Genomic DNA, 72,089 nt, shown 5'->3' on the forward strand with positions numbered 1-72,089 from the left:
GATTACGGCTTGTCGGATAGATGTGCTGATGCTGAGGTCCCTCCCTGTTTGGCAACTGAGTTCTCATTGAGAAACCATATGAGCACTTGGAATCTTTAGTTTGAGCCATTTCTAGATGAAGACCAATGGACATTGCATGATGGCCCAAAGTATGTGGTTGATCTAGGCTTGCTTTGGAAGAGTAGAGGACCTAGCAGGCAAAAGCGGTTCAAGATGGACATGGATCAATCCACCAAAGGAAGATCCACCATGAGTAAGGTCAGCACACATTTTGTAGAGGACACTCAACGTAGCCGTTGCTCAAAGTGCCATAAGTTGGGCCACAATAGAAGGAAATGTCCTGAAGTACTTAGAGAACATGTATCTAATGCATTTGTTTGCTTAGTAGTTATTAGAGTGTTATTACTTGTTTTCTTATTAATGTTTTGTTATCTTTTGCTGTACTTATTTTTCTCACAGTCATCAAAAGTGTTTTTATTTAAATTTTGTTACTTGTTCTCTTACTAATGTTTCATAATTTTTGTCATTAGCACTAATGCTTTGTCGCTTGTCAACATGTAGGATGGACCAGTTCCCCCTACTTGATCCAAGGTTTGATGAGAAGCACCAGGTTTGGAGGATAGAGTAGGGAGAGATAAACTTCAATTGCCTCCATTTCTGTGAATTCAACAAATGTAATACTTACTTTCTATTCTATCTATTTTGTAGGTGCTTAATGTCTTGAGGCCAATGACACATGAGTCCGCTACGACCATGATCTATGACAAGCACTACACGCCCCTCCTAAAGCGTGCGAAGCTTGCTACCATTGCTCATGTCTATCATCGTGGGTGCCACCTTTCAACTCGGCAGCCTTGATAGCGATGATTGATAGGTGGCGACCAAAGACACACATCTTCCATCTGCCGTGTGGAGAGATCACAGTCACTTTAGAGGATGCAACCATGATCCTTGGACTAAAAATCTGAGGATTCACAGTCATAGGAGACATGAAGTCTGCTGGCTAGGAGGACCATGTGGCTTAGTTCTTGGAACATCCGCTACCAGAGCTTCAGCTTGGCAAGAAGTGGCACAACAGTGGTGTGCCAGTTAAGTGGCTTTGGGAGCAGTTTCATCAGTGCCCACCTAGAGCAAATGAGGTGACCAAGAACTACCACTGCAGGGCCTAGGCCCTGCACATGTTTGGTACTGTTCTATTCCCTGATGGCACCAGAGACATGACATCGTGGATGTATATCCCTTGCCTTCTTAACTAGGATGAGGCCAGGAACAGGAGCTGGGGCTCGGTGGTACTTTTGTTCCTATACTGTCAGCTGTGCGAGGTTTGCTAGTGGCCTTTAGGCATGCATGCTACAATGTCAGGGTGCACCACACTTTTGCAGGTAAATGAAACTTGTGTAAGTATGAATTCTTCGATTGTTGTTTGTTTAACACATTTCTATAACTTTGCAGATTTGGATGTGGGAGAGACTTCCAGTTGGGAGGCTGCATAAGATTGAACACCCTCAGGCTTGGTTCCTAGAAGGAGACGCAATCATCGCCCCTACCATGGCACACCTCTACGAGTGAGCCTGTGGTACTTACCTAGTCTCCCTCCACGCGTACATCAGCTACATAAATGAGCTCGACATCCTATTGCCACAATATGTAAGTTGCGAACACGCTAACTCCTATTTGGATTTGTGTACATATTGATCACCACATTGTGTGCGGGTTGAATGGTAGCCATATACTTGGGAAAGAATTACGGGGATGAATTTGAGCACCCTATGCAAGGAAGACAAGGAGTTGTGGACCATGAGGTGCTCGCTTATTTGTTTCTACGTAGTGGAGTACCATCTCCCTCACCATGTCGCACGACAGTTCAGTAGGCTATAGCCTTGTCCTTTGGAGGACTTCTCCACCAACTGGTAGCTCCACAAGTATGTAACATTGGAATGTACCATTTTAGACTATGTCATGTGTCATTGGAATGTACCATTGTCTTTGAATTTCTATCAGTATTATAGGATGAATCGACGACGCTAAAAGAAGATCACAAACTAGCAGAGCAAACACCAGTGCTTCATCGATGAGTGGCATTTGTTTGAGCAAAACAACATGCAAATCCATGCCGTCCATCGAGACAAGGCATTCCGTGAGTACCTTGTTTGGCTAGGGGAAAGGACAAGGTTACATTTAAAGCTGGCCTGGACGGAGCAAGATATTGTTGAGATCGCGAGCTCAGATGAAGGTGACCCCTATGACCAAGCTACTCGAGGAGGACGATAGGTTGAGGTCACCCCTCTCTTAACCTGAGCAGTGAGTGAGAACCAAAGCTTGTTTTTTAGTTTTGGTGGGCAATGTACTAACAAATTGCTTGATTAGGGCAAGGAAATCATGAGGACAGTAGCAGAGCAAGGAGTGGTGTTGATGATCCTCAAGGGTGGTCCTAATGAGGCTAGCCTACTACGATAGGCCCTTCAGGTGGTCCTCAAACTTTTGTTGTCTTCATACAAGGATTTTGAACAATTGGTTAACTTGCATCATGTTGACAACCACAGCGTGCCATTTATCGCCTACGCAAAATAGCACGCATCGGATGTCGACATGGCCAAGACGTTGCAGTCCCACCATAGCTTGTTGCACTCCATCTGGTTCACATGGTGCATGACCATTGGCTTCACATGGTTGTATAGGTACATCCAGTGGTGCCCATGAAGATGAGGAAGGAGGACACCAAGGAGGCGACCAAGCAGAGGACGATCACGATGACGATGATGATGTCAACTATGATGAGCTAGGCGTGTCATAGCTTGATGATGCACCTCCAGGAACTCAAGGATCCTTCGCTACTAGATGTCCGCATAGGACGAGTCGACTAGTGGACAGGTGTAGGGTCGAGATGGCGGACTAGAGGGGGGGTGAATAGTCCTTTCTAAATTTAATCACGTCGGCTAACCGAAACAAATGCGGAATTAAAACAATTGGTCTAGCCAAGACTACACCCCTCTATCGAAGTTCACAAGCACCTTATAAATATCCTAATTAGGCAATAAAGGTGCTGGGCTAGCTAGAGCTCACCTATCCAATTCTAGGAGCAAGGTCACACAAACCTATGCCACTAGTATTTTTCGCACCGGGGAGCTCCTACACAATTCTAGTAAGCAAAAGCACAAAGCTCCTAAGCTCACTAGAATGCTCAATAACAAGGCAACCAATGCCAAATTAGAGAGCGCAAATACTTAGCTACACAAACTAAGCAATGTGACTAACAAGGTTACATAAACCAAATTAGCCACACAAGGGAGCTACTTCTATGCTACACAAGCAAGAAGGTAACTAGTGAGCTACATAAGCTAACTAATTACAAGAGCAACTACACAAGCACAATGTATATGAAAGTAATTACAAGCTTGTGTAAGGGGATTGCAAACCAACAGGAAGAACAATGTTGACACGGTGATTTTTCTCCTGAGGTTCACGTGCTTGCCAACACGCTACGTCCCCGTTGAGACAAGCTCCAAGGTTGCCACCGGTCCTCTTGCTAGTGGTGACTCGCAAGTCACACTCTCCCACATGGAGTGCTTACCACAAGCTCTAGCACTTGACCCAGCTGGACCACTTGTCACCCTTCGCGTCTCGCTCTACTAGAGTTGCTCTTCGCAGCTCCTGTGGGGCGAGCACAATGCCCCTCACAAAGCTCTTCTTCGAAGCACCGCACAAGCTTCTTGCGGGCTTCGACGGAGACCACCACCAAGCCATCTAGGAGGTGGCAACCTCCAAGAGTAATAAGCACCACTAGCTTGCAACTCGATCACCTAGTGCCACTCGATGCAACCTCACGATGCAATCACACTAGAATCACTCTCTCACATAATCGGATGATTACTATCAAGCATATGTGAGATGGAGGGCTCCTAAGCACTCTCAAGCATGGACACAAAGTCCCTCAAGGTGCTCTCACTCTCAACCATGGCCGAGACCCCCTTCTATTTATAGCCCCTTGGGCTAAAATAGCCGTTACCCCTTCACTGGGCATTTTTTGGGACGACCGGACGCTCCAGTCAGATCGATCGGACGCACCCTGCTAGTGTTCGGTCACGCTATGCCATCCACGTGTCACTCTACATTCAACCAGAGCCACCTAATCTCAATGGTAACTTCACGCGCCACGGTTAAGATGCAACCGAACACAGCATAGTGCCAAGACCGGATGTGCCACTGCCTGAGTCCGGTTGTTTCCAGAGAGCTCCCCGAGCCTCTATTTTGTGACTGGATGCGTCCTCTCCTACATGACCGGACATAGATCAGCTAGAGTTCAATCATTTCTAGAGAGCTCCCTGAGCCTTTGTTTTGCGATCGGACGCGTTTGGTGTTGCACAACCGGACACAGACCAATGTCCGATCAGCTCTGCGCCTACGCGCCAACTCTAGCATCACCTATGTCACCATACGTCACACATGACCAAATGCAAGCCCTGTGCATCCGATCAACTTTACTATGCAGCATCCGGTCACTTGACCGAGCCCACACCCAACTGCTGTCACTGACCGGATGCGCCGGTCTTGCCAAGTCCAGCGTCCGGTCACTCACAGTGACCTCCTTTCGTCTCCGTTTCTTCACCGAGTTGATCCACATCAACCCCAACTTCTTCTCCTTTGTAAATGTGCCAACATCACCAAGTGTACACCACCATGTGTATGTGTGTTAGCTTTTCACAAACATTTTCCAAAGGATTAGCCACTCAACTTGCCACGCCACTCGATCCTAGCGACGATGCAAAATAGATCACTCGAGTGGCACTAGATGACCAATATGCAAACAAGTTTGCCCCTCTTGATAGTACAGCCATCTATCCTAAACATGGTCATCAACTTCTCTACACACCTATGACTGGTGAAATGAAATGCCCTAGGTTATACCTTTGCCTTGTGCATTCCATTCCATCTCCTCCATTGTCGATGCAACACATGCACCAACATGATCAACAATGATATGATCCACTTCATATCATCATGTGATCATATTGGTTCATCGATCTTGACTTCACTTGCTTTTCACCGTTGCCTTCGTCCATCGGTGCCAAGTCTTGCTCAAGCTTCACCACCACGTGGTCCATCGCTCCAAAGCCTCCAACTTGCCCTTCACGCTTGCAACCGGTCCATCAAGCCAAGTCATGTCTTGATCTTCTCCACCTTGATCACATGACTCAATGTCATGTCTCATGTGCAATGAGCTCTTTCATCATCACATGTGTGAGCTTTGCAACATCTCCGAGCCATTTTCACCTTCATGGCATATGTTGCTCACACACATGTACCTATGGACTAATCACCTATGTATCTCACATAAACACAATTAGTCCACCTAGGTTGTCACTCAATTACCAAAACCACACAAGAACCTTTCAACAGGTACACTCCAGGGATGCATGCACCTGGTAGAGGCAAGCGTAGGACTCGAGCTCCATGTTAAGGTACAATCCTTGGCTTTCAATGCTACATTGGTTAACCCCTTTGTGCTATTACTCCAAACCTTACTCCTTGCCCCTTTGTGCCTTTTAGTGGTCTACTCTTGTAGAACTCATCGCATGAAGTGAAGTGGGCAAAGTTGAGCTAATGCCATCTTATGACGCACACGAGTGGTTCCTTTTGATGTGCCAACTTTTGCGTCAACTATTGGCAACATGTCTTGGCTATGTTGCAAACTAAATGGATGGATTATGTTGGAAACTTGTATGGACCATGCGTTCTCTTTGAATAATTATTGGGAACTATGCATGCAACTTGTATGAACTATGTTGAAAATGTCTGGAAATGGTGTGTATTCAGTTATGTGGTATTACTTTATTGCAAATAGGTCAAACTGGTTGCCATCATGTGTATGAAATGAACAAATCCCATGGTCGGCGTTCAATCAACAAGCACCGAGATAAGTAACCTCGGTGTCATACAATTTCATGCCAAGGTGGGCGTCCGGAGCTAGTTCCTTGCTGAGTATTTATTGGTCATGGCACCGACATGTCCCACCTTAGTGTTAAGTCAAAAGACTCCAAGCCGTAGGCCTCAGCGCTGACTAGCTCTACATTGAGCTCCGCCGACCCCAAAACTCGCGATGGTGGGCCCAATCCTCATCGTGGCCCGACTCAATGCTAATGAGCCCTATCGAAGGCCCAAATCTTGGCGCGGCATGACTCAACGTAGAGGTCTTAGCGGCGTCATAGGTCTTAGCTGCATTGTGATGGTGGGCCCTATCGAAGGCCCAAATCTTGGCGTGGCATGACTTAGCACCGAGGTCTTAGCCATGTCACGATGGTGGGCCTAATCCTTGCCGCGACCTAGCTCAATGCCTAGGCGCGCAAAGCTCGCTATGCTGGGCCCAAACCTCGGTGTGCATTGACTCAATGCTGAGGTCTAGCAACTATTGCCACTCTACTAGACCCAAACCTCGGCGTGGCTTGACTCAACGCCAAGGCCCAACCTAAAAGAGGTGTTCGGTCGCTTCTGAGCCCCCCTCCTTCATTCCTATCTCCATCGCACCACGCCTAGGGTTTGAGGTCACCGCCAGCCATCGTCAGCCATGCCTGCCCCCCTCCACCATCATCAGGCACCCCCGCCCCCCTCCGCCACCAGTAGCCCGCCGTCAGCCACGACCGTCCCCTCCCCTGTGTGTCTTCGACTTCCTTCTCGCCCAATCCGGTGTGGTCTTTTAGATTCAGAGTGTTCTCAAAGATTGAACTCTAACATTTTCCCTTTTTCTGTTCTTCTGTCCAAACAACTCTAGGGACCGCCAGAAGCTGCTATACTAGCACCGTCATCAACAGCTTCCTGCTCACCACCGAAAGCTGCTAGGCACAAGTTGTGTGGCAAACGTGCGAAGCGAACAAGCAAGGCAAGTTTACTGTGATGCATATTCCATCGTGTCGTAGGTGTAGTCCTGGCCTTTGCTATGTTCGCTGTGATATGTTTTTGAACACAACAAAATTAGCCACTAAATGTGCACACAGATGCCACGTCAACGCGCAAGCCAATGCGCAAAGTGGATGGACGATGAAACCAAGCTTTTGCTGGACATGTGCCTTCAAGAAAAGGAAAAGTTCAACTTCAGTAGCATGGATGGTGTAAGTAGGCACGATTGGAACAACATTTACACCCACTTCCCCCAATATGATCGGAGACAGGTCAACAACAAACTATGGACCCTCAGATCGAAATACCTAAAGTGGAAGAAGGAGCTATCAGCCACTGGGCTCGATCGTTAAGGATGAAAACGGTACGGAAATATCCCGTACCGAACCGCATTGTTTTCTACATTTAATCCTATCGAATTCGTATTTTCGGACAAATTCGAATTTGATTCAAAATTCGGAACATCAAATTCAAAATCAGAACGAAAACGGTTATGACACTTTTCCGACCATTTTGTACTTTTCTACTTAAAATTCAGAATATCCCAAATTTGAAATTTGGTTTAAACCAAATTTGGTCCGCTAAAAGTCCAGTCTTAGAAAAATTGTATCTTTTTCATACGAACTCGGATAAAAATGTTTTTATATGAAAATTGTAGCTCTCGACGAGATCTACAACTTTATTGCTTTTAGTTTTTTTTCATTTGAGGTCTTTAAGATGTTCAAAAAAATTAAACAAAGTTTTAGCGGTATATTAATCATGTACCAGCGCTTGTTGCGTTAGAGAAATCATATTTTCTTACATGGTATCGAATGGAGATACTTTCTAAGAAAGTTATAGGACTTGTTAATTATTATTCACTTGTTAATTGTTATGCACTTGGTTCTATGGGTCAATATTTTGTATTGATTTTTCGTATATCAATCGTGTTCGACATAATTCTGCTTGAATTAGTTCATTTTCGTCATTCCCGATATTTTGTAAGTTCGTGTTCGTTTTCGTGTCTGGCTTTACCGCTTTTCCTTTTATTTTCGTATTTAAATGTAAAAGTATAAAACAGTTGAGAGGTTTTTCGACCGTTTCCGACTGTTTTCATCCCTATCAGTCGTGACACACAAACAGGGGGCATTACCGCTGAGCCTAGGTACTAGGAGACCCAGTATGGTACCCAGCCCGATAGCGACGACACTATCGAGTGCGCGGTAAGTTGACTATCTATTGCCATATGTTGTCAACTATTTGCCCTAGTAGTGGCTGCTACCATCCTTCTGACAAAAAGTTTGCAATGTGTTCATTGCAGGAAACAAGTGCTGCTAGTGGAAAATGTGGCATACCAAACCCCTTCTTGAATGAACTTGAAGAACTGTATGGCGACCTGAACTGGAACACGGGCTGTTTCATGTCCGTTGGTGGTATAGGTGCTGCAATGCCTCCTCACTTCGGACCCTCTAGTGACCACTCTGGTTCCAAAAGGGATAGCAGGGACAATGTTATTAACAGCCTAGAGAAGAAGAAGTCTTGTAACGTGGGCGAGTACATGGCACGTTTATCGGAAAGCATTGGTGTGAGGAGTACATCTCGTGATCGAGAGCGTACCCATGAACATGTGGAGGTGGATGAAGCAATGCAAATCCTATGAGAAGACGGTGTGCCCGGTACTTCAGACATGTTCTTTGAAGCGATGGAGCTGTTCAAGAACTCTGTGTCACGTAGGGAGTTCAAGAATTTGTTAAACACAAAAGAGCGTCTTGCTTGGCTTTCGTGGCACTTGAATAGGAACAACAAGTAGCCATCGTGGATGTCCTTAACAAGCTGCGCGTGAGGCATTTAGATGTTGAGCTTGCTTGAGACCACCGATGACATTTGATGTTGTCTTGTATCGTTTCAGTTCATTTCTTGTCTGCTAGTTTTTTCAACTCGTGTGTGTTTGTATAATTTGCATTGATGTAATGTGGCTCATAGCCAGAACCATGTGTTGTGTTTATTTTCCTAAACTCCAAATAACCTGTGTGCTGACATGTTTCTTAATTTGTCATATGTGTGTTTTTGGTAAAACATGTTACTTAATATTCATGTGCAAAGTTAAGTACCGTCTTTTGCTGGGTAGGCTAACTACTCATTTTTAGGTGTCCGTGAGGTGTGCACAATAGGAGCCCATGCACCAGCATGCTACTGTACTCATCAAGTAGGAAAGAGGTTAGTAAGTACCAAAAAGTGGGTACAAGTTTCTTAATTGGTGTCCACGGTTGAGGTACATGCCTACATGATGTGTTAAAACATGTTTCTTCAAATTTCTAAAGTGTGTTTTTGTAAAAACATGCTTCTTAATTTGTGTATTAATTTTCTTAGTGTACAACTCACTACTGTGTGTGATGTGTGTTATACAATGCAGATTGTTAGGACCATGGAGACAAGTGATGAAGAAAGTGAAAATTCTAGTGAGAACAGCTTCAACAAAGTGGCTACTGCAGCTATGGCTAGAGGATATGCAATAATGTCCACTATGATGGTGCTGCCACAAGTCAACCCTGCCTACCGTCACCCCGAAGCCACCGGACAATAGTGGGTAGATAACCTTTTGCATGATCATAGTAGATGCTTTGAGAACTTTCGTATGGAGCCTAAAAATTTTAGACGCTTGCCTTACATATTATGTAACGGCTATGGTCTAGCATCCACTAGGGAACTTGATTCTTGGGAAGCTTTAGGCATGTTTGTTTGGGCATGTGGGACAGGGCAATCACAACGACAAATGAAAGAGAGATTCTGGAGGGGATTGGGCACATGTAGCTAGATATTTGCCCTAGTTCTTAATGCCATGGTGCCCTTTGCAAATGCAGTGCTTAGGCCTAAGGACTACACTTATGCTATAGTGCCACATAAGTTGACAAAGTACATAGCTTTTTTGATCGCTGCATAGGAGCCCTTGATGGAACTCACATAGAAGTGATTGTTAAAGCTGCAGAACGTGAGGCCTACACTAATAGACATGGTTACACCAGCCAAAATGTGGTTGCTACTTGTGACTTCGACATGAGGTTCACGTATGTTGGTAGTGGGACAGAGGGTTCTGCGCATGACATGCGGGTGCTAAAGATGGCTTGGGAGGATCCCAATTTCCCGCACCCACCATCAGGTTTGTTTAACTAAATTGGTTGTTTGTGACAAGTGTTTGTTACCTTGTCTGTTTGTGACCTTGTCTACTTGTAAGTTTGTGTGTAGGAAGATATTGTTTGGTGGACTCTGATTACGCACTAAGCCCAGGATATCTGCTGCCACATCCAAGAAACCAATGTGGTGATGCGGAGGAGGTGTTCAACCAGCACCATTCCAAGCTACGCACTGTTATGGAACAGACATTTGGGGCCACGAAAGCTAAGTGGCAAATGTTGAAATGCGTACCTCGCTATAAGGGCACAAAGCAATCATAGATAATTCTTGCTTTGTGTGCGTTCCACAACTACGTGCATGAACTGGAGGGAAAGAAGAAAGCAGTAACGTACGAGTTATCACAAGGACTTGGCCCTTTGACTCAAATGCCACTTATGGCGTTATCTGACCCTAGGGATATGGACCAAGTTCAGGACTGGATTACTTTTAGACTGGGACTACTTGGGAAGATTACGTATGTGAATCTGTTAAAGTAGTGTTAGAAAAGTTATTCATTCATCAATCTTTTGTTGACCGCCTAGTTGGGACTAGACAGGCTGTTATAAACATGTAGGTGAGTGTGTACTAAAGGATACATGGACAAGGGGAGCAGCCGATGGCATGAAGAAGAGGGCACCAGTTGCATTCTGGATTTTGAACAATTGGGCTTCTTCTTCTTGGATGTACCTATACGTGGGTACAAGTTTTGTATTACTGTTCCACAGATGCACCCAATTAGACTTAGAGGACTGATTTCATTTGAACAAATTTGGTAATGACCACTAATTAACTATTGTAATGGGCAACTGTAAACAAGAAGAGTGCATATGTAACACTTCTTGTAGCAGCTGATCATGTGGCTCCTAGGGGGCTACAAGTTCTGTAGTTGTGCCCACTACTTCCATTGGTAAGTTGTAAGCCGAGTACTTTAGTAGTATGTTGGACGGCATGGAATGTTGTATGCAACTCTATGTGTCATTTGTTGTAAAGGACCTATAATGAAACATCCGTTACGTACTATGTTGTAAATTGTAGTAACTTATGTGTTCAAATGATGCTAATAGTGAGCAGGAACCTACCTAAACTCACTACCAGGCTCGGCATGAGATACATCAACGCTTGGCATCAGGTATATTAATGCTGAGTTAAGAGTACATTGCTGGTCCTTATTGAGAAAATGGTGCCCCCGACGCCACCATGCATGGCCTCGGCGTCGTATCACAACACGCAGAGCCAAAGAACTCGACGTCACACGTAACCACACCGAGGTGTACACCAGAGCCAATTCCTTACTGAGTAAGGTGTGCTCGTGGTGCAGACATAGCTGACCTCGGCGCTAAGTCAAATGATGCCGAGGCCCATACCTAAGCGCCACCTGACTCAACGCCGAGGCTGGGCCCACAAACGGCCTTAGCATGTAGTTATCCCACGCCGAACTGTAGAACCACAACGACTAGGCTCAGCGCGCAATGACAAAGCGTGGACCACCACTCGGCGTACATCGAGTCAACGTCGAGCCCCAAACTAAACCCCTCGGCGCGTGATGAGTCAACATTATCCTTCTTGTGTACTCGACGTACGTGGACTCAACACTGAGCCTCAAACTGAACCTGCCCTGCCCTTGACGTGCGACGAGTCAGTGTGGCCCTTCTTGTGCTCGGTGTGCGTCCACTCGATGCCAAGCCCCAAACTAGCCTCGGTGCCGAGTCCATACCCTTTATAGTGCTCTTTGTCATCCAATTTTATAGTGCTATTCATAATGCTCGATTTGCTACCTGGTCTTCCACTGGGATAGGGTTTGATTGGGATTGTTTAAGCAATTCTTATAAGCGCAGACCCCTTGCCAATTGATTCTGATTTGTTTCATGCAGAGCAGACACCAATTGTTACTTCAAGCTCAACCAACAATGTTGATGGGGAAAAGGCGCTCCATGTTTGGTAAATGGATACAATTTTCCTTACATGGGTTCAAATGAAACATAAGAAAACACAATGAATGGTCTAGTACATAACAACATTTTTCGCTAATAAAGCATGGAACTACCACATGGCGCAATCATAAATCCTTAGTCAAAAACATACCGAGTAAGCAACTCATCGTCCAGTAAAAATCCTCTACCACAACCTCGTTGTTGTGGTTGCATCTATGGCCTAAGACAAGAACACGTTCTCCTCCACCTCGTTAATGTGGGTACGCTCACCTGCATTGCCCTGATCTGCATGACGCCCATAGTAAGCTACAGCATGAGATAAGAACACGTCCTCATTCTTCTCCACCTGGAAGCCCGCCTCTACTAGAGTGATGAGCTCACCTAGTCTACCAGTGTCGTCCTCATCCTCCTTCGCCTGCAAGCCCACCTCCGCTAGAGTGATGAGATCGCCCAACCTAGCAGTGTCATCGTCATCCTCGTCCCCCTCATCATCCAACACAATCGGAGATAGAACGGTGCGACCAGCTCGTGTTCTATGCTCATCTAACTTTTTTCCTAAAACCTTGCATAGGCCACCTCTACAGCATGGTCCTCGTTGCATCCAATCCCTTCATGTATAAAATGCAACTAGTTAGCAACGCGATTATATTACATTTCAAATCAGGCAACGAAAATAATCAGGCTTTCAATCACTCACTGGCACATAATGCAACAACATGGTTATTCAAGACCTGCATCTGTACTCTTTTCTCCTCCCTTGCCTCCTTCCTTGGCCTCTCCTCAAATGCCCTCCATCTCTCCAACCCCCATTTGTCAAGCCTAACACCGATCGGGTTACAAATACCGCGTTGTCTAGCAAACTCACACATTTTCTTCTTCCGCTATTTAACAAAGTTGTCGACATACTGAGGTCCATATCCCCTCTTCCATACAAGTACTTGCCTCCCCTTTAAGTTATCCAAGAACTTAGCTTGACCATCATAAGATTCCCACTTGCATTTCCTAGTGCTCTGTTCAAACGAAAAATTAGATCATAACTCTTTGCAAAAGAAAAAAACAATTTTAGGTTTTCCACAACAATAACCAACCTCATCATAGTTAACCATATGGCCGCAATAATGGCCTACTCCAAGCTCCAAAGGGACTAGGCCGTAGTTGGCTTTAACACCACATTCGCATATGACAGGAGGTGCTTTCTAAATTACCCTTTCTTCTTTTCTTTTGGCTTTGGCGGCTCCAGCCATTGATTCTTAGGACAATAGAGCCACTCCTTGAAATGACACTTCTCCATTGCAAACACCTAAAAAGGTGACATTAGTACATGAACAAATATAGCTCAACATTTCAAAAGATATATTTTTTACTTACTTCATGCTTGTTTGGACACAAACTCCAATATATTCTTAGGGTTTATCATAACTCGATCTCCGCAATCGTATAGAGGAGGTTCCTCGAGTTGTCTAACTACTACTAAGTGCTTCTCCTTAGCCATCATTGCCGGGGGGTTAGGGGGAGGTGGAACCCACCGCTCGAAGTGTTCACGTGGATGTCTCCCTCTCCATCAATCGTCGAAAAGGAGGTACCTTGGTCAAACTTGTCTGGACTGTCGATCCACTGAAAGAAAAAGCACCTCTCATGGGCCTACACAACAAGATTCCAACAAAATATTAGTAACCTACTAACACAAATGAAGAAAAAAGATACGGAATTAATTACTTACATTAAAACGACTGCATGTGAAGAAGCAACGCGCCGCTGTGTCCAGATATCTCGATTGAAACACGTCGGCCAGGAAACCACGGTCACAGTGAGGGACAGGGAGGTCAGGAGGGATGGGGGCATCTTTGCTAGACGCGTCGGGGTACAATTCTCTAGGACGACCCTGTTTCCGCCACAACTGCTCCCGATATATGTCTTGCATCTAACAAAATGATTATAATTAAACACCAATCCAAGGATGCTGATTAAATTAAACAAAAAATAAATATTAAAGCAAACTAAAGGTGAACCATTTGCATTACAACTAACCCTAATGCATTCAATAAACAACTAATCCTAATCCACCAATGAACAACTAACTCAGCAAAGGAAACAGAGTTAGTATAACACAATAAACATACATTTGAAGCCTAGAATCCATTAAGACATAGTTTTCTCAAATGACATCAACCAACCAATCAAAGCCTACTGGCCAAAATAAAAACAACAAATGAAACCGAATCTAACCGGATAAAAGGAAAGAGGTCAAGGAGGACCACCTTGGGGATGCGTCCTAAACCTCGATGTGGCCTCCCTATACCTGCATTTAGGGTTTAGGATTCGTGGGAACAGCGGGGGACACAAATGAATGCACCAAGGAAAGGAGAGAATGGAGGAGGGAGGAAGAAGGGGGCCACGACGTGGACTTTTGTGCCTAGATCTCGGCGTTAAGTCAGGCCGCACCAAGGCCTATGGCTCGGCGTTAACTAAGCTCATGCCGAGCACTGCGAGCCTAGTACCACGATAAAATCTACGCCCGGAGTCAACGCTGACGTGACGGTACCTCGGCGTCAACTGACACTGCGCCGAGGCACAGACCACGGCGTTGTGTCCTAACACGCAGAGTGTTTGGTCTATTTTTAGAAAATATTTCGCTAGGGGGTTATTTGTAAAAATGTTTTAAAAAAGGACCAAAATACAAAAAAAATCACGGTTTTCTTCTCGTCAAGGGGGTGTGAGCATGGTATATTTTGACTTGACTTCATACACACGGTTGGTGTATACTTTAATTTATTTACAAATATCTCTTTAGTTTAGCAATAATAATGTCTCCTCTTCTGTATAGTGCAATATGGAGAACGTAGTATTTACACAAGTTTTAGGTGGATGCAACTACTAGTGGAGTAGTTATCAGTGAAGACTAGTCAGAGTTGAGTGTGTTCTTCTAAGACTAGGAGTTGACCTGCTTGGCTGTTTGTTTTAGATATGATGGGAAGCATTGCACATGCATTAGGTGAACGCAAATGAGTCGTGCGTCGTCTGAAGTTGGCAGCCGACATTGATCTTTTTTGTTTTTTTTTTCGTTGGACAAGTGTACGTGGTAGGTGATATTTTCTTCGTTGAGAAGTGTGAAAGGGTTAGAATAAACGCATGCGTGTTAGGTAACCGCGCGAGAATTAGAAACGCGTAGGTGATGATGCAGTTTGTTGCACTTAATCCTTGACGAAGCTGGGGACTAACGGCCCGTTCGCTGGTTGATTTTTGGGCTGATAAGTTTGGCTGATGCTGATTTGTTGTGAGAAGAACACACTGTTGGCTGGCTGATAAGTCCTGACTGAAACCAACAAACGAACAGACTGTATATCTGCAGGAGTATTTGTCAACTACAAAAGCATATATGCACTGCTATGTTTGCTCATCTAGAAGCCCTGTTCGCTTAAACTACTTCAGCAGTGTTTTTCAGCGAACGAATAGTATTTTACTCTCATAACAAATCAGCATATGTATCGGCATAAGCCATGTTTGGATCAATTGAACTAGTCATTAGTTCAACTAATGGTTAGGTAATCAAAATTTAGATGGCTAAAGTTTAGTCCTATGGTGTCAGGATACATGTGGAGTCATGTACTCCAAAAGGCTCTATAAACTTAGATATTAATAAGTAAAGAAATAAGCTCTTAAAATCAATTTAGGCTCTCAAAATCGTAACATACCGCAACAGACTCTCTAAAGCCAGCTCTCTATTGTTTAAACCTTCAACATCAACGGTCGCTAACCGATTTTGACCGTACTAGCATTAGAGTTTTATTTGGAGCACTTCATATGCTCCGTGCAGAAGGAAACGACAGCAATTAAGCTTTAAAATATCTTCTCATTCAGAGTTATTTTGATACATCGCAAGTACGACCTTCACATTCTTAATTCACAACAATTTACACTCAACCCCACGCCAATTTAAAATCTCAATTCTTCTCCAACTCTGAACTATCTCCACCCTAACGAGTCCAAATAAATTTTTCAGCGAAATCAAAAGATTTTCGGTCAGGATCGTGTGTCCTGCGATGACTTTGGTGATTGCCATGACAAGATCGTCATTGCAGACGTCAATTTCATCGGTAGGCAGCCAATTTGTGGCCTTTATCTGCAAAGGGAGGGGTGATCCTGAACGTCTCCTACGAGGACAACGACTCCGGGTCATCGATCTCATCGTCGACAATTGCGGAGAGAAAATCAAGGTCTTGAGGTGATGAATCTGCATCCTATGTTGTACCCGATGATGCAACTTCCGACGTTCTCATCGATTCAAATGCGTTTAATTTGGACTGATTCCGAAGCGTTAGAATTTACGGCATGTCTAATGTTTTGGGTTGATCGTTGAATTCGACATAAGGAATGCACTTTGGCTCCAGCGTTCGATGAAAGCCATTGGAGAATATTATGTATTTTTTATTTCATATTTTATTTATGTGTAACCTGGAAATGTATTATGCTGAGTTTTAATATAATCATCCTTCTGTTCGAAAAACAAACAAACGGACCTTCATCAGAGTGGCAAGGAACCATAAAAATTGTAAAGATCGATGGAGATTTCTATGGCGCCTAGTCGAGGCCCAGGAACCTCCACTGGCGCTATAGAATTTTTGGGCCACAAACAATCCGGGCGAGCATCAAAACAAGGCAAGCTGGGACCTGCTCGATGGCCTTTTGGATTCCCAACACCGACGCATGGCCGCCGATCGAAGCCTCGACTCCACGTCCTCGACCAACGCTTGGTAAACTCAAATTTTTGCATTCATGCTAGTTGCACCTCATATTTTTGCAGCCCAAAGTTTCTAAACATGTTTAGACATTGATGAGTCGAAAGTTTTTAATGTTTTCTAGATTTTTAGGATATTTTTCTATTTTTTCTAGAGCTAAATCTAATTTTTAAGCTTCTAGATATATTTTCACAAGCTCTAAACATTTTACTTTGATTCTTCATATCCCATTCTAACTCTATGGTTTTTGTCAGATTTTTTATAAGAATAGAGACTTTTACATGGTTTAAAAAACCTTATGAAATATTTACCTTTTTTAACTAAAAAAGACAAAGTTGCCTTTAAAATAACTTCAAGTCAGGGTAGAGAGATAATTTAAACGATTTTGAGAGTTTCTAGGTTTTGAAGTTTTGTAAGAAAAACCAGACTACAATAATATAATTTGGGGAGGTGGAAATGGACCTTTTTCCCTCAACGAACACACGCTTCTATAGTAGTTTATACATCAAGCAAATTTTTTTTGAGAATTATACAATACAACACAGACACCCACCACTATGAATGCACACCCCTACGCACTCAAACCTCTATGAGCATCTTTAAAGACCGAGCTGACAAATTATCGAGATTAATGAAGTCACCATTGACACCTCGTATGCCATCAGATGATCCAGCCCAACTACTCACGCACAGACTCGTTGCCATGGATCTTACGTTGGGCCTCCTCTATCGAATCGGCAGCTCGAAACCCCCCAAATGGTAAAAGAATATTGTCCGAATATGTTGAATGAATATGATCCCGGAAAGTTTGTGGAAAAAGGTCAAAATAATCCCCTATTATAAAAAGGCTATTAAATGTTAGAATAGACACCATACAAAATGAAGAATTACAAAATTCAAAACTTGAGGATCTTCCAATTTGGAGAATTCAATCAAGTTAAGGCCTTGTCGCTGTTTATCGCCTCCTCCGCGAGACCAGGACCTAGTCCAATTCTGCCACCCTCTCTAGATACGATTTGTTTATAGGTTAAGCTTTATTTCATCTCAATGAGAAAGAAGGTATCTTAATTCTAAATTATAAGTTGTTTTGGTTTTTCTAGATAAGACATAGCTTTTACTAGGTATTTAAACATAATGTATATCTAGGTGTGTAATAAAAGCTATGACATTCGCCAAAAGAAAACAAAAACTATGTATATACAAAAATCAGAACAACTTACAATTTATAATGGAGGGAGTATATTTTAGTAAAAGTATCGCTAATACACAAATATTTCTTTACAGCTAGCATTGATTTCTTACAGCGACGGTTCACATAAGAAACTAGCTTTAACTAGGACGGAAAGCGTTGTAGATCACGTATCCCTCCAAAATCCATTTTTAGAGGCGTATTTTGTTAAGAAAAAACCCACCCTTAAAAATGTAACCATTTTCAAGAATGGTTGTAGGGTCAATTTTATTAAGAGGACCGGCCCTAAAAACGAATGTTTCTAGGGACAACCCTCTTCATAGAAACCTCCCTATAAATAATTTACAGAACGTTAGTGAACGGTCCCTAAAAATTACTTCCTATAAAACATTTTTCTTTCGCTCAATAACTCTACAGATCACTTCGATGGATGCTCACTTGAAGGCCGAAAAAAGTTGCAAAATTAGAGGGAGAGAATTTGCAGTTTAATAAAACGTTGAATGATAGTTGGTTTAAAAAAAGAGATTACGACATCCAAATGTCTTTTTATAAGTCAACTCATACATTCGCTTTCTTGTTCAAGGTCTACTCATACAAACGCTTTAAGAGGGAGTAAGAATATGACATCCGAATCTTGTTATATACTCCTCGTCTACTAACTTTTAGGCGTTTATCTGATATTGGTGGTTTCCTTTTATGTAATATCGAAATATGAGATCTTTTGCTAGGATGGTCCAGCTTCGACTATGTTAGATCGACCTCCTTCGACACTCGATAGAAGTGCGTTGTATGTTTCTTTAGACTCTTCTACTTAATACACATAAATCTTTTGCATATTAGAGGAAAAAAAACATACTACACACGCTCCCGCAGCAGAACAGATCGAGGTGGTGCGTCGTGCGTGCCTCCCTCGACGTCGATGGTGTGGTGGCCTGGGCTGGGCAGGCGCCCGTCGTCGAGCCACCGCCACCGCAGCAGCAAGGAAGGCCCCGCGGGGGCGACCTGAGAACACATGCATGCAAGATCAACGGCGACGGCCCTGCAGGCCAGCACGACCGATTCCGATTGAGCACTCTCATCTCATCGCCATGTGTTCCCAGTCCGCCCCCGCCGGAACTGCCTTGCAGTGCACTGCGCTCGATCGCTTCTGTCGTCGTCGACCTTCTTCTTAGTGTCATGGGCTAGGACCTAGGAGGGAACATACAGAGGACAGGAGTGAAGGAAGGAATGAGGGGGATATAATTTGGCACTTATATTGCTCCAAATGAGCACACAATGACACCAAATGAGCTCATATCCTGTTCGCGATGTGACGGGATGGGCGCGGTGTGCCAGGTAGCAGAGGTGCGTGGCGGTAGTACTCCTACGCGCGCCCGGCGAGTACAGCTTGTACTGCACGCAGCTGGAATCGCTGCCTTCCTGTCTTCTCATTCTGCTGCCGGCTGCCGCCACCAGCAGTACAGAGTACAGATGTACTACAGAGTACAGTGCTGTCGCCTCCGCCCTCTGGCCCCCCTGAGACCTGAGGATCACTGGTTAATTAAAGAGAGAAGAAGAATGTCTGTCTCACGTATCCCTAACTAAAGGTGTCTAATCCAATTGATCAGCGTAATTTAAGAGGTTAGGCTAACTGAAGAAGGCCTCTATGCCATGAAATCGTACATCCAATGGAAACCATAGCGGATTTCTTATACGCAGGCCTTAAACCAATTTCTTTGGGATCTGTCTATTTGGAACTTAGGTGATTTGATCCATTTGAACACTCAAACAATTTGAGAGGACAAATCACACAGATGATACCAAAAAAAACCAAATTTGAGTGATCTAAGCCTCATGCTCACACGAGTAATCCTACATCAAAAATCACACAAATAACCAAATAAAAAAATTCGAGTGAAACATACCTGAATTTCACACGAATTGCCAAAAAGAACGGTATCCACCTTCACACAGAGAACACTACAAACATTAGAACAAAAAATCATTAAAATAAAAACAAAAAATATAAAACAAAAACAAAAAACAGAATTTTTCTATGGAACGCAAAAATCACAAAGCCAGAGCCATACTAACCAAAAAACAGAATTTCAAAAATAAAAAAGCAGAAATTTTCTATGAAATGTGTCGATGCAGAAAATAACCAACACGTAAATATTTATAGTTTTGCTGTACGTTGTGATCGGATGTGGCCTAGCACTCAATGACACATGGTTTATACTGGTTCAGGCAACGTGCTCTACGTCTAGTTTGAGTCGGTCGGTGACTTTATTCCTGAGCCCAGGTGCTCGAAGTTTGTTGTGGGGTTACAAACGGAAGGGAGAAAGATGGGGGTACAAGAGGTCCGGTCAGACTCTGGTCTAAAGGGCTGAGAGTGATGGGAGGTCCGCTATGTGCTAAGTGTTTGAGCGTACGCTCTGTGTAGCTTTAGAGTGTCTAAGGCTACAAAGGATGAATCGATGTAAGTGAACTGAGGGATCTGTCTGTTGGGAGAGAGCGCATCCCCTTTTATAGATGAAGGAGATAGCCTTACAAGAGAGAGAGAGTGTGTGTATGTATGCCAAGTCTTGTTGCCTACGCCGTCGGGTACCAGATGATTATAGGCGCCCATAACACTGTTAATGTCAGATGCATATGGGAGGTTGCGTCGCCTACTTCTGATATGACAGACGTCGGTGCCTGTCATACTGTTGATGTCTAGAGGTATGTAGGGGGTTTTACCATGTTCGCCCAGTATGGTAAATGCCGGCATCCATAACAATACTGATGCCCAGAGACATGTGGGGGGAGCCTTACCGTGTTTGTCTGATATGGAAGTTGATGGCATCCACAACACTGTAGAGAAAATATCGGCGCCCACAACACTGCTTGGATTCTGACATGTCAGGAAGTTTGCAGGGTACTGTCCTACAGGTGTACAGGATACGGTCCTTGGTATTGCTGTTGACTTTGAGCATCCTGCTTTACTTGCTCCGCCCGTTTGATGGGAAGCCGGTCCATGAGAGACCCCGGGTTTATGAACCCGACAGGAGCCCCCGAGCCCCCGGGTGATTTGGGTAGAATCATCTAGGGTATTTTTGTCTTGACAGCGGCCCACGCACCCACGGGTGTAGCTCCCGAGCCCCCGGGTGATTTGGGTAGAATTGTCTGGGGGGTTCTCTGTGTTGCCAGCGGGGGCAAGTTTGTTTCGTCAGCAGATGCGCGCGAGCGCACCCACGGGTGTAGCTCCCGAGCCCCCGGGCGATTTGGGCAGAATCGCCTGGGGGGTTTTGTCAGCGGGTATTTTTAGGGATTAGGCGAGACAGAGTCACGGATCTTGGCATCGGATGAGGCCAAGGTAGTTTTAGGATCGGACGAGGCAGAGTCACGGATCCTGGCATTGGCGCAGCCGAGGCAGTTTAGGGATCGGGCGAGACAGAGTCACGGATCCTGGCGTCAGATATGCCGAGGCAGTTTAGGGATCGGGCGACATAGAGTTCGTGGATCCTACCATCGTGCCCGGCGAGGCTGTCTAGGGATCCGACAAGATAGAGTCACGGATCCTAGCGTCGAACAAGGCCGAGGTAGTTTAGGGATCGGGCGAGATAGAGTCACGGATCCTAGTGTTGGCGCAGCCGAGGCAGTTTAGGGATCGGGCGAGATGGAGTCATGGATCCTGGCATCGGACGTGCCAAGGCAGTTTAGGGATCGGGCGACATAAAGTTCGTGGATCCTAGCGTCAGGCATGCCGAGGCTATCTAGGGATCGAGCGAGACAAAGTCACGGATCCTAGCATCGGACGGGGCTGAGGCAGTTTTGGGATCGGGCGAGACAGAGTCGCGGATCCTGGCGTCGGTGTAGCCGAGGCAGTTTAGGGATCTGGCGAGATGGAGTCACGAATCCTGGCGCCAGCACAGCCGAGGCAGTTTAGGGATCAGGCGAGATGGAGTCATGGATCTTGGCGTCGGGCGTAGCCGAGGAAGTTTAGGTGTCTTGAGCCCTTGAGCCCTGTTGGGCTTGGTAGGGGTTGATTGAGTTTTGTGCGTTACCCCATCTATGGTTTCTCGCAACCAGAGGGGCCAAGCTAACATTGCTTGCCTCAATGGCTCGAGTGACGTGCTCAGTGAGCTCGCCAATGGGCATGTTTGAGTGAAATCCGGGTCTATCGTTCGTGACGGGGTCAGCATAGCCCTCATGTGACATTTCACTACTCCTTCACCTACAACCCGATAGATGCCTGAGTCATTCCAGACACCAACCCGGGTGGCCCGCTAGCCTTCCCTTGATGGAGATTCTGTGGGTTTGGCGAAGGTTAGGATTGAACGAGAAGGTTGAGATGACCCTATCTGCTTTGGGGCAGACTGGGCAAGGGTCGCTCGGGGCTCATCTACGTTTTCTCCCCTGGCTTTGTTTGACACGAGGTGGCCTCGAGCCCTTGGTGGGCCGGCCTTCGAACCCAGGTCGGTCGTTGCTCATGTTGAATGAGGCAACTACTGCTTCGTGACGCAATACGGAGCGTTGTGATGCATTTAACTACATATGCAATGCCTTGGATGTATGGAATGAATGAATGCGTGTATAGATGAAATGAATGATTATATAAAGAAATAGTGGGGGTTTGGTAATGTTACCTTGATGAATCGAGTGACGGGGTTTGAGGAGCTCCAATCGGAAATGTCCGACTAGGATCCGCTTTCGTCATTCATGATGGAGTCGGCATGGCCCATATGGGGCGTCCCTTTGCTCCTTACCTGTCTCTCGACATTTGCCTGAGCCATCCAATTGACTCAGGAATCCCGATGGTCTCTCCTGGATGGACATCCCATAGTTGGACCTTTCCAAGTCCCGCTTGGGAAGGTGGAGGGCCGCCTGCGTATAGTGGCGCCTTATTTCTTATGCCCAGCGTGCGGTAGTGGTGGGCTATACCCAAGCCACATCCCATCTAACCAGGCGCCATTCCATCGGGTAGGGTGCGTCCCATCAGTCAGGGCACGTCCCATTGTTTCTCATCTGCATTGAATGGGTGAAGGGAGAGGGTTTCTCGCCCCAATCCTTTCACCTTTCCTCAACTGCTCTGCTTCTTTAAATAGGGGAATGGAGAGGGAAGGGAGAACTCACAGACCTGTTCATAATTTAGGAGTGCAATGTTGAGCTAGAGGTCATCTAGTGTAGATGAGGTGGTGCTGGCTGCCTTCGTCGGGAAGGGGCTGCTTCCACCAAAGGAGGTGGCGCACTGGAGGGTACTGCACGTCCCTGGCTTTGTCACCATCTACGGGACTTTCATCGGGATGGAGCCGCATGTGGACTCCTTTCGATGAGTCTTCTCTAGGCGAGCCTTGTTAGAGAGGAAGACGCTCAGGACTGCACCGATGGGAGGTTTCGCCCTTGTAGCTGCTCAGGTTAGCCAGTTCATAAAGTTTGATGAAATATCCTCTAGCCATGGTGGCCATACTTCAGCGAGCAGCATTCCTATCCAGGAGCTGCCTCGACTGCATGAGAAGGTCAGGAGCTCCATGCTCTTCTGCTGATCATCTATGGGTGCGACGCCCTTGAGGTACCCATTGCGCTCACCGAAGTCGAGGGAGTGGAACCAAAAAAAGTTTTTACCATGTGACAGTAAAACAAAAATAGAGAGGTAGTATTTAGTATTGGTAGTATTTAGTATTGTACCCTCATGGAGCCCTCAAGCGACCCGGGCTAAAAGTGTTTAGGCTGGGGTGCTTTTACAGGAGCAAGTGTTGAATAAAAGTGGTAAGACCGAATTTAGGGGAAAACGACGTAGCTGTTCAATGTTCCAAGTGTTGGTGAGAACGTTGCCATTGTCGTCCTTCAGGCGGTAGGCGCCCAGTCGGATCACCTCGGTCACCATATAGGTACCTTCCCATTATGGAGAGAGTTTGTGTTTCTCCTTCATTAATTGGGTCCTTCAAAGTACGAGATCACTGACTTCGAGGATCCTTCCCCTGATCTTCCTTTTGTGGTACCTGTGGAGAGTTTGCTGGTAGCGAGCGGGGTGGATGACGGTCGTCTCACAGGCCTCCTCGAGTAGGTTGACTGCGTCTTGTTGAGCCTCCGTGGCTCAGTCATGGTCGAAAGCCTTCACTCTTGGGGCACCATGGTCGAGGTCGGAGGGCAGCATTGCTTCAGCTCTATAGGCCAGGAAGAAGGGTGTGAACCCTATGGATCAGTTCGGGGTCATTCTCAGGCTCTAGAGGATCGCTGGGACCTCTATAACCCATAGTGCAATGTACTTGTTGAGTCGGTTGAAGATGCATGGCTTGAGTCCTTGGAGGACCATGCCATTGGCACGCTCGACCTGACCGTTAGTACGTTGATGTCCGATCGAGGCCCAGTCGATCCTGATGGCATATCCATCACTGAAGTCTAGGAACTTATTCCTAATGAAGTTAGTCCCATGGTCAGTGATGACACTGTTAGAAACGCCAAACTGGTAGATGATGTCAAGGAAGAATTTGACCGCCTCTTTCGAGCAGATGTTGGTGATGGTCTTGGCCTCTATCCACTTGGTGGACTTGTCCACCGCTACAAGCAGGTGAGTGAAGCCGCCCAGGCCGTTTTTGAGGGGTCCTACCATGTCGAGCCCCCAGACCATGAATGGCCAGGTGATGGGGATGGTTTGAAGCTCTTGTGCTGGCAAATGAGTTTGCCGAGCATAGAATTGGCATCCCTCACACCTGCGGATGACCTCCTTTGCATCTCGTAGTGCGGTGGGCCAGTAAAAACCTTGGTGAAAGGCTTTTACGACCAGTGACCTCAAGGCCATGTGATGTCCATAGATCCCGACATGGACCTCGAGGTGGAGCTACTTCCCCTAGTTGGTAGGGATGCACTTCATGAGCACCCGTGATGGACTCTGTTTGTAGATTTCATCACCGAGCATGATGAAGGTCCTGGCGCATTGAGCGATTCATTGGGCTTCAGTCCTTTTGGGGTGAGAGAACCTCCTCAAGGAGGTAGGCGAGTAGCGGGGCTCATCAGTCGGTTTGATCGAGTGCCAACACAACGAATTCGTCATACAGGCACTAGGGTCAGAGCCCCCGAGCACCGGCTTGGTGTCGGGGTCGAAGCCCCCGGGCGCCAGCTTGGCGTCGGGGTGTGTCTAGATCGGACCTTCTAGGATGCGAGTGGATGGCTCATGGAGTTCACTGATGAAGATCCCGTTTGCAGACGGATACCGCTTGGCGGTCAATTTTACGAAAAAATCAGCGGTATCGTTGACCTTTCGGGGGACGTGATGTAGCTCGATCCCCTAGAATTTATCCTCGAGCTTACGCACCTCCTAGCAGTATGCTGCCATGATAGGGTTTTTGCAGGAGGACTTCTTCATGACTTGGTCAACGACTAACTGTGAGTCATAGCAGACGTAGAGTCATGTAGCACCAAGCTCGATGGTGATGCGTAGCCTGTTGATGAGGGCCTCGTATTCCGCGGTGTTGTTTGATGCTGAGAAATGGAGGCGGATGGCATAGCAGCGCCTACTCGCATCCGGGGAGATCAGAACGACTCTAGCCCCTGAGCCGGCACCATTACAGACCTGTCGAAGTACATTGTTCAGTACTCATGGGTGACGTGCAGGGTCGGTAGCTAGACCTCTGTCCATTTGGCGACAAAATTCGCAGGAGCCTGAGATTTAATAGTGGTACGGGGGATATACCTAATGTCGTGGCCCATGAGTTCGAGTGCCCACATGGAGATCCGTCCTGTGGCATCGCTGTTGTGGATGATGTCCCTAAGCGAGTATGAAGTGACAACCGCGACTTCATGGTCAGTGAAGTAGTGTAGGAGCTTTCGAGTCACCATCAGCATGGCATATAGAAGTTTCTACACCTAGGGGTACCGGACCTTGGGGTCGGTGAGTACCTCTCTGATGAAGTATACGAGCCGCTGGACCTTAAGATGGTGTCCCAGCTCCTCCCTTTCGACGACCAGGGCAGCGCTCACCACATGGTTGCTTGTCGCGATGTAGAAGAGGGGTTCTCCCCATTCGAGAGTGGTGAGTATTGGTGCTGACATTAGTGACGCTTTGAGGCTCTCCAGAGCCTATCGAGCTTCCTCAGTCTAGACGAAGGCGTCTGGCTTTTTGAGGAGCTTGTAGAGTGGCATCCCCCGTTCGTCGAGCCGGGAGATGAATCGGCTTAGGGCAGCCAGACAACTGGTGAGCCTTTATACACCCTTGATGTTGCATATAGGACCCATGCTAGAGATGGCTATGATCTTTTCGAGGTTGGCCACAATGCCACGCTCGGACACAATGTATCCAAGCAGCTTTCCCTTTGGAACCCCAAAAACACATTTCTCGGGATTCAATCTGATGTTGAATATTCGGAGGTTCGCGAACATTATGGCCAAGTTTGTGATCAGGTCACAAGCTTGAGCCATTTTGACCACTATGTCATCAACATAGATGGCAATTATTGGTGTCGGCCGCTCGGCTTGATCAGGCTGATTGAGCGGGTCGATTTGGTCGACGAAGCATTGCTACATGCACCTTTGGTAGGTGGTGCCAGTGTTCTTTAGACCGAAAGGCATGGTTATGTAACAGTATGAACCATACGGGGTGATGAATGAGGTTGCGAGTTGATTAGACTCTTTCATCGCAATCTAGTGATAGCCTGAGTAGGTATCCAGAAAGGAGAAAATCTCGCATCCTGAGGTGGAGTCGACTATCTGGTCTATGCATGGCAAAGGAAAGTGATCCTTTGGACACGTTTTGTTGAGGCTAGTATAACCAATGCACATTCTCCTTTTCTCGGTCTTCTTTTTAACAAGAATAGGATTTGTAAGCCAGTCAGAGTGGAATACCTCTCTGATGAATCTGGCTGGTAGGAGTTTGGTGATCTCTTCGCCTATGGCCCTGTGCATCTCATCGTCGAAGCGACGCTGGCGCTGCTTGGTGGGCTTCAAGCCTAGGATGAGGCGTAGCACGTGCTCGGCGACCTCCTGCGGTATGCCTAGCATGTCAGAAGGCTTCCATGCGAAGACATCATAATTGGCGCGCAGGAAATCGATGAGCTTGCATTCCTATTTGGCCAGGAGCTGGATCCTGATCCATGCCATCTTGGTTGGGTTAGTGGGGTTGATCCCCACCATCTTGGTTTCCTCGAGTGGGCAAAAGGCCATTGAGGAGGTTGGTTTGTTGCAGTCCGGGATTGCTAGGGTCGATGACTCCCTGAGCTATGGGAGCTTGGTCGAGTTGATGACTGCGGTGGCGAGCTCAAAATGCTCATGGTCACACGTGAAGGCTAGCAAGAAGGTGGTGCCCATGGTGATGACATCGTTCGGTCCTAGCATGTTTAGCTTGAGGTAGGTGTAGTTGGGGATTGCCATGAACTTGGTGTAGCATGGCCGCCCCAATATGGCATGGTAGGACCCTAGGAAGTCCACCTCTTTGAAGGTGAGGACCTCTGAGCAAAAGTTGGCTCGGTTGTCGAATGTGATGGGCAGGTCGATCTGCCCGAGTGGGTACGCCTACGCTCTTGAGATCTCACCGTGGAAGGGAGAGCCTGTTGGGCGGAGTTCCAACCAAGGGATGCGCATGGCGTCGAGGGTGTCGATGTAGAGGATGTTGAGGCCGCTGCCTCCATCCATCAGCACCTTGGTGAGGTGCTTCTTGCAGACGATAGGGTCAATGACAAGCGGGTAGCGTCCCGGTTGCAGACGATAGGCTAAAAGTAACTAGACTCATGCTCACATTATGAAAACTAGACCCTTACCTTTAATGTTGATCTCATGGGGTATTCTAGTTTTTGTGTATGTCTAGTTACTAATGATGCTAAGGATGGTATATTGGTGCACTCCGATAGGTATCACGCTTCAAAGGTACATCTCTTATACCTTAGCATCACTTGGAAGAAATTGACTCCTATATTTCCTATCTAAGCATATGTGCAAGCTACAATCCAAACTCTTAGCACATATGTAGGGGGAGCAATTACTACCATATAGAGTTCATGAAACTTGCCTATATCCTTTACATATGGTAAATATGCTTGGGCAAGCAACATGGATTCAAATGAACTTTAATTCATATCTTTGTATAAGGGTTGTCATCAATTACCAAAAAGGGGGAGATTGAAAGCTCTAGTTTGGTTTTGGTTAATTGATGAAACCCTAAGTGCTAACCTAGTTTATCAAGATGATTATGAGATAGGTAGCACTACTCCAAGTGATGAAGCAATGACGAAGATCATGACAAAGGTGATAGCATGGTGATGATCAAATGCTTGAACTTGGAAAAGAAGAAAGAGAAAAACAAAAGGCTCAAGGCAAAGGTATAAAATGTAGGAGCCATTTTGTTTTAGTGATCAAGACACTTAGTGAGTGTGATCACATTTAGGATAGATAGCTGTACTATTAAGAGGAGTGAAACTCGTATCGGAATGCGGTTATCAAAGTGCCACTAGATGCTCTAACTCATTGCATATGCATTTAGGATCTAGTGGAGTGCTAACACCCTTGATAATATTTGTGAAAATATGCTAACACATGTGCACAAGGTGTTTGCAGGGTTGAGATGGGTTTGGGTCCCTCTCTCCCTCCCGCCTCACAAGCTCGGCGGGATTCGGTGCTTTCGGGAAAATGAAATGTCTATTTTCTATTGCGCCGGATGCAAAATTCTTGGTGGTTGGCACACTTGAGCAAGGGTGAAGAAGTTAGAGTTGAAATGGAGTTGGTCGAATTGATGCTGGCATCGGTCTACTGACTGGACGCTGGGTCACTCAGCGACCGGACGCTGAAAGGCTGCGTTCGGTCGAGCTGGCAGAGAGGTCGCCAGTTTCGGTGTTACACCGGACGCTGGACCTGAGATGCACCGGACGCTGGTTTCTACGTCTGGTCAAATTGACGGGTTTGCACAGTCGCTGGGGTTGAGCACCGGACGTTGGTCTGCGTTCGGTCAAGATGGACCGGACACGTCCGGTCGAAAAAACATGCCTCGGGGAGCTTACTGGAAACGACCGGACGCTGGGGCTTTAGCGTCCGGTCAGTTTTGACCGGAGCGTCCGGTCAGCTTCGTAGCCGTTGAAATCTGACGAACAGCGTTTGAAGCCGGTGACGCGTGGCGTCCATCGGGCGACCGAACGCTGAGGGCCAGCGTCCGGTCAGTATGACCGGAGCATCCGGTCAGAGCGCGTTTTGCCCAGTGAAGGGGTATAACGGCTCTATTTGATGGGGGCTCTATTTATAGCCCCATGGCCGGCTCAAAGGATAACTCTTGCACATTTTCATTGACATAGCATCCTTGTGAGCTTAGCCAAAGCCCTCCCACTCATCTCCATCATTGATCCATCATCATTGTGAGATTGGGAGAGAATCCAAGTGCATTGCTTGAGTGATTGCATCTAGAGGCACTTGGTATTCGTGTAGCGCTGTGGATTTCGCTTGTTTCTCTTGGTGGTTGCCACCACCTAGACGGTTGGAGCAGCGGTGGAGGATCGGCACGAGTTGGTGATTGTTCATGGCCGTCTCCGGTGATTGTAAGGGGAGTTGTACCTTCCCCGGCGGAGTGCCGAAAGGTAACTCTAGTAAATTGCTCGTGTCATTGAGTTACCTCACTTGTGGGTTGGTTCTTGCAGTGTCCAATCATGTGGACGAGGTTTGTGAAACACCTCTTAGCCGCCGAACCACCAAGTGTTGGTCGACACAACGGGGACGTAGCGTGTTGGCAAGCACGTGAACCTCAGGAGAAAATCGATTGTCTCTCTTCTTTGGTATTCTCCCGGTGATTGGCTATATATTCATCTTGTGATTGGTTCATCCCCTACACATCGGTATAATCACTCTACTCACTCATTTACATTCTTGCAAACTAGTTGATACAAGCTCTTTAGTGTAATTAGAATTGAGAGCTTGCTTTATTATTTACATTCATCTAGTTGAGCTCTTTAGAGTAGCAAGGTTGAGAGCTCTTAGTGAGTAATTACATAGCAAGTTTGTGTGCCTAAGTATTCATTGCAACTAGAATTGTTAGATAGGTGGCTTGCAACCCTTGTAGAGCTAGAGCAAGTTTGCATTACGCTATTTGTCATACTAATCAAATTGCTCTAGTTGATTTGTAGATTTTTAAATAGGCTATTCACCCCCCCCTCTAGCCATATTAGGACCTTTCAAGTGGTCCGGCGATGTGGGAGGGATGGTCCCTCTGATCGAAGGTGATCAGGGATTCTGACCAGCTAAGGAAGGAGGGGATGGCCGTCTCGATGGCGCATGCCTCTCGGTAGCATACCTTGTGCTGGCGCTTGGAGCAGATGGTGTTGGATCTGCCAAAGATAATGATGCATTCCTCGTGGTCGGGGAAGCTATCCCCATCCTTCCCCGCCGCGTGTCCTTTCTTGGCTGCCGCCTCTTTACCATCTCCTTCTTTTAGCCCGCCAACCTATCATAGGAAACGTTTGAGGAGCTCGCAGTCCTTGTAGAGGTGTTTGATGGGGTAGGCGTGGTTGGTGCATGGGCTATCCATGAGCTTGTTGAAGTGGTTAGGTAGGCCCTACTGGGGCTGCATGCCCGCGTGATCAGCTGCAGCGACCGACATGGTGTTGGCCAGTCGGCGCTGATACTTTTTGTTCTTCTTGCCCCTCTGAGTGGAGGGGCCCTCATCTTGGTCCTCGCGCTTGGCCTTGCCTTTGTCCTGACCTCCATTGAAGACCGCTCCGACCACCTCCTCACCAGAGGCATGGTTAGTGGCGACGTCGAGCAGGTCACGGGTGGTACGGGGCTTTTGGTAGCCAAGCTTGTGGATCAGGGACTCGTAGGTTGTCCCAGAGAGGAATGCGCTGATGATGTCCACGTCAACGACATCAGGGAGGGAGTTGCATCGTTGGGAGAACCATCAGATGTAATCCTATAGGGACTCGCTAGGCTCCTGCTAGAAGCTCTTAAGGTCCTAGGAGTTACTAGGGCGAACATACACCCCCTAGAAATTTCCGACGAAGACCCTCTTGAGGTCCGCCTAGTCACGGATGCTGTTGTGTGGGAGGAATTCAAGCCACGCACAAACTTGTTCCCCCACATAGATGGGGAGATATTGAATGATGAAAAGGTCATCATCCACCCCTCTGGCTCGGTAGGCGAGCTAGAAATCTTTGAGCCAAATATCAGGGTTCCTTTCTCCCTAGTGTACTTGGCGATGTTGGTGGGCGGTCGGAAGCGCTATGGGAACAACGCTCTCTGGATACACCAGCCAAAGGCCCATGGTCCTAGGGCATCCGGGCTAGGACTCTAGTCATCTAGCCAGCGACCATGCCTAGGGTGTGTTTCACCGCTCCCCTCAATGGTTCATCTAGGGCCCATGTTGCCTACCCACACCACCACCTGATGGACGTCATCATCATGCCGGGCTTGATGCAGGTTGCTGATGATGCTGTGAGTGTCTTGGTGCATACTGAGCCATTTGCGTACCAGTGGTCGGTGTGGAGCAGGCGCCAGGTTAGATCGTGGCACAGCCATGGCCTCCTGTGCCATGCTTGGTGGCTATAGCGGTGAATGAACAGAGTGATCCATTTGGTGTGTCCCCACTCCCCTAGTGGGGAGAGAGGCCACGAGTCGGAGTCATGATGTAGAGCTTTCCGCCTATTGAATGGTGGTGGCTTCCTCCAACGCCCAGAGGTTTCGATGGACCGCCCGCTCCTGCGGGTCGATGGGCTTGGGAACGCCGCACAGAAGTATTGCCGCAGCGATGATGTTCTGGGTAGCCTAAGCGAATTGTGGTGGGGTTGTTCCCCTCGTTCATGATGCCACGCTGGACCTAGCGGGCGTGACCTCGGGTGCCACTCACCAGGTCATGTGCATGGGGCGCAACGTGCGGAACCGAGTCCAGTAGCATAGGCAATGGCTGGTTCTGCCTCCATTATCGTAGCTCCTCGGCGTGCTCTTGTGCAAGCATGAGGGCCCCCGCTCTAGGGTCCAGAGGGGTGTGCGACTGCAAGGACTCGGCTACCACCGGTGGCTATCCCAAAGCGTCCGCCATAGCATACTCCTAGGACGGACAGTGGCTAGGTGCCACGTCGCCGATGCTGGAGCCGTCGCTCTCAACCTCGTCATCGAGGAGTTCATGGAAAGTGGTGGGAGCATAGCTTGCCATTCCCATGAATTCAGATGTGAGAGGGGGCGGTGCTAGTGTCCTTTGAAGCCCTCAAGCATACACGTCCGTGGGGGCACGAGGCCATAGGGGAACTAGTCGTGCGGTGGTTGCGGTGTGGACAATGTGGTCCCTCAGGGCAATCGGTGGGAGATAGTGAATAGCAAGTAAATAATAGTATGTACATTACTCACAGCGGGGTTTGAGAAAAAAGTTTGCTCGGATTGAAGCACAGGCGCCTCATTGTTGAAGTCGTCGGGTGTTTTGGAGCCGATGGAGGGCGCCCCTCCGACGGGCGCCAAAACAAGTGCCTCCTCACGGAGGTGTAGTACGCCGAGCCGATCGGCGATGAAGTCCAAACTTCCGAAGAGGAAGGCCTAGGATGGCTCAAAGACGGGTGGAACCTACATTCCAATAGATGGGAGTACGGGAAACTCCAGCGAGCCAAAGCGAGTTGTATCACTCAAGCCTGCCATGATGAAGGTGGCGGAAAAGTGGGCAATCCAATGACCAAAAGTGTGAACGTACAACGTCTTCCCCACGGATGGCGCCAACTATCAGTGCAGAAAGTGACCAACACATAAATATTTGAAGTTTTGCTATACGTTGTGATCGGAGGTGGCCTAGCACTCAATGACATAGGGTTTATATTGGTTTAGGCAACGTGCCCTACGTCCAGTTTGAGTCGGTTGGTGACTTTATTCCTGAGCCTAGGTGCTCGAAGTTTGCTATAGGGTTACAAACGGAAGGGAGAAAGATGTGGGGTACAAGAGGTCTGGTCGGACTCTGGTCTGAAGGGTCGAGAGTGACGGAAGCTCCGCTATGTGCTAAGTGTTTGAGCGTGCGCTCTGTGTAGCTTTAGAGTGTCTAAGGCTACAAAGGATGAATCGATGTAAGTGAACTAAGGGATCTATCTGTTGGTAGAGAGCGCATCCCCTTTTATAGATAAAGATGATGACCTTACAAGAGAGAGAGAGAGAGTGTATGTACGTATGCTAAGTCTTGTTGCCCACACCGTCGGGTACAAGATGATTGCAGGCGCCCATAACATTGTTAATGTCAGATGCATGTGGGAGGTTGCGTCGTCTTCTTCTGGTATGGCAGACATCGGTGCCTGTCATACTGTTGATGCCTAAAGGTATGTAGGGGGTTTTACCATGTTCGCCCGGTATGGTAATTGCCGGCGCTCGCAACACTGCTGATGCCCAGAGGCATGTGGGGGGAGCCTTACCGTGTTTGTTTGGTATAGGAGTTGATGGCGCCCATAACACTGTAGAGAAAATATCGGCGCCCACAACACTGCTTGGGTTCTAACATGCTAGGAAGGTTGTAGGGTACTGTCCTACAGGTGTATAGGGTACGGTCCTCGATATTACTGTTGACTTTGAGCGTCCTGCTTTACTTGCTCCATCCGTTTCCTGGTCCTTACTGAGCGGGCATCCCCGGTCGATTGGTCCTAGTCGGCTTGGACTGTGCTAGTTGGAGAAGAGATGTAAGCAGAGGTTCGGTGTATCCCTGGTCGGAGACGTGGGTTAGAGTCGGAAGCGGTGTTTGGCCAGGCCTTCTGGTCGGAGAGGTGGGTCGAAGCCAGAAGCGAGCGCTGTTCCTCTTTGGCTAGGCCTTCTGGTCGAAGAGGCGGGCCAAAGTCAGAAGCGAGCGTTTGTTCCGCCTTAGTGAGGCCTTCCGGTCAGAGATTGGAACGCCCTTCTGGCCTATTATTTAGGTATTTGGACCGGCCCAGGAGTTGCGCGTCGTTCGCAATGTTGTCTATTGGGCTGAACCTTTGATGAGAAGCCGGTCCATGAGGGACCCCGGGTTTATGAACCCGACAAAATACAAAATCACAAAAATTATGAGAGAACTGCGTGTACCAAACAGACAAAAAACAGAATTTCAAAAATAAAAAACCAGAAATTTTCTATGAAATGCAAAATAAAAAAGATTATGAGGGAACTGCCTGAAACAAACGGACCAAATAACATAATTTAAAAAAAAACCAGAAAATTTCTATGAAAGGCCAAATAATAAAAAATTTGGAGGGAACTGCCTGAATACAAACATACCCAAAAAATTAAAAAAAATAAAACTATAAAATAGAAAAAGGTAAAAATAATAGAAATAAGTAATGAACTTCTAGCACTGAGTACCACTTACATAAATAATACCTATAAATTACACATGATGAACAACTGTAAGTGAAGTTGAACTACACTATAACTAGGATACCTATAATTATAGTATAGTGCCCGTGCTAACGCCATGACTTAATTTCAGTGATGCATATAAAAACAACCAAACCACGAAATAATATCGTTATTATTAATTTATATAATCTTTTGAAACAATACAAAGTTAAATACCAAAATAAATAATTCAAATGTATACATACTAATGTCTATTATTTATATTGTCCAAACTTTCACATGTATAAAGCCATCTGAGAGGGGAATTTCATCTCAGATTGGAATTTTTCCCCAAAATTTTAAAACTCTAACATCAGCAGGGATTAGAAAACTCATGGCCCTGTCACCATCATTACCACCGTCGTTGCCTTGTGTCAGACATACAAACTAAAACAACTAAATTATGAGCTGTCAAAACTTAAATTTTTTCAAAGACAAAAAAAATACCCATGCCTTGCTACATGAAAAATATTTCACAAACCGATAACCTCAAACTTTTTAGCCAACTTTTTCATTCCAATTCTTTCCTTTTTCAACAATTACATTGCAACTCCACTAAAACTTTGTAGCCAATTACATTACCAAGCCCCTGACGATCTGCGGCGCTGCATCTTCCTCGCTCCTCGCTCGAAACGCCTCCAGCGCCGGCAACTCTGATCGGCCACGCCGTGCGCCGCCCTATCCGGGCCACGCCACCTCAACACTGACAAACAAACATAAACCCATACACCCTTTTCGCAAAGAATTAGATTTAATAAATTTACCCCTTCAGATAGTAGGAAAAATCTCATCACCAGCCACTTAGTTCTTACTGTTGTAAATGATGAAGCACATATAGATGTATTATGGTCATATCAATAACACCTAGAGATCCTATATGTGTGGTTGTTTAATAGATACGGAGTATGTAATTGTATCACAGGTAGAGATATGAGTACAGATACTGAATAAAATGACTCTAGGTTGCAAAAGAACATGTTAAACTCAAGTAGTTGGCACAATAATGACATAAATGGTGGCAAAACTGATGCTTGGATAGATAAATGACCATAGAGTGCTAGCAGTATATACTAACTTCAATGCTCAAAGAATACAAGTACTTTAGGATCAACTGACTATCAAGAAACAAATGCAAGCATGCTGAAATTGTGTAGCACACTGAAGCACAAAAAATAGATGTAGGATTTATCTATTTCTCAAAATATCTCGCATGGAAAGAAATGTTATCCATCTAGAAAAAACATGCCAAGATAATAACCCCAACGACTGATCAAATATAGGATATTAGTGGGGGTATACATGACAAAATAGTCAGGAGAAGAAATATATTGTAGGAAGTACAATAGATTTACTAAAAGAACAGCTTACAAGAAACATGAATGTTATTCAAGAAGAGCATGCCAAAAAATAAAAAAAAATAAAAAACAGCTAACTTGGATCTCTTTTGGGAACGTCGCACTAAACAACATTGTCCGTCTGACACCTGGAAGTGACATGTCCACTTGCTCAATAATTCTTCTAACTGTGGATCGAAACACATATCAAGCATTCTATCTGCCTCATCACGGGAAAAGGTAGAGTGCAAAGATATTCTTGCCCTTTCCAACAAAACAATCATTCGGTCAGGCTAGCCACAAGAATGTCAACACCCCTCTCGAGATCTCTTAACTGCAAATTAGAATATAAATTTAGAATGTGATACAAATTTCAGAAAATAAGTAATGGTCAAAGGTAATGTCCACCTGACACCTAGAAGAGGCATGTCCATTTGCTCAACAATTTTTATAACTTGTGTTTCAAAACCTATATCAAGCATTCTATCCGTCTCATCAAGGGCAAGGTAACAAATTGCCTGCAAAGCAATTGCCTCTTTGAATAGGCCATGTTTTAGAGGCCGCTCATGTTTATGACTTTTTTGGTGAAATATGGGTGAACACATGAAAAGTAGTTCTATCATGATTTTGTCTAAATAGCCATGTGCAAAGAATTTTTCCACACAAATCATAATATTAGAAATAATATATTTTTCCACACATCCATTTTAGAATGGCTGAACCTTTTTTTTCAAAGAACCGAATGGCTGAACCTTTGACCATTACTTATTTTCTTAAATTGTATCATTTTCTAAATTTATATTCCAATTTGCAATTAAGAGATCTTGAGAGGGGTGTTAGACATTCTTGTGGCTACCCTGACTGATTGGTTGATTTGATGAAAACGGCATGTAAACATTGCATTGTTGCTTACCAGCTAATGGGTCAGAAGTATATACCAAGGAAACAACTTTCACAAAACTAATTGAGCTATTAAAGGCTACAATAGTCACCAATACAATAAACCATGTCGAATCAGCTGTCGAGCTGTATTCAAAACTTGATAGGCAAAAAGAGACCACCTGATTAGTAATTGGCACTCCTCCACAAGCGACAACTACCATAGCAACCACCCACCACATGCATGGATCTGCCGAAGCATCCTATAGAGGTGGAGAAACAAGCAACCAAATGAACCTCTCCTAATAATTATTATAGATAAATAATTATACAAGACATTTTTATATTTATTCTTAAATAATATCATTGGAAGAACATATGTAATTCATACATTTTATATTTAATGTCAGCTTACTTCTTGCCAAGAAGTTGCCCCATCCTAGCTTCCCGGTGGCCACACTTGTGCAGTGTCACACCACGGCACTTTGAGCTCCCCCTCGCAAACCCTGTGCTCTGGCGCTGGAGTATGTGCACGAACTCCTTGGTGCAATTCCTCATCTGGAAAGCACGCCCATCAATCCACCGCGAAACTATCGATCATGGAAACACTGTAGATGCCACTTGATATTTTCATGCAACTATTACCTGCTTCAAATCTAGGAGAAATGAAGAACATGTCCTTTATTTCCATGATCAGGCAACAACTCTTAGATGGCCATAGCAAGAGATACAGGCATCAGTTCACATTACCTGAAGATTATTTGTGCAGGGTACAATATATATTGGCAAAAGTGAGCAGCAGCGGCAGTGCCAAGATCCAGCAGGCTGCCCACATTCTCCCTATATCCATCTTCTTTCTAAACTTGCTCTCTACCAGAACAGCAATGCACAATTAAAATGCATCCAATTCAAGCATTCAAACAATAATTCGAACAGACCGGCCATAGAGTAATAAAAATTAAATACCTCTTTCAGAACTTACCAAGAGCAGAGCACGCCATCACACTTGCCTGCGCCACCTCTCTGCATCCACTATGGCATTGAAGCAAATGTTATTTGCTATGGGAAAAACTCGATTTGTTAGGATTGCTCTGCTACTGAATGTGAATGGTGTTTAGATAATGCCCTTTACCTTTTCTAGAAAAAAATTTCAAAGCCACTGGTGAGTTGTCAATTTGTATTAAAATAAGTTTGTTGCTAACCTAGTCATTTGTAAACAAAAATAAACAAAATCGTCACCGCACCGCTAGAGCCCGGAGCTAGGGTTTCGAGCCTAGGGAGGCGCATGGGGCTGGAGCGGAGTGCGCGACGCGATGGGGCAGGGAGGGGAAGGAGGAGTCAGAGTCACCGCGTGCGGCCGCCGCCGCTTGCTCCCGTGGCCTAGTGCCTACGAGTGATAGAGCCCATGTCCTCTAGGGCCGTGAAGGCGTCACCCCACCTAGTTCTCGGCCAGAGCGCCGCCGCAGCAGCCATCGATGCCACGCCGCCGATGGCTGGAGCTAGGGTTTCGAGCCTGAAGAGGCGCAACCCTAGGATTGAAACACGTTAGATCGTTTTATAGCAATAGGAATAACCGCAAACCTAATAATAGTGAAGGTAATGAACCCTTCCCATTGTCGTTTCTCATTTTTGTCGCAAAATGTTCTAACCCTTGTGGTGAATTTTGCAGCAATGGATGACATATGGGAATGTTCGAACTGTTTGACCGCTAGAGGATTCCCACCGCTCCTTTGGGAGGCACTTCAGTGCTTGGGCTACACTGAGCCTCCCTTGTACTACTATTGTGAGTGCGATGTGGAGGGTGTACTCAAGTGTGAGATGCACCTGCATATCACCGAGCATCCAACAAACACTATGTTCAGCGTCAGATGCATCCTAGCCTATGAAAGAGAATTACAGGACACATGTCAGATTGTAGCACGCTGTTGGTATTTCTTAACGTCACTACTTAGTATGGGGATTGAATCCATCCTTAGCAATGGCGTCAGGAATACCTTATTGGTACTTCTTAGCAACATAACTAATGTGTAGCCAAGCTACTAAGAAATAGCCTTGATAGTTCCTTAACAATTTTATCCGCAAGCGCACTGAGTTATCATTGTAGCATTTCACCCAGAAGTATTCAGGGTATCGTTACTTATATTTTCCCAAAGGAAGGTATTTGATTAAGATTCTAGTATGGATATGAACTTGAATAATAATGCTTGCAAGTACACCAATGTTTATAACAAGGGTAAGAATAGTAATTCCAAGATAGTGGACACACACTTGGCATTCCTCAAAGGATAAAATAGAAAAGAAAGGATAAAAGAATAATCCTAAGTTGAGCAGGCATTGGTCTAGTGTAGTCATACAAAGATTAGTTGATAATCATACAAATTACATAGTTAGTTTTAGGGCTAAGTGTGAAGCAGGTTTGGAGGCCATCGAGTACTTGTCTACCAGCAACCTCATGTGACAATTTAGACTCCCACACCCAAAACAAACGCGGGGGATTATGAAGGATGGATAGGCTATCACCACCTGCCATCTACCCATCAACCGGAGAGTAGGATAATGCATTAACCTATCTATCCATACCCAAGCACCACACTTGCATATACAAAAACTTCCCAAATCCAGTCGAGTCCCCGACCCTATGGATCGACAGGTAAAGAACTTGGGCACACTTGATAGCACGATGAACTGCCACCTCAACTTAGCTCTAATTCTGATTATATAAGTTATATGATTATTTAAGCATAAAGTTAAGTGTGCTACTCTCATGACACATAAACTCTACACTAGTTCATACATCAAGATCATAACACAATAACTATATTCTAGTTCATAAGTATGACTATACCAAGAATCTCTTCTTCCAAGGAGCCAAGGTGGCTTTGCCTTGCTCTAATACAACTAAAAGGTAAAACTTAAGAGAGTAGAGAGTGAGGTGTTGCTCAATGTGGTGTGTTGAGAGGGGTTGCCCCTCTATTTATACACGGCTCTAAGATGGTGCTCTGGCTATTCCTGGCGTAAAGCCCTGGGTTGCACCGCCTTAGCATGGAGCCATGCCACCGCCTATCGAAGGAGAGGCTGAGGCACGCCAGTAGGGGCCGATCGCCCCTAGGACCGGCCGCCCCTTGACTGCGCTGCCTCGCCACTACCTTTGCATGGCAGGCCATGGGCTAGTCATGGATTACTGCTTCGTGGGTTTTTGCCCAATTTGAATTAAGTTGGTGGGCGTCTCCCTTGTTCCTTTGCGCAACTCAGCATCGAAAAGCGCCTTTTGGTGATTTATTCCATGTATTTGTGTTTGTGACCTACAAAATAATGTTCTCTAAATACATATGGAACTTGGTTAATATTAAATGCATATGTGATTAAGATTGCTAATTTCTCTTCTTTTTGTGACTTATTTGGCGGTTGGATTTGATCGATAGAGACCGCCAACAAGCTCCCCCACGCTTAACCTTTTGCTCGTCCTGAGCAAATAGCTAAGTTATTGGTTGTTGATCAGTAGTTGCTACAATGACGAATATAATTCACAAGTGCCATGCCTATAATGAAGTATTCTTCCTCAATTTAAATAAGTTTGGCATTATATCCACTCTTTTAACTTAATCCCTATGGGGCTTACTGCTTTTCTAAATCTTAGGCGGTTGCAAGATAGAACAGATTTAACATAATTACCAATCATTCATTCCTTGATCAACCTTCTATCCGGAGATTTTATGAGTTTTGCAAAAATTAAATGTAAATTCCTTAAATGATTCACTCGATCGCTCAATGTGTATGATCCTCACCAAGGCTTTTGATTTTGCCTTATTTCATCCTATTTTTAAAAGGCCTTGAGTGGAGTTTTAGGTAGGTATGAATGGAAGGCATACTTACATCACATATATTACTAAGTCAAAAACTAGATCCAAGGAGATGCAAGTCATACACTTTGATCAAGATATGCATGTGTGTGGAATATTTTCTAACCCTAATATTTTTTGTACTCCTTTGATCATGACTTTCTCTTTTTTGATAATTGTCTTGGAACTATGGGCTATCTCTTTTTTTCAATACTTTGAAACCTTCATGTGTTCCATTCTTTTTCTTTTTTTTCTTTTGCTATTTTGAGAGCTTCACATGTCCCTCTTTTTTTAGCATAGCCACATACTTCTTTTTGGCATATAAAAAACTTTGGAGAGAAAGACTCCTGACAAACGAATGGAGTTTTTATTTTGGTGGACAGAAAACATGTTTGTGCGTAACTTTTAGTGTAAGAGTTAGAATTTTATTTGTGGGTGTACGTGAATCTTGATCATGGGTGCACGACTAGAATCTCTACAAGGGTCACAACAATTTGATAAAACTCAATGTGAATATAAGTAGCATATGACTAAGGTTTTGAATTTGAATCGTGTCATATGACCGTGATAGGAATTCATAATCATTGAGAAACTTTTAATTTTAGCATTTTTAAAAGAAAGCTTCGGATGTCAAGTTTCTCTTAGAACAAAGTCATAGCATATCTTATTTACCATATCATAACTTGCAACAACTTAGAAAAGGATCATGCTTTTGCAACCCACAAGTTTTAAGTTTTAGGATGAGATATTTAGCCAACAAACTTAAATCTTCGGGAACACTAAGTTACAGCCTAGGCACAGATGAATTATAGACAAAGCAAATATTCATCATTTTAATAAAAGAGAAACTAAATATTCTTAAATCACATATTAGAGTGGAATAAAAATTTTTGTTATTTTTATCATATTTCATTTTTTGGAATTTTTTTTTATTTTTTCGATTTTTTATATAGTACAAGATTACTAAAAATATGCAATGCAGGGTACTTACCTCTGCGGGGTCCTCCCCCAAGCTAGATTGAGGCTGGTTGCTTGATGAAGACTCCAAGGAAGATCAATTTTATTGCATATGGTTTTTACTTTGTTTAACTCAGCCATGTCTATACTAAGTAGTTTTGGTTCAATGATCAAACTTAATATTTAATCAAGATAAGCTAATTAACCTAAGCACCATGCCTAAGTTTAGAAGCCTATGAAAGCATGATCGTGCACTAACCATACTTCAAACCAAAACATACTTGTATAGAATATGGAAAGATAAGTAGGATTTATTTAACGGAAGTGAGGAAAAAATGATCTAATTATTATTATTATTATTTTATTATTTTTAATTATAATTTTAGGTAACTTTAGATCATAAATACGAAGGATAACTACCGATTTACCTTCGGCAAGGGCTCACTATTTTAAAGTTCAATGAGCAGGACTCTTCTTTCACTTTTACGCTTGATGGAGGTACATCCGTGTCCGGAGAAGTAGATGCGGATGTTGATACTTTTACCTGCCATACCTGTCTGACCCCTTTTATGTGGTTGTTTCGTGGGCCAGTTTGTTTTAATATGTTTATGTATTTTAAACCCATTAAATGGGCATCTCATTGTTTGCCCTTGAATATGAAAGCTACCACGCCCTGATCCCACGTGTAAAACTGCATTTGTAGTGTTAATAAATGGTCTCCCTAGGAGGAGGGGAGTTTTCTCATTATGGCCCATGTCTAGAATGACGAAGTATGTGGCGATGTATGCGTCTCGAATTTTTACCAAGATATCCGTGGCTAATCCCTCCGAATTTCATAAAGATTGATCAGCCATCTGCAGTTAGAAATGTGCAGTGGACAAAGGTTCACCCAGTATCTTATCATATATTACCTTGGGCATGATGTTGATGCATGCTCCAAGGTTGCAAAAGGCATTGCAGAAGACATGCGGGCCAATTGATCATGTGATTGTTGGACGGCCAGGATCTTCTTTCTTGATAATGAATGGTGGATCTAAAAGATACTTGTAGTTTTCCCGACATAGAGGCTTACCGAACCTCGTTCAGACCATTTTAACAGATTCAAGAGAAGTTTTAGGTTGCCCTGGAGTCTTTTCTAAATCAGAAACAGATATAGCAGCAGTAATCTGAGCTAACTGTGTTTCTATCATTTTATTAAAGCTCAGTTGGTTTTTGACAGAAGAAGTTAAACCTTCTATTTTAGAATTTATATTTTCAAGCATTTTATCATTAAACATCAGTTTTTTAGTAATATTTTTCATTTATTTTTGCTTGGCCTAAGACCAAGTCTTTCAAGGAAGGTTGATTCGAATTGTAATTTGAGTTGAAGTTCGAATTACCTCCTTGGTATTGTGGGTGCGCGTTCACGTCCTCGCTTGGCAGCCCGCAAAACAGACTTGCCTGCACCATCATGATCAACCCAGTGCGTAGTTTGAAGTTTTTGTCACCAATGTTGACAGCGGGCCTAGTGGGCATGCTGGCAACAGCGGGGACGGAGAACTCACGGAGTGACTTCTGGGCCATAGCGATAATAACAGATGGTGCGGGGGTGACTGGTTCATCTGTCAGTGGAGTAGCAGAAGAAGAAGCGGTACCGGTTCTTCCTTAGGAGTGCCTCTAGATCTATGGTGTAGTTGTCCGGTAGGGAGAAACCAGTCATACACTATCATGTTTTCATCCACAACAGGAGAACACAAGCAAAGTTACCCTACATAAACAATGGCTACCTTACATGCATATTATCATGAACATGTCCTACTAGATTTTTTAATCAATATGCCTTCCCCGACAACGGCGCCAGAAATGCGTGTTGGTATTTCTTAACGTCACTACTAACTATGGGGTTTGAATCCATCCTCATCAATGGCGTCAGAAATACCTTGTTCGTACTTCTTAGCAACATAACTAATGTGTAGTCATGCTACTAAGAAATAGCCTTGATAGTTCCTTAACAATTTTATCTGCAAGCACATGAAGCTATTAGTGTAGCATTTGACCCGGAAGTATTTAGGGTATCAGTATTTATATTTTCCTAAAGAAAGGCATTTGATTAAGATTCTAGTATGGATATGAACTTGAATAATAATGCTTGCAAGTGCACCAATGTTTATAATAGGGGTAAGAATAGTAATTCCAAGATAGTGGACACACACTTGGCATTCCTCCAGTCGAGCAGGCATTGGTCTAGTGTAGTCATACAAAGATTAGTTGATAATCATACAAATTATATAATTAGTTTTAGGGCTAAGTGTGAAGCAGGTCGGGAGGCCACCGAGTACTAGTTTGCCAGCAACCTCATGTGACAATTTAGACTCCTACACCCTAAACGAACGTGAGCGATTACGAAGGACGGATAGGGCTATCACCACCTACCGCCTAACCCTCAACCGGAGAGTAGGACAATGCATTCACCTGTCTCTCCATACCTAAACACCACGCTTGCGTATACGGAAACTACCCAAATCCCTAACCCTACGAATCGACGGGTAAAGAACTTGGGCACACCTGATGGCACGATGAACCGCCACCTCAACTTAGCTCTAATTCCGATTATTTAAGTTATCTGATTGTTTAAGCATAAAGTTAAGTGTGCTACTCTTATGACACATAAACTCTGCACTAGTTCATATATCAAGATTATAACACAATAACTATACTCTAGTTCATAAGTATGACTATAATAATAAAGTGAAGACATGACTTTGGAAGAACCCATATTGATATTCATACCAAGAATCTCTTCTTCTAAGGAGCCAAGCCCTACAAGGTGGCTTTGCCTTGCTCTAATACAACTAAAAGGTAAAACTAAAGAGAGTAGAGAGTGAGGTGTTGCTCAATGTGGTGTGTTGAGAGGGGGTTGCCCCTCTATTTATACACGACTCTAAGATGGCGCTCTAGCTATTCCTGGCTCGAAGCCCTGGGTTGCACCGCCTTAGCATGGAGCCATGCCGCCGCCTATCGAAGGAGAGGTTGAGGCGAGCCAGCAGGGGGCCGCCCGCCCCCTAGGACCGGCCGCCCCTTGACTACGCCGCCTCACCACCGCCTTTGCGTGGCAGGACATGGGCTGGTCATGGATCACTGCTCCGTGGGTTTTTGCCCAATTTGAATTGAGTTGGTGGGCGTCTCCCTTGTTCTTTTGCGCAAATCAGCGTTGAGAAGCGCCTTTTGGTGATTTATTCCATGTATTTGTGTTTGTGATATGCAAAATAATGTTCTCCAAATACATGTGGAACTTGGTTATTAGTAAATACATATGTGATTAAGATTGCTAATTTCTCCTCTTTTTGTGACTTATTTGGCGGTCGGATTTGATCGATAGAGACTGCCAACACACGCTGGGCTCTCATGAACATTTGTCAAGAGTATGAAGCAGAAATCAACAACACTCATGCAAAGTTCTTCCCAGTGATGGATCAGACTTCTCTTGTTTGGCGTAAGAAGATTAAGGCAATGGAAAAGGCGAAGCCACAAGCGCTAGAGTACCCTCTCATGACTACAGCCAAGTACCTACATGCACTCGACACTCTCTACGAGAACTAGGAAATAGAGTTGAAGATAAAGAACACCAAGCTCAAGGAGGCAGAAGCTAAAGTACAGGCACTAAAGACGGAGCTACTCATGCTAAACTCGTAGTTGTCGACCATGAGGGAAGAAAAGGAACAATGCAAGCAAGAGCTACAGCAGGCCCTTGAGCGCCCAAAGGCAAGGAAAAGAAGAAGGAGAGCCTACTGAAGATTCAACCATCCACAACAGCAAGAAGACCGCTGGGGATGCAAACACCATTAGACCCTCTTGAGTTCTCAGGACCGGATGTTAAGGGACATGCAAGTGGACCTCGTGATGGGAACTTTGCGAGATACAATTCTTGTAGTGCTAGCGCAACATTCGCTTCACCATTTAGTTGTCTAACCAATTGTCTTAAGTGTTGTTGTAGAAAATTTTATAGGCTATTCACCCCCTCTAGCTATTTATGACCTTTCAGCGAGTCGTCTGGATGGACGGACATCCTAGAGGAAGCATTATCATATTTGGTGACCTTTTATTTTCAACGAGGTCTTTCACTAAACTGTAGGGCATTTTTTTTCTTATTACTGAAAATAAAAAATAGAGAATCTTTTTACAAAAATGCTCTAAGCCCCACCCGCCATCCACATGGGAACAAAACTTGATGAGGCCTCGTTCGTTTGGCCTAGATTGAGGCTAGGAACTATTCCAAATAATCAATGTTAATACAAATAAGCCTATCATTTTGCTGGAACGTTTTTTTAAGAGACCTAGAATGGTTCTAGAGTAAACGATGGAGCCCTGAATCCTATACCATGGCCGAGAAGACAACTCTTTTTTTTTTTGGTGAACTTTCAGAACTTTTATTACTTAACTGACCTAGTTAAATCGTTGGTCACCAATTTCTCAATGACATGAGGAACCCCCTCCCAAGTGTTATAGCTTCCACTTGGGAGATTACAGCCATACGCAGCAATAGCATGCGCAGCAGTATTACAATCACGCTTACAAACGGAAACAGTACATGACATGAAATCGGGTCCAATGAGATGCTTGATCTCTGTGATCACTCCACCAGAGGAGGCTAGTCTGTAGTCATCCGTCAGGATTGCTTCTTTCACCAGGACAGCATCCACTTCTAAGTAAATGTGTGAAATCCCCATCCTTGCTACTTCCTGAAGGCCTGCCAGGCAGCCCAATAACTCTGCTTGAAGGAAATCTTCTCACCCTGCTCCAGAACTCACAACCCGCCCCTGATCATCACGGAGTATGAAACCCCATCCTCCGTCATGCTTATCGCTGTTAATTCAGCTTGAGCTCACCAGTCGTCGGCTTTTGCCATCTCCGCTTCCCTTTGGGTCTGAGTTTCCGAACTTCCCCATCGTCAGGCCCGCTGGAGTGTACCTCACACGCGCTGAGCGCTGGGGAGGAACTTACCACTGAAAAAGCGGCCTGCTCCATTTCCATTCCCCCGACGCGGCCCGACTCTTCGCCCAACCCAACCAGATTCGGGGAAAAAAAAGAATCCAACCGCCTCGTACCGCCAGGGCGCCAGGCCTCGGCCGCCTGCCGTGGCTTACGCCATACACCCGCTTCCGGCGCCCGTGGCTTCCCGACTGGCGGCCGTGCTCGCGGACCCGGTCGGCATCCCGCTGCCTGTCTTCAACTCCCTCCTCTCCGCGCTCGCCGCCTCCGTGGACCCGTCCCACGCGCACCTCCCGCTCCACCTCTTCCGCCGCCGCCTACTCCCGCTTCGCCGCCCCGACGCCTTCACCCTCTCCGCCCTCACCTCGTCCCTCCCCTCGGCCGCCGCCGCCGCCCTCCACGCCCTCGCCCTCCGCCTCGGCCTCCTCCACGCGGACCCCATCCTCGCCAACTCTCTGCTCCATCTCTACCTACGCCCACCCGTCCCCTGCCCGGGCCTCGCGCGCCGCCTGTTCGACGAAATGCCCGCCCGCACCGCGTCCTCCTACAACACCCTCATCTCACACTCGCCCGACGACGTGTGGGGCCTGGTGCGGCGGATGGTCGCTGACGGGTGCGCGCCAGACCGGTTCACTGTCTCAGCCGTGCTGCCCGCGTGCACGTCTGCGCACTGGGGCAGGGAGCTGCATTGCTACGCGGTCAGGGCTGGGATGTGCGGGGAGGATGATTTCCATGTCAGCAGCGGCCTTGTGTCCATGTACTGCAGGGTTGGCCACCCGGACTCTGCCCGAACGGTTTTCAACAGGATGGAACGGAGGAATGTTGTTTCCTGGACTGCCATGGTCGGAGGGTACATGGAGAATGGTATGTTTGAGGATGCAGTGGATTGTTTCCGGGCGATGTGGCTGATTGATGCCATTCCACCAAACAGGATCGCGTTGATCACTGTGCTCTCGGCCATTGAGGCCCTCTCGGGCTTGGCAGAGGGGAAGCAGGTGCATGCTTTTGCGGTGAGAATGATGATGCGCGCTGAGGTGTCACTGAACAATGCTTTGATTGATACATACGCAAAGTGTGGGGCCTTGCATTATGCAAGGCGGATCTTTGATGGTACCAGTTGGTGCAAAGATGTGATCTCATGGGGTGCAATGATTTTGGGTTATGGCATTCATGGTATGGGTGTCGAAGCAGTTGCTTTGTTCGATCAGATGCTTTCCTCTGGGGTAAAACCTGACAGCATAATCAGACTTGGTGTTCTTTCAGCTTGTTGCCGCTCGGGTTTGGTGTTGAAGGGCCTTAATACATACAGCTCCATGGTCATCCAACCGAGGAGATGTGTGCCTGCATGGTTGATTTACTTGGCCGATCTGGGCATGTTTACCATGCCCTGGATTTTGTGAAGTCAATGAGTGTGGAGCCAGGCCCTAGTGTCTGGGGAGCACTTCTGGATGCCTCTGTTAAGTACGGCAACGAAGAAATCCAAGATTTGGCTTCCAGGTCTCTTCTTAGATTGGAACAAGGGAAACCATCAAATCTTGTTGCAGTATCTAACCTAAATGCTTCTTCAGAAAGGTGGAATGTTGTTGAACAAGTAAGGGATACAATCAACCAGGGATCATTGAAGAAAAGAACTGGTTGCAGTTGGGTAATTCCAATATAGGTTAACAATGCTTCTTCGAGCAACTTACAGATAGGCTTTCGACGCTTCTGATCTCAAAGTGTACACTTCCGATGCCTATGCCCTGGGAGCAATCACATCAGATTGCACAAATTACTGGAAGGTGTATTGAAGCTACAACAACAAAGCTGCAATACTTGTTTGTTGATAGATGAGTAGATTATGACACATCTACTGTTGGAGTCTTTAAACAACAAAACTGCCTTATACGATGATGTCAAGGTTGTCTGCAATCTCCTCTTTTCCAGGTAAATTTTGCTTCTATTTTATTTGAGGTATAGAAAATTTTTAATTGCTTCAGAATTTGGTGTTTTTCTCCATCCATGAGGCTAAATTGTACATGTATAGTAGAATAAGGAAGCTTAAGCTTACAGAGGGTTTCCCCAAGCTGACAAGTTTATCTTCTACCTGCAGGCTGTTTTACAATAGGATTAAATTTTAAGCCATTTGTAACAATGTTATAATTATGTTCTTCTACCTGCAGTCTTTATCAATTTTCGGTGTTAGCATCCTCACAGATTACCTTTACCAACTCAAGCATCATTTAGTTTCTTTGTTTGTTGCAATATATTGAATGTGTGTCCTATTCTCCTTTTTCTTTGACACTCGTACTCAAAACAAGAGCAACAAGAAAAAAAGGGTTTGGCTGCTTATTTTGTAAATATGCTGAAGTAACAGTCGCACAATATGATTGGCTTATTAAATTTGGATGTGGGGTTGACCATAAGGTTACTGATTGATGTTAACATATTTGTTAGGTCTTACGATGAGCTATAGTAGTAGAAAATGATGAAGATCTGTGCCTAGTTGAACGATTTGTGTGAACAATCAAGCTGCAACTTGAGGATGCATGAAGCCAACTTGATATTCAGCGGTTTTATCTTATATAAAGGCTCATGATAACTTTGCATCAAGGTCCATCTCCTGTTCCTGGGTCCTGACTAGTTGGCGTCCATATCTCAGTTTTATATGTTGAGTTTGAAATTACTTGCTGCATTGTTTCACAAGAGTGCAGGATATGGCTGAAATTTGTTGCTTAACTGAACGAACAACTGTTGGATGATGCTTTGTAAGAGGTCCACAACTGTTGGATGATGCTTGTAAGAGGTCTTGGTCATGGATTCACAAAAGGTCTATCATATCATAAATGCTTGTATGGCCTTGTCAGTTGCAACCTACTACTGGAACTGTTGACTTTGCCTGGATAACAATTAGAGGCTGGTGCATGAACCTGGTTCAAAATTTGCTTGGCTGTGAATTTGCATATCTAGGTTAGACCATTTACATGAAGCGGGACAATTGCAGTCAGACCAGATTGAATGAAACCATAAAAGAACTGCAAGAAGGCAAAAAATCTGATGCTTATCATGTTCCTTTACTTCCTGCATCTGCATAAGTGGCACTATAAGAATGTGAAACATTGCCTCAAAGGTGCATGTTCTTTGTTTCTTTGTTTGTGCAAACTACAAAAATATAATTTTTTTCTTTTGTGGTCAGTCCTAATTTATACACTCAGGCTATGTGGTTGAGGGTTCTTAATTATAATGCCTTGGGGATGCTGTTTTCCGATTTTTTTTTGTTTTGTTTTGGGGGCTTGGTATTAGTGGTTGGTCGTAGCTGAACTAGTTTAGTTGTTGTAATAGGTCATGACTTTTGTAGGTATAAGAGCTTCAGCAAAGTGCAGTCTTGATTCTTGAAGTGATGGAGCGAGAAATGCAGTGCTCTGTCCATGATTAGAAGTGATGTTTGTATTCACTAACTTTTGATTTGTTCAATGCAATAACTTGGCTACCTCATGTGGTGAAGTCTTTGTGAGGAGTATATGGTTGTTATATGGTGTCAAAGTTTTTGTCCTTTGATTGAAACTTGGACCTATGCCTATGTTTATTCAGCAATCTTGATGGCATAGCTGTAGAAACATTAAGTATCACATCTTAGGGTTAATCGCTATTACTGCTGCAACTGTTTGTTTCCTGCATTTAAAGCTTGTGTTCTATGATCTACTCCAACTTGGTTGGGATAATATAATTGTATAACTTACTTCTAAGTAGGTATCTTCTAAGTAGGATTCAAATATAATTGTTGATATACATGATTCAAATATGAGATACATCTTTGTCAGTCAGTTATAATTCTATGATTATTGTTCTGGTCTAGGAAATGCTATTTGTCATGCATCGATCCCAGGTTTGGCTAAATGGCTAGTTAGATAGCCACCAGTGCTTGTGAAGGATAGGGAATTTCTGGGAACTGATATGGTTCATATAATTTGTCACTACAAAAATTTTCTCGACTTGTTTGGCCCCCAACTGCTTGAGTATTTGGGGGTGCAGTTATTATATATAAAGTGCATGGTTCACAAATACATGTACTGAAGTTACTTCTACATGGTTCAATTTTTCTTCTGTTGTGCTGTTTGTTGATGAGTTTGTGCTCAGATGCATGTTCCGCAACCGTTTGCAGATGCTATTTGCAGTGTACACATGGAAAAGACATACAGTCAGAAGGCCATTTGAGCGATGTAACTAGAACATGATACGACATGCCTTCCTGTTAGTTTTATATATATTTTGCTGGATATGTAGCATGTGTTTGTCCAAGTCTTTGTTCAAAGGTCTCAAAGAAGTCCTTAAGCAGAGCTGTATCGAAATATTACAACCTGTCCATTTATTTGTATCTCAGTTGCCATCACGCATCTAGCATTATGTAAGATGTGATGGGCAAATGATAACCAGCCATTCAGCATAGTTTGTTATGCGCTATGCACCCATATGACCCATACTGTATCCAGAATAGAGGTTGTTAATAGCCTAACGCTTGCTTTGGTGTCCAAAAAAAACACTTGCTTTGATTTAATTTTTTTAAAGATCTGATACATGTGTTTGATTTGACCCTTTACTTTATTTTTAGTTTAAGCATACTAGCCTCTAGGATCATAATTTGTAAAGGGCACTTTTAGAGTTGTATAGAGCATTCTCTTGGTAAAAACTGTTTCATTTTGGCATTTTGCAACTGTGTTTAGCGTGCGTCATTTTCAGATGATATCAAAATAGTAATCATTTGAAGGACATGCTTCTGTTGTGTTAGCTTTCCCTGTTCTGTTTGCTCCAGGAAGGAAAACAGTGCAACACAATAGTTTTTATTGACACTAGAGCAGCTAGCCTTCACATTCAATGCGGAGATCAAACTATACATTTCTGATAGCTGGAGGCTAGTTTTGGGTGTGCATCTTTTATAACACTTAGGAAAACAAACTATGTATCCTGCATTGCTATGGCATCATGGAGTGACATTTTTATCTTTCCGTTTATGCCTAGGAATACAATTATCATTGCTTGTTTCCCATTGGTTAGTTCTTTTGGCCATGATGTTGTTTGATTCCCATAACAATGTTCTCACGGACATGTTTGGCTATGATTTCAGGGAAATTCAATGAACAGACAGATCACGGAAGCGGAAACAAGAAGTCAGATCACCATGTTATCTTTGGAGCGGATCTATCATCGTATTCCAGTTGGTATCTCATGTACCTCCTAGTGTCTGCCGTGAAAAGTTACTCTTTGCTCTGGTTCTGGCCATGAACAGCCTCGCCATCTGGTTCCATCAGCCCTTTCCTTATTGGATGACCAGGCTTGTTCGCTTTCAGAGGTGACAGCAGGTTTGGTCTTGTGACCCTTTCCAGAATATCATGACTCACACGGATTGAGATCTTGTGATGGTTGCGAGGACTGCGCGCCCAGCTCTCATGTTGTTGGTTCGGTCCTCGCGATCACATGCGTGCAGAGGAGTGTCATCTCAGATTTAAGCAAGCTCCTGACTGGAACGTCTTGAGGCGCTGTAGCCTTTCGTCGGGGATCATTGTTGGTGCTGCGTCATAATTGTTCCCCGGTCTTAGCATGCTCTGTGTAGGGGCTGCTAGATCTCTTTTGTAGGCTGTTCCCTTGATTTAAAAGATGGCGGCATGTTAATTGCATGATGATTAGCCATTTAATATATGATTGGAAAGGTCCAACCACACCGAGCATAACTGTCCGGGACGCACAGTGTCATCCGCTGGTGCCTTGTGCATTCCCACTTCAGTTTTGGCTCGAATTGCTCTTTTAATGTCTGACTGCTGAATCTGCTCGTCTTGAACAGGTAATTCTTGAGAAGGGAGCAGTGGCAGGATGGGTTTCCAGTGTTGCATGTGCATCACAGTATCAGGTACGCGGTTTGCTGTTTGTGGTGGCCCCTTTTTCTTTTATGATATCTAGAGAGTCTGTTCGTTTGGCTGTGGCTTGTCGTAAACGATCGTAAATTTTCAGCTAGAACAGTATTTTTACTCAAACCAGCCAGCAGTACTTCTTCACGAACCAGCAATGAAACGAACCAGCCAACCGATCAGGCTGCTAATCTACAACCTGTTGGTAGTAGTTGTCGATGAAAAATCTCATATTTACATAGGAGTAGTACAGTACAGTCTATCTGCTGGTTACATTACATATCGGTCCATGCTGCCATGTGGTGGTAGCCTGGTCTCGCCCGTTGCTCTCGGCGAAGTAATGGTGATGCGGGACTTGACAGGGCACAGATAACCAGACAATCATGGAGACTCGTTGTAACTCTGCGCCATTAAACGGCTTCCCCTTCGCCCATGAAGATCTCACGTGGATGGGATCCACTGTCACTGTTGGATCCGAAGGTACGCGCCCTCAGAGCCAATCAAGCATCCGGACGTCCGGATGGACGCACGGCCCGTGCCCGTGCCGCCTCGCCGGCCGGTCTGGTCTGATCGTCCGGCGGCCGACCCACGACCACCGATGGAGTGTACATATGCTTTCTCTTCTCTTGCGTGCACAGGCTGGCTGGCGGCGCGCGCTTGCGAGCGCCATGTCGGACGGAGGGCGGGGTCATGTAGCACGCGCAGTGCGAGCTGGCGCGGGCGGGCGTCGGCGCCGTCGCTCTCCCGCCCTGGTGCTGAGCGCGAAGCGGGGCGCTGGGGGCACGGTGATCCGTATTTATGATTCCCCGCGCGACTGGACGGATCGGGTTTCCGGGCGGTCGCTGTCGCGGCCAGCAAGATGGGGGTCGCTGGGCTTGACGGACAGACGGACGGACGGGGGCGAGTCCGGACATCCATTCCCTGTTCCCTCCGCTGCCACGGGACGGATGGCAGGCAGCGAGGGAGCTCCGTTCTTCCGCCCGCCCGCCCGCCCGCCCGTCCGGCATCATTGCGCGTCCTTGCTAGCGGCTGTCCGTACGCGTTTGGCAGCACGCACACGCCCGTATGGGTTCTTGTTACATGTTTGTACTGGTACTACGCACCAAGGCGATCGATCGATCGTCCCTACTCAGGTTCAAGTCTCTCACCATCGAATGTCATGCAGGGGCTGGTTATGAGTTTCGAATTTTCCACCGGTTTCTCCTCGCATCCTATCTATCTGGCCCCAAGATGGTAACATTTCGAGGTAGATTGGCATCGGCCAGGTGTCCAAGATGGTGTAGCCTCGTGGCGACAGTGCCCCTACGCAGATTGGTGAGCCGACACCGCCTAGCTTTCCATGTGAGCGACGCCGGGCCGGGAGTTTAAGGCCGCACAGTGGTGCGTGCATCAACCTTAACCCACCTTTGCATCAGTGAAAAGGAATGTCTTGGAAAATCTGGGCGCCGCTGCTGTTGAGGCACCTGCAAATGTTCGCCATGCAATAGTTACTTGACAGTCCGCCCTTGACCCCTGCTGGAGGTGAGGGGAGAGTGAGACTGATGATGATGTATTATGATGCTCTCTTCATCTGGACCACATGGGGTGCCGCAGTCAAAGTCGGATGCAGCTAAGTGAGCTGAGCCAGGTGGACGTGGACGCATGCATGGATCTCTCCTCGCCTTTGCAGCGCACATCGCACAACGGCATATTAGGGGGGGGGTCCAGTATCCATACACGCGCACTGTGTGCACATCACTAGAAAATTTAGTTTAGGATGTACAAACCACTGTAGATATACGCTATCACGTGACAAGTCGGATCATTGGAGACGAGGTATCATGAACCTGATACAGTACGACGTCGGAGTAAGCCCAGCATCATTATAATTATAATGGAGGGCGTCCTATCCATGTACGGACACGTACACGTGACGCTCGTATGTTCCGAGCATCCGAGCACAGTACATGCGGTGCTGGCCATCTTGTCGTGAGGGTGGGTGAGGAACCATCTGCAGATGCAAGCAGGCTAGCTCACGAACCAACGTATGATAAATTTAATTTTATGGGTTGCCACAAGCAACTCATAAAATTAAGTTTATATATTGGTTCATGGACTAATCTGCTTACATCCCTATCTGCTAGTGCAATCTGGAAAGGGCATACAAGGCTCTCGGTGGGGTACTTCCTAGAAAGTTATATGTCTAGCCTCAATGTTGCGCTAAGAGTATATCTATGGTGCCTTGCCCATCATAAGTCTATGTTGTTTTTCATTGAATGTATGTGCTAGATGAAGCCCTCCAAATATTAGGGGGTGAGGCAACCACTCTCCGCCTCTCACCCACCACTTGTCGGGACACCTTTCTTCTTTTCCTCCTTCCTCCCAGCATATCTACTAGATAGTCATGTATGAAAGGATCAAGATGCCTAAGTGAAAGTGCATCTAGCCCTTTAGTGGGTTTTGGAAGATTGAATGACAACGTGATTAAAGGTCTAACCCGTTTGTTAAGTGTGGACAGGTAATAGGTTATCTTACAGGTACTTAATGAAAGCCAAAATGATGTGTTGTTGTATAAACAATCTAGTTCAAGCACAAAACAACAATGCAAATGGAATTCATGCAAAGACTTATTTATTGTGAGATTTCCATGTACTGTGTGAAAGCAAGCCCGGTAAAAATTAGTTGATGAGACATGAGGGATTGCATATGGAATGGTCTCATATTTGAAGCTTGCTAAATTAAAATAAAAAAATAACAATACAAATGAATGGATGATTCAACACAAGATGTGACTTGGTGGCTTAAGATGATGAAGATAGCAAGAAAAGGCTTCGAGGTACTAAGCAAGGGTAAAGGGCAAGCGACGGCTTGACGGCCAAAGAACCTAGCTAGGGTGAAAAAGAAAGTACTTGCATTTAGTTGAGGTACTAATCAAGCTATGATGGTCATATTGATGTGGAGGATCAAATCTATATTGGACAAAGTGTTGAAAGTGACTTGATGCATTTGGAGTTATTCATAGTTAATGAATGGAATCAAGTCACATGCTCAAGATGGTTATGCTCAAGTAAAAAGATTAAAAATTGACATATTGACACCCTCACTTGATGAAGATTTAAAGACACGACGTCAATTCGAAAAAGATCAACTCAAGTGGTATAAATTCGTTTTTCCTTTGATCTTGAGTTTAATAGGTATGCTGTACTATTAAGAGGGATGCATCATGTTGATAGATAATCATTCATAAGTGCTCAAGCCAACCCATATGAGTTTTGAGTGTTTGAGCGACAAAAGAGCTAATCTGTTTTTTGCTGGTTTGGTAGGTATTGATATTGGACGTGTCTGGTATTTGTCTAGCAATGGTAATGTTGTTGATCTCGGGTTGGTTTGTTGGGAGTTCCAGCAATGGTCGGGAGTTCCGACGTCTCGCGCTTAACTGACCTGGAGAGTTCACTGTGGTGGTCATACCGGACGTGTCCGGTATGGACGACCAAAGGCCAACGGCTAGTTTCCAAAAGCCTTGAGGGTCGAGAGTTCCGACGTGTGTCGAGAGTTTCGATGGTCGAGAGTTCTGGCATGCATCGGGAGTTCCGACACCTCACGTACTTTAACTTAGTTGCCCTGGTTTTCAAATGTGCTGAGGGTCGGGAGTTCCGACGGTCGAAAATTCCGGCATTCATCGGGAGTTCTAACGCCTCACAACATCAATGTAACTTAGTTACCGTTGGCGCAGTATAAGTCATACCGGACGTGTCTAGTATGTCCGGTATGACAATGACTATAAAATGGCTAGTTTTTCAAGGGGCCTATAAATACCCCCAAGCCTGCACCTTTGGAGGCTGCTGATTCTGCTGATACACATACACGTTTTTGAGCCTTGCCAACTCCCCAAACCCTCTCTTAGCGAGTGTGTGATCCAAATCGCAAAATCCATTTGTGGGTTAAGAGAGAATTTGAAAAAGAGAGCAAGCCACCACTTGAACACTTGTGCATATTGTCAATCTCGTGATTTGCATTTGTTACTCTTGGACTCTTCGGTCCTAGACGGTTAGGCGTCGTCGAAGAGCACCTGAGAGATTGTGGTGTGCCTCGGAAAGTTTGTAACGGTCGATTCCACCACCTCAGAATCAACTAGTGCAAGGAGGAAAAGGAGTTGGAAAAGACTCTGGCTAGAGTGACCTTCGTGGTACCTTCTAGGGCTAACCTTCGCTGGGTCGCCCGTAGCCCCCTCAACGAAGAGTAGGACTCGAATGAGTCCGAACTTCGGTAAAACAAATATCGTGTCTCAATTCACATTTTATTTGATATTTGTGTTGCTCCAGCTCTTGCGCAGGTTCTCTATGTATATTGTCATCTCTAGTAGGTACCTACAGTTTGACTTGAAGATAGAAATCGAAAGGAGCAAGTTTGGGGCTGTTCTACAGAAATCGTGTATACCAGACACGTCCGGTATTTGCTGCCTGTGCTGAATATATTTGTTCTCCGTTCTAATTTTGTGTTGCAGGGTTGTAGCTTCTATATATATTTTTTGTACCTTGTATACTCTGTGTCTAATTTGTGAGAGGTGGTATTACTATTTATTTCGAGTTTCCATTTTGAAAACTCCCTTTACTAATCATTTCCGTATTTAAATGTGTTAATTTTTAGAAATGCCTATTCACTCTCTCTCTAGACGGCATCCTAGGTCCTTTCAATTGGTATCAGAGCGAGGTTCTCACCTAAAGCTTCACCGCCGTGAGAAAAGGTTGTCGACGCCTATCGAGTTGGAGCCGGTGCTTCTCCAAAATGATGGTTCAAACTTCCTACCTTGGTCAATTCATGTACTCAATGCTTTTAGAGATATTAGCCCTCTTGTTGAGCATATTGTGGATGCAAGCATACCTCTTCCTATAGTTAATTGGAGCAACTACAAAAATTTGTCAAAAGAGAAAGAGATATGCGTGCAACTCAATGCTCAAAATATTAATGTCATTTTGAGTACATTAAGTGTGAGGTTCAAGATGAGGCAATCTTTAATGGACAACCACCTCCGAAGAGTGCTCATCTCATTTGGACTAGACTTTTTGATTTATATGGAAAATCCAAATGTGATGATGCACTTGAGATTGAGTCAATGGAAAGTATGTCCATTGTGTCTTCATACAGCGAAGAAGCCTCACAAGACCTCAAGAGCGCCGAGCCAGAGCAAGAAGTGCAAGCAGCGCATGACCTGCTGTCGGCCTACACAGGTATGTCTACCGAACGTGTCTGATATGGCCGAGGCAGTAGAGCAGCAAGTAGTTGTTTGCAACGATGCTGAAGCCCGGTGGTGACCAAGTGATGAGTCAACCTCAATATCTTATGATACTCATCACTTGTATCTCATGGCCAAGAAAAGCAAGAAGAAGAGTAACAAGAAAGATCAAGAAAAGGAGAAAGCACAAGTAGATGATCAAGATGAGAGTGATGTTGAAGTTGAAGACAACTACAACCTTGATCATCTCAACCTTAAAGATAAGTTCATCATCATGAAGATAGTTGAAAAGAATGATGAGCTTGAAGAAGAGATTGAGAAGCAAGAGAAATCACTTAAAAAGCAAGAATTGTTTCTCATCTCCAAGATGGAAGAACTAAAGGCTCTAAGTGAAAGGCATGAAAAATTGTCAATTGAGCATGCTTTAGTTACTAACTCCTCTTCTAGTGTTTCACAACTAGATAAGGAAAACTTGGAGCTCAAGGCAAGGCTAGATGAACTATCAAGCAAGTATAATGTGCCACAAGCAAACTATGTTCATCTAAAGTTCTCTCATGATGAAGTAGTAGAATCAACATCATGCTTGAGGTGGCTCATGAGGTAGTGATCACATCGGTAAAATTTTCTCAACCTCTCACACATTCACTCACTAGTACACCATCTCAATTAAATATTTCTTGTACTAATGAATGTGCTCCTCAAGCAAGCCAATCTTCGATTGAACTAAATTTCATAGAAAACATAGAGCTCAAAGAAGAGGTGGAAAGATTAAAGAAAGATGTGATTCGGTTGAAGGGTAAGGAGAAAGCACAACCTTCTCAAGATAACCGTGATAACATGGTGAAGAAGCTTGAGAAGGGTTCAAACCTTGCTTCCTCTAAAGCCCAACAAAAGAATCACATTTCAAGCAAGGCCAACATAACCAAGAGCAAGAAACATGGAAAAGGGATGTGCTATGGTTGTGGATTGTATGGACATGAGTGGGCTATGTGTCCACACAAGAGTTGGCCCGACAAGTGTGAAGCGGTCGAACAAAAGGCCTCAAACAAGTTGGCCAACCAAAAGAAAAGTGATGGACAACGCGCTTGTCTCATGAGCAAGAAATTAGGGCATCCTACCAAGAAATGCCCAATGTACCAAGAGGCAAGAAAGGAAGCCCAAGTTGCAACAAGAAGATGCTATGGATGCAATGAGATGGGCCACAAGGTTGATAGATGTCTATATAAGCAAAACAAGCATAGAGCAAACAAAGGCCGCATATGCTATGCTTGTAGAAGAAAGGGGCATCTAAGCTATGAATGCCCAAATGGTAACGCTCCTAAGCCGAACACATTTGTTTATAATGATATGCTTAGGAAGACCACAAATGGAGTTAGCACTAGCAAGGTGTTGTGTTCACCACAAACTAGTGCTAAAGCCATTTGGGTGCCTAAGCACTTGTTGACTAACCCAAAAGGACCCAATAAGGGTTGGGTATCAAAGTGTGCTTAGGTTAATAATGTAGGTACTTGGTGAGAAGATGAAGGCTTCGGGGTGGTTGAGCAAGTAAATTGAAAATATTCACTCAATCTATCAACTAATTCTTATCATAATCTCTATATGGTTGACCCGAAGATAATTCAATGAATATATCATCTATTTCATCTTCACCATTGGTAACAAGTACCTAAACCTTATAGGATAGCCACTTTGTTCGTTTTGTGTTCAATAGTTCACAAATAGGCATATTTGTGAAATATTGAAAGTGGCTAATTAAATTCAATTGAAATGTATTTTATTTTGCCATATGATGCTTCTAATGGCTCTCTAGTAGAGCAATGTATTTGTTGAGATGCAGGGCATAAAATAAATACTATAGCTAAAATGAAGAATCACAAGCAGCGGGTTATTTGTTTCTGTTCTGCACCTATCGGACGTGTCCGGTATTACTATCGGACGTGTCCAGTATGGCTAGGGACAGAAAGAAAGTGTTTCTGTTCTACGTATTCCGGACGTGTTTGGTATACCTAGCGGACGTGTCCGGTATTGCAGGAACCAGAACACTAAATAGAATTGCAACTGAGTCTTTGATCCATATATTTTCATATATCCTCAATTTACTCAGAAGCTTGTGGTTTACCAAATCTAAGTAAATTGTGAGCATCTCTTGAACTCAAATTTTAAATATGGCAAATTATTTGGTTGTGGTTCAAAATAGAAAATTAACTCCTAAATTCTTAATAGAATAAAGTGCTAGTTGAAAGTTATTCAAATTACTTAAAACACTTATTTAGGGGGAGCTTAGTTTCTATTTTGCACCTTGTGGACTAACAAATTTATCCAGCATTCTTTGTAGTCCTTTAGATGAAAAATTGATTTCATATCTAGCATGATTATTTGGCAATTAAGGTCAACATAAAGATTATCATGCTATGAGTGGTATTCTTGTGGGCTCAAGGCAAAGGTATGTTTTTACATACATACATTGTAAGTGCATCTAAGGCCCTTTATATGTTAGAATGTGCATTTGTGTGACATAGGAGAGATGTTTTTCAAAACTCATTACTAGCATGTGTAGGTGGTGTGAATTTGAAAAACTATTTGAATCTTGGTCTTTGTGACCTAGCCTTGTCATGTGATAATTATAGCTCTCCTTGATTGTTTGATTAGCTAATTACACATGACATGACTTTCTTAAGTCCATAATCTACTATGTCTCACAATCTCTCTCTCAAGTAATCAAAATCTATATATGCCAAATATTTAGAAAAGAGAAGTGATACTCATGGCATTTGGACAAGAAAAGTAATTACACCTTATTTGGATCAAGGACATACATGTTTTTGGATCAAGAAATGATAGAGAAGGGGATTGAAAGTAAGTGAATGAATGAAATTTGGAACAAGAACAGCCAGCCCACAAATACCGGACGTGTCCGGTATGCTTACCGGACATATCCGGTATGAGCAGGGTTATAAAACAGTCGGTACCCCTTCGGCCAAGTTAGTTTTTCCTCTCTTCCAGCCAACCCAGCCGCCTCTCCTCGACCTTCATTGGCGATTTTGAGTTTCCACCATGAAAAGGGAGTGAGGGAGATTGGATCGGAGGGGATTTGCATCAAGATCGAAGGCTTCGGGACTTGGATTTCCAATTGCATCTTCATTCTCTCTCTCAAGGTACCCTAATACCGGACCTCATCTGATCTAAGCGGTTAGGGCATGATTTTGGAATTCGTTTAGTAGAGATGCTACATTACCTGTCTAGAAGCAATGCCCAAAGTTTGGAATTGATCTGTGAAGGTTTGAATCCTGGGACCCTGGTTAGGGTTGCTAGGCATGCACACCGGATGTGTTCGGTATGCCTACCGGACGCTTCTGATATGACCCAGCAGAGCAGGCCATCTGCTTCCCTTTGATTCAATCCAATTTGAGAATTGTTTATTAGGCTTAGCTTCTTTTGTATCTATGTTTTGCAAACCTAATGACAGTGGTGTGTCAAGGTAATTGTAAAACCATGGATAAAAGATTCTACGTCTAATTGCAATTCGAGATTAAATTTTGGGCATGTATCTAAAATTCTTTGCAAATCTTTGGATACAGGACATCAGCCATGAGTGGAAGATAGGAGCCTAGGTCCAAGCATAGGCATGATCCAGCACTAGAGAAATACAAGAAGGCAAGACAGGAAATGCATCCTAGATACAGTTAGCAGGAGCAGGGCAACAACAGGGGACTCTCTAGGGTTACTAGGGGTGATCCATAGTACAAAGAGGGAGACAGCAGTTCTTCCTCTGACATAGATACAAAGGAGTATAGAGTGGAGCCCAGTACCAAAAAGAGGAAGAGCACTGATAGAGGTTCAGATGGTGGCAACTCAGATGATGAGCAAGAGATTAAGGAGCAGGCAGTACCTCCAGCTCAGTACCAGCCAGGTCAGGGTATGCACTATGGTTTACTTGAGCCACATCCACCTAGTGTACCCTCTTATGTTTTTAGAGTTGACTATCAAGGGAAAGGCATGACCAGAAGAGCCAGAGATGAGAGGAGAATTGATCCAAGGGGCTTGTCTAGGATTCAGTTTGATCATCGATTTTAGACAGCCTTTCATATGGACTTCTACACTAGTGTGATCCTCACCAAAAACCCAGTGATTGCCATGTCTCAGTGGATTGACTGACAGTACATCAGAGATTTGCATAAGGCCTCCATTGATCACGCTATTGCCATTTGTGAGCATATAGGGGTTTATGAGATTATGGAGTTCCAGCATGACTGGAACACAGAGGTGGTAGCTCAATTCTACGCCACCCTATATATTAAGGAGGATGAGAGGTGTATGCACTGGATGCTTGAGGGCCAGTGGTACAATGTTGATTATGATGCTTTTGTAGCTCTACTTGGCTTCTCAGATGATGATCTTCAAAAAGATAGGATCCACATAGAGCAGGTGTTGCCTCCATAGCAGCTTGCCTACATGTACCCACCAGGGGGTGAGAGAGGAGCAGTGGGGAAGGTTCTAGGTCTTCACCCTACTTATAGATACCTGGACAGGATGTTTAGAAAGATCATTGATTGCAAGGGTGGAGATAAGGGAAACATTGCAGATTATTCCTGGAACCTGCTCCATAGGATGACACCTAATGCACGACCCTTCAGTGTCTTTGACTTCATATGGTGTGAGATCAGGAGCGTTGGCGAGAGGCCCCTCAAGGGCTGTGGTTTTGCTCCCAACATCATGCACATGATTGAGCAGGTCACAGGGCACACCTTTGAGTATGACAAGGTACATAAGGCCCTAAAGATTGTTGTAGACTTATCTGAGATTGAGGTACCTCCAGCAGGACCAGGAGGAGCAGTAGTAGCACCAGAGGCAGATGCACCTGCAGGTGGTGTAGCAGCAGGAGGAGGTTCTCCTCTACCACATGCTCCTTCACATTCTTTTTCACGTCGTCGTAGTCCTCCTTCTCCTATTCGTAAGATGTTTAGTGCTATCTTTGGGATGTGCAAAGACATACGGACCTATCAGCAGAAGAGGAGGGAGGCTAGGAGGAAGGACACTCAGACTCTAAAGTAGATTGCTGCTAGACTTGAGCTTGATCCTCCTAGATCTCCACTATTAGATGAGGCAGCTAGTGAGCCTAAGACTGAGGAGCAGCAGCAGGACAGGTACGACATAGAACTTGCTGAGTTCCTTCAGCGATAGCAGCAGCAGCAGGCACTAGAGCACCCTGATACTTTATCACTACAGGCTCATGTGCCTACCCACTCTCAACCATGTCCCAGAGCAGCATACGAGTATGCTTCAGACTAGTGGAGTGACCTCACAGGTAGTTTCAGCTACTACGGGTCTGGTGGCTATGATCTGTCTAGTGCAGGTGGTTCTCGTCTAGCCGGTGCTATATGCTCAGATGATGAGGATGTTGGTAGAGATGAAGATGAAGATGAGTGATCACAACTTTCAGGATAGCTTGCAGTCCCTTTGTCCTTAGTATGTCATTGTTGGACCTTTGTGGTGATAGATGACAAAGGGGGAGAGAGATTGATTAAAGCTTCAGGATTTTTATTTCATTTGCTTATCTTTATACCTGAAAATATGTCCTGCAGGCTGTAATCTTTTGAGCTTCATTAATGTTTCTAGAGTTTGAGGTAGATTGTATCATGTGAGAGATGAGACTTACTTATGTTTTATCTATGTATCTCTTGAGACATGATCTTTATTTATATATTAGTGGCTTGTGGACTTGAGAAAATGTGTAAAGAGTGCTATGTGTGACATACATGTGTTTTATTTATTTTCATAAGGACTATGCACGCTAGAATGAAAATATTTGATGTGATGCCTTTATATTTATTTTTATGTCATATATCTTGTCATATGCATCACGATTTTACTTTGTCACACACACATGCACCCCACGGATGCAATGATTTAGGGGGAGTCTCCAATATGTTTTAGTATGAGCAATTGACATTTGAGGTTATTTTGTGAATTCTAATCATAAGCATATATTAAGGGGGAGCCTCTCATAAATCATTGAACTCAAAAGCTTAAATATTTATATTCTTTTATAAACTTTAATCAAGTTGTCATCAATCATCAAAAAGGGAGAGATTGAAAGTGCATCTAGCCCTTTAGTGGGTTTTGGAAGATTGAATGACAACGTGATTAAAGGTCTAACCCATTTGCTAAGTGTGGACAGGTAATAGGTTATCTCACATTTACTTTATGATAGCCAAAATAATGTGTTGTTGTATAAACAATATAGTTCAAGCACAAGACAATAATGCAAATGGAATTCGTGCAAAGGCTTATTTATTGTGGGATTTCCATGTACTGTGTGAAAGCAAGCCCGATAAAAATTAGTTGATGAGACATGAGAGATTGCATATGGAATGGTATCATATTTGAAGTTTGCTAAATTGAAATGAAAAAGATAACAATACAAATGAATGGATGATTCAACACAAGATGTGACTTGATGGCTTGAGATGGTGAAGACAGTAAAGAAAGGCTTCGAGGTACTAAGCAAGAGTGAAGAGCAAGCGACAGCTTGGCGGCCGAAGAACCTAGCTACGGTGAAGAAGAAAGTACTTGCATTTAGTTGAGGTACTAATCAAGCTATGATTGTCATATTGATGTGGAGGATCAAATCTATATTAGACAAAGTATTGAAAGTGACTTGTTGCATTTGGAGTTATTCATAATTAATGAATGGAACCAAGTCATGTGCTCAAGATGGCTATGCTCAAGTAAAAAGATCAAAAATCGACATGTTGGCACCCTCACTTGATGAAGATTTAAAGATACGACATCAATTCAAAAGAGATCAACTCAAGTGGTATAAATTCATTTTTCCTTTGATCTTGAGTTTAATAGGTATGTCGTACTATTAAGAGGGATGCATCATGTTGATAGATAATCATTCATAAGTGCTCAAGCCAACCCATGTGAGTTTTGAGTGTTTGAGCGACAAAAGAGCTAATCTATTTTTTGCTGGTCTGGCAGGTAATGATACCGGACGTGTCCGGTATTTGCCCAGCAATGGTAATGCTGTTGTTCTTGGGTTGGTTCATAGGGAGTTCCGACGTAAGTCAGAAGTTCCAACGGTCGGGAGTTTTGGCAATGGTCGGGAGTTCCGACGTCTTGCGCTTAACTGACTTGGAGAGTTCACTATGGTGGTCATACCAGACATGTCTGGTATGGACAGTCAAAGGCCAATAGCTAGTTTTCAAAAGCCTTGAGGGTTGAGAGTTCCAACATGTATCGGGAGTTCCGATGGTCGGGAATTCTAGCATGCATCGGGAGTTTGACACCTTACATATTTTAACTCAGTTACTATGGTTTTCAAATGTGCTGAGGGTCGGGAGTTCCGACAGTCGGAAGTTCTAGCATTCATCGAGAGTTCCGATGCCTCACAACATCACTGTAACTTAGTTACCATTGGCGCAGTATAAGTCATACCGAACGTATCCGGTATGTCCGGTATGCCAACGGCTAGTTTTTCCAAGGGGGCTATAAATACCCACAAGCCTCCACCTTTGGAGGCTGCTGATTTTACTGATACACATACACATTTTTGAGCCTTGCCAACTCTCCCAAACCCTCTCTTAGTGAGTGTGTGATCCAAATCGCAAAATCCATTTGTGGGTTAAGAGAGAATTTAAAAAAGAGAGCAAGCCACCACTTGAGCACTTGTGCATATTGTCAATCTCGTGATTTGCATTTGTTACTCTTGGACTCTTCGGTCCTAGACGGTTAGGCGTCGCCGAAGAGCACCTGAGAGATTGTGGAGTGTCTCAGAAAGTTTGTAACCGTCGATTCCGCCGCCTCGGAATCAACTAGTGGAAGGAGGAAAAGGAGTTGGAAAAGACTTCGGCTAGAGTGACCTTCATGGTACCCTCTAGGGCTGACCTTCGCTGGGTCACCCGCAGCCCCCTCAACTGAGAGTAGGACTCGAACGAGTTCAAACTTTGGTAAAACAAATATCGTGTTTCAATTCGCATTTCATTTGATATTTGTGTTGCTCTAGCTCTTGTGTAGGTTCTCTGTGTATATTGTCATCTCTAGTAGGTACCTATAGTTTGGCTTGAAGATAGAAATCGAAAGGAGCAAGTTTGGGGCTGTTCTACAGAAATCATGTATACCGAACACGACCGGTATTCATACCGAACACGTCCGGTATTTCCTGCCTGTGCTGAATATATTTGTTCTCTGTTCTAACTTTGTGTTGCAGGATTGTAGCTTCTATATATATTCTTTATACCTTGTATACTCTATGTCTAACTTGTGAGGGGTGATATTACTCTTTATTTAGAGTTTCCATTTTGGAAACTCCCTTTAAGGTTGGCGGGATCCTTTGGTTTTGCGAATCCTTCAGAGGCGGCTCTAAGTATTCCAACATCTAAGGCTTCTAAATAAGCCTCCATGCGGATTTTCCAATAAGGAAAATCATCTCCCTCAAAGATAGGAGGAGGTCCATCCCCATGGGACATCTTTCTCTAGACGGTTAAGCCTAATTTTAGCGAGCACGAGGCTCTGATACCAATTGAAATGATCAAGATGCCCAAGAGGAGGGTAAATTGGGCTAATTCTAAAATTCTTTGCAATAATTAAACTCTACACTTAGCCCACTTCACCTCTTGTGCCTAGAATGCGTTTCTATTGTTCTACCGCACAAAAATTTTACATTCTAGGTTTCAATCCTGCTCTAGCATGACAATTCTAAGAATGTAAAGACAAGAAATGAATTGCTCAAATATAAATGCTTAAAGTAAAAGAGAGGGAAAGGAACGCGGCGATGTTTTGCCAAGGTATCAGAGAGTCGCCACTCTCCACTAGTCCTCGTTGGAGCAGGCGCAAGGGTGTAGCTCCCCCTTGATCCGCTCAAGGATCAAGTGCTCTCTATGGGCTAATTCTTCGATACTCCATCACGGTGAATCGCCCACATCCACTCACAACTTGAGTTGGGTCATCCACAAGCTCTGCCGGATGATCACCAAACTCCCAATCACCATCAAGCCATCTAGGTGATGGCGATCACCAAGAGTAACAAGCATAAACTCCCACTTGACCGCGACAAGCCTAATGAGAAGGGTAGATGCACACTTGCTACTCTCCTTGCACTAATGAGGCCTTAATCTTGGATTCTCAAATCTCAATCATCTCACTAGGCTCTTGCTCTCCTTTGCACTCTCAAGGGTGTTTCTCAGCTGAACAAATGGGCAAGAGACCTCCCTTGGACGAGTGAAGTTTGTATTTATACCCCCTCATTCAAAACATAACGTTTAGAGGCTGAGTCATCACTCTGCAGGGTGTCCGGACGCTCCAGTTAGGGTGAATGGACGCTCCGGTCAGGTATCCCTGCCACTGTGTCAGAAAGAGCTGTTATGTTCTGACCAGACTCTGACCAGACGCGGGAAATGTCCTAATGGCTAGAGGGGAGGTGAATATCCTATTAAGAATTTGTACAACAACACTTAAAAACCGGTTAGACAATTATGAGGCAAAGCAAGTGTTGCGCTAGCCTACTAAAAATGCAAGCCACCCACCACAATTCTAGTTTTTATTGTTTCTAACCACACAATGACTATGGCACTACACTAAGTTAGTGTGCTCTCAAAGCCTAACTAAAGAGCCACACTAACCAAACTAACAAGCTCTCACAACTAGCTATACTAAAGAGCTTGATAACTAGTTTACGGTAATGTAAAGAGAGAAAGCAAGACAATTATACCACCGTGTCGAGGAATGAACCAATCAATCACAAGAATGAAAACCAATCACCTCGGAATCAAATGATGACACAATGATTTTTTATCGAGGTTCACTTGCTTGCCGACAACCTAGTCCTTGTTGTGGCGATTCAATCACTTGGAGGTTCACGCGCTAATTGTCATCACACGCCAAACCCTCAATAGGGTGCCGCACAACCAACACAAGATGAGGATTACACAAGCCACAAGCAATTTACTAGAGTACCTTTTGACTCTCTGCCAGGAAAAGGTCAACAACCCCTCACAATCACTACGATCAGTGCCAGAGACAATCACCAACCTCAGCTCGACGATCCTCGCTGCTCCAAGCCATCTAGGTGGCGGCAACCACCAAGAGTAACAAGCGAATCCCGCAGCGAAACACGAACACCAAATGCCTCTAGATGCAAACACTCAAGCAATGCACTTAGATTCTCTCACAATCTCACAAAGATGTTGAATCTATGATGGAGATGAGTGGGAGGGCTTTGGTTAAGCTCACAAGGTTGCTATGTCAATGCAAATGGTCAAGAGAGTGAGCTGGAGCCGGCTATGGGGTTAAATAGAAGCCCTCATGAAATAGAGCCGTTGTACCCCTTCACTGGACACAACACGGGGTGACCGAATGCTCCAGTCATATCGACCGGACGCAGGACCCCTGCGTCCGATCGCCCGATGCTTGCCACATGTCATCGGCTTCAAACGCTGATCGCCCGATCTCAACGGTGATCAGTATATTTAAGTAGTGATCGGACGCACCAACACCAGTGTCCGGTCGTTTCTAGTAAGGTACCAGAAGCGAAAAATCACGACCGGACGCGTCCGATCATGATCGACCGGACTCACCTAGCGTCCGGTCACTCAATGTCTACCCTACGAGCTGCCTATGTCATCATACGTCATACTGACCGGACTCAGGCCCTGAGCGTCTAGTCATTTCTCACGCCAGCATCCGGTCATGAGACCAAAACCGCACGCTCACTGCTATCACTGACCGAACGCGTCGGTCCAGTTGAGTCCAGTGTCCGGTCCACTCTGTGATACACTGTCTTTTCTATATAGGGCGCCGGTGGCACCATCGGACTGTCCACCGGTGAAGTTTCTAACGCTTGCTCAAATATGCCAACCAACAAGTGTATCATCTTGTGCACATTTGTTAGCATATTTTCACAAATATTTTCAAGGGTATTAGCACTCCATTAGATCCTAAATGCATATGTAATGAGTTAGAGCATCTAGTGGCACTTTGATAACCGCATTTCAATACGAGTTTCACCCCTCTTAATAGTACGACTATCGATCCTAAATGTGATCACACTCTCTAAGTGTCTCGATCACTAAAACAAAATGGCTCCTACCACTTATACATTTGCCTTGAGCCTTTTGTTTTTCTCTTTCTTCTTTTTAAGTCCAAGCACTTGATCATTACCATGACATCATCATCATCATATCATGATCTTCATTTGCTTCACCACTTGGAATATGCTACCTATCTCATGATCACTTTAATAAACTAGGTTAGCACTTAGGGTTTCATCAATTCATCAAAACCAAACTATGAGCTTTCAACGCGTCCGGTCACGAAAACTGCTCTCTGGAACCTTACTGATGTTGATCGGACATTGGCACCCAGAGTCTAGTCACTTCGCTGTTCAGCGTCCGGTCAGCACTGACCGGACGCATCCGATCAGGAATCTCCCTCTCTAGAACCTCTCTGGAGTTGACTGAACTCTGGCACCCAACGTCCGGTCATTTTTCACTCAGCGTCCGGTCGCAACCAGATAGCTCCAGTTGATCAAATGAACTGATTGGACTCACCCTTCAGCGTCCGGTCACAACCAGACCAGCGTCCGGTCAGTCATTTGACCCTCCATTCACTTCCAACTCGAAATCATATATGAATGAAGTTTGCTCCAATTAATCTTAGGGCTACTCTGGAGCTACCTAGTGCTAGATTTGACAAGTGTGCACCACACCTAACTCACTAGACTCACATACGTCAAGTTACTAGTTCATACCCCCTTAATAGTACGGCCAAAGGAAAAACAAAGTTCTAAACTACTCTAAGTGTCTCTTCAACACCAAACGACACTTAGAACTAGTCCATCCTTAATCTTGTCGTCCATCCTTTGAAAACCGAAATGATTTCCATCGTCAGAGGCATGACCATCATGATTGCCCAATCAATTGCCATTACCATGACCTAACTTAATTGTCTCTACAAAACACACGTTAGTCATAGTAATCTCGTATTGTCATTAATCACCGAAACCCAACTAGGGGCCTAGATGCTTTCAATGTAACATCTGCAATGACACTTATGGCAGCATGGTGAGACAGTATGAGAAAGAAGGCCGAGTGGGTGCCTTTTGACAGGCTAAGCCATGGCTCAACTTTGAGCCCATTAGCCTAACACATTAAGGGTCTGTTTGGTATAACTCAGTTTCACTAGTGAATCAACTTTTGATGGCTTTGCTCTAAAAACAACTTTACCGAGTAGAGCTAAATCTATTTTCATAAACGTTTGGTAAAACATCTTTTTAGGAAAGATAGCAGAGAGAAAGCTGGAAGAAACTAACATTTTCAGCTTCACCTAGCTTCACCCAGAGAACCACGCATGTGAGAGGAGCTGAAAAACAACTTTTAGGGAAAAGTTGTTCCACCCAAACCCATTTGGCAAGAGAAGATGAAAATAGCTTTGTGAAGCTGATTGATAAGCTCTACCAAACACACTCTAACATAGCACCAAGGCGCCACCGCCCTCTTAGTCTCTCTTCTGACTCTCTTGCGCTCGCTCATATCAGAGCACGTCATCTACTCGCCATCCCTAGAAACCGTTCATTGCGGCGGACTTTCTCATTCGTTTGCATTTAGAGCATCAATGCACCACTGCTCGTCACTCATCGGGGCATATGGCTATCGCCCGCCGATCGATCCGCCAAGTTGCTCTAGTGTTGGCCCACTTAAAATTTTGGTCTAGCTCCTCCACTTGTGTGTGAGAATAGGGGCAAAACCAACTTGGTGAACATTGACGAAGGAAAATCAATCTCACGGCGGTTTGACTGTTCTGAACAGCGACACGGGGTAATCGACCCCTGTCCAGACCAGTCAGTACCTTGGCAGCGTATGTATGTGGTGTGGTCGACATAGGTATCCCGGCCGCTGAATATCGAAAGCTCCCCGGATGGGAGTCGCCTAATTGAATTGCCACAGCTATAAGGCGTGTTGATGTTTCGGAAAACGACGCTAGAATCGGCGATCCTTCCCGTGGCCTGGCCACCGATCGAAAACGACACGCCAAGAGATGGGAGGGAGGGAGTGGGAGGGGCGCCTCTGCACGCCTTGTGCCGATGCCGATGCTCCGGACACATCGCTTTCCTGTAGGCGGCCTGCAAGGGTCTACTGCCATAATGCCACTGATAGGGAGCATGGCGCTGGCGCCTCCTCCTCTGCTCTGCACCGTGGCCTCGACGAGCTTGTACAGACTTCAGTTTCGCAAGCGTTTAGTGTACGTACAGTACAACACGCCCAAATAGGATTTGCTTAATTTGGAATCGTTACAAGCGCGGGGAGTTATTTCGCACATGCTTTAGGGATGCCAGCAGCTTTATTTCCCTTGGTACGTTGGCCTATTTAACCGTATATATACATGGTTGCTTGCCATCTTCACAAAAATGGCTGATTTGAGTGCTACACGGTGATCAACCTGTAAGCTGGAATTTATCTTCGGAGATTTAAGTTAGGTTCAAGGTTTGCTCCAAAATTTTTGGCATATACATTTCAATTCAAAATTTGTCTATTAAACTTGTTTGGCCACAAAAGAGTGGGTAAATATACTTTCAAACGATACTTTCCAAAAAAAGGTTGGCTGACCATATATAGTCACCAAAAATGTGGAACCATGCATCATACTGTTAGGGAACTCCTTTGGATTGAGGAGAAACTCAATCCACATGAGGAATGGGTGTATCCAAAAGAGCCCTTGAGTACATTCCCCGATCAGGCTCCTTAGAATCCATCAATGTAAGAACTAGGTGCTGAAGCTTGGCTTTAACACGATTTGGGAAAAAACATGGTCAGAGAGTGTGTGGGACTAGCAATTACTAAAAGTATTACAGTAACTCTTAACCATAGTGTTCAAGCTCAGTTTTTCGGTTTAGTTGTCATCGTCGTCGTTTTTTTTCTGGGTTCCGCCCCTTGAGGTTGCTCTTATTGCTTTGTTGTACTACCCAGTCTATGTCTTTTCTTCTACTTAATATCATCAGTACCTTTTCTACATGGCTCGTTTCAAAAAAAAGGTGTTCAAGTTCATGGTTGTTGAAGCGAGCCAAGGCCGAGTAGCTCTCTAGCCTCGAGCCTTCTAATCTGCACTATATAGGTGAGATGGTGGATCTACGTTATTGGATATTCTTTTAGGCAAAATACACATGCATACCCTTCTTCATTGGGTCCTTCAGCAATTTGCTCAGGGGTGGTATTACTGTCACAGATGAGATCTGGTGTTCTCTACTAGACTTTCCACCACAAATGATGAATAGTATTGAACCTTATTATTCCCTGCAACCCCAGGTAATGTAAAGGTAATCCATGGATTCCAGCGCGATGATGCTGCTCTTTCACTACAACAAAGTTAGATTAAAGTTCAGGCATCGTTAGAACGGCATATATGTCAACGAGTCCATCTGGGACCGGCCGGGCGTCGTACTTTGTAAGCCTTTTTTTTTCTCTCTTTTTAATAATGGATAGCATAACTCCTGCCACTCCTTTCAGTAAAACCAAACCGAAACCAGCATATTGGTCCCATTAATTTGCAATGGAGAAACATAGGTTCTTATTACCGTACGCAAAATATCATATGAAATTCCTGAAGGAACTTATGCTCTATAGCTCAATGCTCTCTTTTCTTCCAAAGTGAAGAACTTTAGTAACAATTTTTAATCGACATATGCCAAACACACAAAACACAAAATATAAACAGTTAGGTGCGTGACAGAAATCACGTTAACTTGTTACGTGTATGTTGCCCTTTTTTAGATAATGACATGTTGCTGCTGGATGCTCAAATTGTTAGATAATTAGGCATTTTCATGGTCAATTTAATCTAGAAATAAAACATCAGCAGGTTTGTGACAATATATA

The 72,089-nt window shown here is 44.7% G+C and overlaps 1 pseudogene; it reads left to right on the plus strand.

Moving 5' to 3' along the window:
* Positions 1–24,288: 24,288 nt before the first annotated feature.
* On the plus strand, positions 24,289–53,095 carry LOC136543775 (pentatricopeptide repeat-containing protein At3g12770-like; annotated as a pseudogene).
* Positions 53,096–72,089: the final 18,994 nt, after the last annotated feature.

Source organism: Miscanthus floridulus, chromosome 3, assembly GCF_019320115.1.
Source record: "Miscanthus floridulus cultivar M001 chromosome 3, ASM1932011v1, whole genome shotgun sequence".
Taxonomy (NCBI): Eukaryota; Viridiplantae; Streptophyta; class Magnoliopsida; order Poales; family Poaceae; genus Miscanthus; species Miscanthus floridulus.